The sequence below is a fragment of the Stenella coeruleoalba genome (assembly GCF_951394435.1).
Source record: "Stenella coeruleoalba genome assembly, chromosome: 13".
In the NCBI taxonomy this organism is placed as follows: Eukaryota; Metazoa; Chordata; class Mammalia; order Artiodactyla; family Delphinidae; genus Stenella; species Stenella coeruleoalba.
The window spans coordinates 25,443,229-25,515,317 of NC_137159.1; the positions used below are offsets into that span (position 1 = coordinate 25,443,229).

General features: G+C 40.0%; 1 protein-coding gene across 2 annotated transcripts; it reads right to left on the bottom strand.

Annotated features, from left to right (window-relative positions):
• Nucleotides 1-31,489: 31,489 nt before the first annotated feature.
• On the bottom strand, nt 31,490-47,152 carry POLE4 (DNA polymerase epsilon 4, accessory subunit). 2 transcript variants are annotated; one of them, XM_079941200.1, is made up of 4 exons: nt 46,879-47,152; nt 46,182-46,266; nt 45,467-45,508; nt 31,490-31,830 (listed from the first exon to the last, which is right to left on the bottom strand). In XM_079941200.1, exons 1-4 carry the CDS (start codon nt 47,086-47,088, stop codon nt 31,817-31,819), a joined length of 351 nt encoding a protein of 116 aa, XP_079797326.1. In that variant the 5' UTR covers nt 47,089-47,152; the 3' UTR covers nt 31,490-31,816. The 2 variants fall into 2 exon arrangements, with proteins under 2 accessions (XP_079797326.1, XP_079797327.1); XM_079941201.1 differs by lacking the exon at nt 45,467-45,508.
• Nucleotides 47,153-72,089: the final 24,937 nt, after the last annotated feature.

A 72,089-nucleotide genomic window follows, 5' to 3' on the forward strand; every position in this document is an offset into this window, starting at 1 on the left:
AATAAGGTGCCTCTTGGTGTGCTCCTGGATGGGGGCTGGTCACCAGAAAGACCAAGCCATGATTAGATGCTTGGAATTTTCAGACCCACCCCTCCATTTTCCAGAGAGGGGGAAGGGGCTGGAAATGGAATTAATAATTGATCATTCCTGTATGAGGAAGCCTCCAAAAAATCCCAATAGTATGGGGTTTGGAGAGCTTCCACATTGGTGAGCACATCCCCAGCTCCACAGGGACAAAACTCCTGTGCTAAGGATCTTCCCACACCTCACCCTATGTATCTCTTCATCTGGATGTCCATCTGTATCCTTTATCATACCCATTAATAAACTGGTAAACTTGTTTCCCTGGACTCTGTGAGCCACTCAAGCAAATTAATCGAATCTGACGAGGGGGTCATGGAAACCTCAGATTTATAGCTGATAGGTCAGAAGCACTGGTAACAACCTGGACTTATGATTGGAATGTGAAGTGGGATGGCATCATGTGGGACTGGGTCCTTAACCTGTGGGATCTGACACTATGTTCAGGTAGATGGTGTCAGAATGGAGTTAAGTTGTAGGACACCCAGCTGGTGTCACAGAGAATTGCTTGGTGGGGGAAAACCCCCACACATCTGGTGTCAGAAGTGTTGTGAGAGTGGTAAAAAGGAGGAAGGACTGAGGTTTTTCCTTAAACAGTGCCTCTCAAACTTTCCTGAGCAATGGAACCACTTGAGGATCTTATTAAACTGTACATTCTGATTCAGATCCTGGTGATATTGGTGCTGCTGCACCATACTTTGAGCAGCAAGATACCACAGTAGCAGTTTTCTTTCTTTTTGTTTCTTTGTTTTTATTTGTGTATAGTTGCTTTACAATGTTGTGTTAGCTTCTACTGCACAGCAAAATGAATCAGCCATATATATACATATATCCCCTCCCTTTTGGATTCCCCTCCCATTTAGGATACCACAGTGCATTAAGTAGAGTTCCCTGTTATACATTATGTTCCCATCAGTTGTCTATTTTATACATAGTATCAATAGTGTGTATGTGTCAATCTCAATCTCCCAATTCCTCCCACCCTCCCTTTTCCTCCTTGGTATCCATACATTTGTTCTCTACGTCGGTGTCTCTATTTCTGCTTTGCAAATAATATCATCTATACCATTTCTCTAGATTCCACATACATGCGTTAATATACGATAGTAGCAGTTTTCAAAGTGTGGCCAAAGGACCTCTGGGATCATTTCAGGGATCACTGAGGTCTTTGTTTTTCCAACTATATACCTGTGTTGAGAACAGATTTTCTCCATACACTCCAACTAAAGTAATTCATCACAACAGGTCTGAGCACCCAGCTGTCTTCTATTCAGCCAGACATTAAAGAGATTTGTGAAAATGTAAAACAGTGCCTCTCTCCTCAGTAATTTTTTTTTAAAAACTATATTTTTATAAAGAATTTTATTTATATTAATATATAATGTGTATTATTATTGTTATTTTGAAATGAATTAATGAATATTTTAAAGATCTCTCAGCTTTAATTTCTAACATGGTAAATATTAACAAATATAACATTCTTTGGGGTCCTCGATAACTTTTAAGAGTGTGAAAGACTCCTAAGACTAAAATGTTTGAGGACAGCTATACTAGAGAATATGCTCCAGGAGGAATAAAAAGGATCTAGAAAATGTGGACTCCAATACAAGAAAGATGAGAGTGAAGCCCATGGTGACAGCTATACTGATTTTCTCTTGTGCTATAACAAATTACCACAAACTTAGTGGCTTAAAACAACACAAGTTTATTACCTCACAGTTTATTTAGAAGTCCAGGGCTTCTAGACCACCCTTAGCAGGTCAAGTCCTCACACTTCACTCTCTGACCTCCCCTTCTGCCTCATCTTTCCTGCCACATCTCTCTAACCAACTTTCTGTCTCTCTCTTCTACTTTAAGGGCTCATGTGGCTACACTGGGCCCACAAGGCTGGTCTCTCTATTTTAAGGTCAGCTGATTAGTGACCTTAATAACATCTGCAAAGTTCCCCCCATAATAGTACCCTGACTGGTGTTTGCTCGAATAAACAGTGGATTGAAGTCTTGGGAAATGTCTTGAGAATGCTGCCTATCACAACAGGAAAGGGAAATTTCCAGATGACAGCAGGTAATGGTCTAGGCCCCAACAACACCAGATTGGTATAGGCAGACAGAGGAATATAAAAGAAAAGAAAAGAAACAGATATGTTAGAGGATATGAAAATTTTTATTGAAAGGCATAGTACAGAAATGTTAGAGTGTTTAGATAAACTTAGAAAGAAGCTCGTAGGAAGCTAGGCAAATAAAAAATCAATGTGCTTCTCACTACAGGACAAAATGAGGAATTTAAAAAGAAAGGAGGCCCAATCATCATGAACCTCTTAGCTTGCCAGTGGAACAATCTGCATAATCCTAATAATGTAAACACTGATTTAACAACAAGGAAAATATATAACTATGATGAGAGTGAAAGAAGGGGAAGAGGTGGTTAAGAAAACACTAACTGTTGGTTTAACAAATAAGAAAAATATACAACTATGATGGGAGTGAAAGATGTGGGTGGTTAAGGAAGTCAACTGATAAATTTTAAAATGGTAGTATTAGTCTATTGTTTAGAAATATGGGGAGGATTAGCTCAAGATGGGGGAGTAGAAGAATGTGAACTTACCCCTACTTATGTAAACATCAAAATCACAACCAACTGCTAAACAACCACTGGAAAAAAAAGCTGGATCCTACCAAAAATTATACCCTACATCCAAAGGCAAAGAAGTCACAGTGAGATGGTAGGAGGGCTCCAACTGAGATAAAATAAAATCCCATACCCACTGGGTGGGCAACCCACAAACTGGAAAACAATTATACCACAGAAGTTCTCCCAAAGTAGTGAAAGTCCTGAGCCCCACATCAGGCTTCCCAGCCTGGGGGTCTAGCAAAGGGAGGAGAAGCACCTTGAGAATCTGGCTTTGAAGGCCAGTGGTGTTTGACTGCAGGAATTCCACAGGGCTGGAGGAAGCAGATACTCCACTCTTGGAGGGCAAACACAAGCTTGCATGTGCACATGGACCCAGGGAAAAAAGCAGTGACCTCAAAAGAGACTGGGCCAGGCCTACCTGCTAGTATAGGAGAGTCTTCTGTAGAGGCAGGGGGCGTCTGTGGCTCATGGCAGGGACAAAGACATGGGCAGTGGCAGATCCGGGGGGTACTCATTGATGTGAACCCTCCCAGAGGCCACCATTAGCCCCACCCTACAGCTTGTAGACTCCAGTGCTGGGATGCCTCAGGCCAAGCAACAAACAGGGCAAGAACACAGACCCACCCATCAGGAGACAAGCTGCTGAAAGTCTTTTTGAGCACAGCCCTGCCCACCAGAGGGACAAGACCCAGCTCCATCCACCAGTAGGCAGGAACCAGCCTGTCCCATCAGGAAGCCTGCAGAAGCCTCTTAGACAGCCTCATCCACCAGAGGGAAGACAGCAAAAGCAAGAAGAACTACAATCCTGCAGCCTGTGGAACAGAAACCACAATCACAGAAAGTTAGACAAAATGAGAGGGCAGAGGAACATGTCCCAGATGAAGGAACAAGATAAAACCCCAGAAGAACAACTAAGTGAAGTGAAGATAGGCAACCTACCAGAAAAAGAATTCAGAATAATGATAGCGAAGATGATCCAAGATCTTGGAAAAAGAATGGAGGCAAGGATGAAGAAGTTGGAAGAAATGTTTAACAAAGACATAGAAGAAATAAGAACAAACAGAGATGAACAATACAATAACTGAAATGAAAACTACACTAGAAGGAATCAATAGCAGAATAAGTGAGGCAGAAGAACGGATATGTGAGCTGGTAGACAAAATGGTGAAAATCACTGTTGTGGAACAGAATAAAGAAAAAAGAATGAAAAGAAATGAAGACAGCCTAAGAGACTTCTGGGACAACATTAAATGCACCAACATTCGCATTATAGAGGTCCCAGAAGGAGAAGAGAGAGAGAAAAGACATGAGAAAATTTTGACAAGATAATAGCTGAAAAATTCCCTAACAAGGGAAAGGTAAAAATCACCCAAGTCCAGGAAGCAAAGAGAGTCCCAGGCAGGATAAACCCAAGGAGGAACACATCAAGACAAATATCAATCAAACTGACAAAAATTAAAGACAAAGAGAAAATATTAAAAGCAACAAGAAAAAAGTAACAAATAACATACAGGGGAACTCCCACAAGGTTATAAGCTGATTTCTCAGCAGAAACTCTGCACTCTGAAGGGAGTGGCATGATATAGTTAAAGTTATGAAAGGGAAAAACCTACAACCAAGAATACTCTACCAAGCAAGGCTCTCATTCAGATTTGAGAGAGAAATCAAAAGCTTTACACACAAGCAAAAGCTAAGAGAATTTAGCACCACCAGACCAGCTTTGCAACAAATGCTAAAGGAACTTCTCTAGGTGGAGAAGAAAAGGTTACAACTAGAAACAGGAAAATTACTAATGGAAAAGTTCACCAGTAAAGGCAAACATACAGTAAAAGTAGGAAATAATCTGCACACAAATATTATATCAAAACCAGTAATTGTGAGAAGAGAGCACAAATGCAGGATATTGGAAATGCATTGGAAATTAAAAGAGCAGCAACTTAAAACAATCTTGTTTATATATAGACTGCTATATCAAAACCTCATGGTAACCACAAACCAAAAACCTACAATAGATATACACACAAAAAAGGAAGACGAATCCAAGCACAGCACTAAAAATAGTTATCAATCAAAAGAGAAGAGAATAAAAGAGGAAGGGAAGAAAAAAGACCTACAAAAACAAACCCCAAAAAATTAACAAAATAGCAATATCGGTAATTACATTAAATATAAATGGATTAAATGCTCCAATCAAAACACAGACTGGCTGAATGGATATGAAAATAAGACCCATATATATGCTGTCTACAAGAGACCAACTTCAGATCTAGACACACATACAGACTGAAAGTGACAGGATGGGAAAAGGTATTCCATGCAAATGGAAATCAAAAGAAAGCTGGAGTAGCAATACTCACATTGCTGAGCAATACTCTCAGACAAAATAGACGTTAAAATAAAGCATGTTACAAGAGAGAAAGAAGGACACTACATAATGATCAAGAGATCAATCCAAGAAGAAGATAACAATCGTAAATATATATGCACACAACATAGGAACACCTCAATATATAAAGCAAATAATAACACCCATAAAGGAAGAAATTGAGAGTAACATAATAATAGCGGGGACTTTAACAACCACTTTTATCAATGGACAGATCAACCAGATGGAAAATCAACAAGGAAACACAGGCTTTAAATGACACATTAGGATAGAGGGACTTAATTGATATTTATAGAGCATTCTATCCCAAAGCAGCAGAATACACATTCTTCTCAAGTGCACATGGAAGATTCTCCAGGATTGATCACATGCTGGGCTACAAAGTGAGCCTCAGTAAATTTTAAAAAATTGAAATGATATCAAGCAACTTTTCCAACCACAACACTACAAGATTAGAAATCAACTACAAGGGCTTCCCTGGTGGCACAGTTGATAAGAATCTGCCTGCCAATGCAGGGAACACGGGTTCAAGCCCTGGTCTGGGAAGATCCCACATGCTGCGGAGCAACTAAGCCCATGTGCCACAGCTACTGAGCCTGTGCTCTAGAGCCTGCAAGCCACAACTACTGAGCCCACATGCCACAACTACTGAACCCCACATGCCTGGAGCCCATGCTCCACAACAAGAAGCCACCACAATGAGAAGCCCACGCACCACAACAAAGAGTAGCTCCCACTCACTGCAACTAGAGAAAGCCCGTGCAACAACGAAGACCCAAGGCAGCAATAAATAAATAAATAATAAAGATATTTTTAAAAAAGAAAGAAATCAACTACAAGAAAAAAATTGTAAAAAAAAAAAAACCCACAAACACATGGAGGCTAAACAATATGCTACTAAACAACCACTGGATCACTGAAGAAATCAAAGAGGAAATCAAAAAATACCTAGAGACAAATGAAAATGAAAGTACAATGATCCAAAACCTGTAGGACTCAGCAAAAGCAGTTCTAAGAGGGAAGTTTATAGCAATACAATCATACCTCAGGAAACAAGAAAAGTCACAAATAACCTAAACTTACACCTAAAGCAACTAGAGAAAGAAGAATAAACAAAACCCAGAGTTAGCAGAAGGAAAGAAATCATAAAGATCAGAGTAGAAATAAATGAAATAGAAATGAATAAAACAATAGAAAAGATCAATACAACTAAAGATGGTTATTTGAAAAGACAAATATTGACAAACCTTTAGCCAGACTCATCAAGAAAAGAAGGGAGAGGGCTCAAATCAGTAAAATTAGAAATGAAAAAGGAGAAAATACAACTGATACCAGAGAAATACAAAGGATCAGGAGAGACTACAACAAGCAACTCTATGGCTTTAAAATGGACAACCTGGAAGAAATGGACAAATTCTTAGAAAGGCAGAATCTCCCAAGACTGAACCAAGAAGAAATAGAAAATATGAACAGATGAATCACAAGTACTGAAATTGAAACTGTTATATAAAAACTCCCAACAAACTAAAGTCCAGGACCTGTTGGCTTCACAGGTGAATTCTATCAAACATTTAGAGAAGAGTTAACACCTATCCTTCTGAATCTATTCCAAAAATTTGCAAAGGGAGGAATACTTTCAAACACATTCTATGAGGGCACCATCACCCTGATACCAAAACCAGACAAAGATACCACAAAAAAAGAAAATTACAGGCCAATATCACTGATGAACATAGACGCAAAAATCCTCAAAAAAAAAAAAATACTAGCAATCCAAATCCAACAATACATTAAAAGGATCATACACCATGATTAAGTGGGATTTATCCCAGGGATGCAAGGATTTTTCAATATCCACAAATCAATCAGTGTGATACACCACATAACAAACAAGAATAAAAACCATATGATCATCTCAATAGATGCAGAAAAAGCTTTTGACAAAATTCAACACCTATTTATGATAAAAACTTTCCAGAACGTGGGAATAGAGGGAACCTACCTCAACATAATAAAGGTCTTAAATGACAAACCTCCAGCTAACAACATACTCAACAGTGAAAATCTGAAAGCATTTCTTCTAAGATAAGGAACAAGACAAAGATGTCCACTCTCATCACTGTTATTCAACATAGTTTTGAAAGTCCTAGCCACGGCAAACAGAGAAGGAAAAAATAAAAGGAATTCAAAATGGGAAAGAAGTAAAATTGTCACTGTTTGCAGATGACATGATATTATACATAGAAAATCCTAAAGGTGCCACCAGAAAACCACTAGAGCTCATTAATGAATATGGTAAAGTTGCAGGATACAAAATTTATACACAGAAATTTGTTGCATTTCTATACACTAACAACAAAAGATCAGAAAGAGATATTCAAGAAACAATCCCATTTACCATTGCATCAATATATAAATAAATGAAATATCTAAGAATAAACCTACCTAAGGAGACAAAAGACCTGTACTCCAAAAACTATAAGACACTGATGAAAGAAATCAAAGATGACACAAACAGGTGGAAAGATATACCATGATCTTGGATTAGAAGAATCAATATTGTCAAAATGACTATACTATCCAATGCAGTCTACAGATTCAATGCAATCACTATCAAATTACCAATGGCATTTTTTCACAAAACTAGAACAAATATATCTTAAACTTTATTGGAAACACAAAAGACCCTGAATAGCCAAAGCAATCTTGAGAAAGAAAAACAGCTGGAGGAATCAGGCTCCCAGATTTCAGACTATATTACAAAGCTACAGTCATCAAAATAGTACGGTACTGGCACAAAAACATAAATATAGATCAGTGAACAGTATAGAAAGCCCAGAGATAAACCCATGAACCTATGACCAATTAATCTACAACAAAGTAGGCAAGACTATACAATGGAGGAAAGACAGTCTCTTCAATAAATAGTGCTGGGAAAACTAGACAGATACATGTTAAAAAATGAAATTAGAACACTCTTCAACACCATACACAAAAATAAACTCAAAATGGATTAAAGACCTAAATGTAAGACATAGGCAGAACACAATTTGACATAAATCGCAGAAGTACCTTTTTTGATCCACCTCCTAGAGTAATGGAAATAAAAACAAAAATAAACAAATGGGACCTAATTAAACTCAAAAGCTTTTGCACAGCCAAGGAAACCATAAACAAAACCAAAAGACAACCCACAGAATGTGAGAAAATATTTGCAAACAATGTTACTAACAAGGGATTAGTCTCCAAAATTTACAAACAGCTCAGGTGGCTTAATATCAAAGAAACAAAAACCCAATCAAAAAATGGGCAGAAGAACTCAAGAGACATTTCTCCAAAGAAGACATACAGATGGCCAAGAGGCACATGAAAAGATGCTCAACATCACTAATCATTAGAGAAATGCAAATCAAAACTACAATGAGATATCACCTCTCACCAGTCAGAATGGCCTTCATCAAAAAATCTGCAAACAATAAATGCTGCAGGGGTGTGGAGAAAATAGAACCCTCCTACACTGTTCGTGGGAATGTAAATTGGTACCGCCACTATGGAGAACAGTGTGAGGATCCTTAAAAAACTAAAAGTAGAACTACCATACGACCCAGCAATCCCACTCTTGGGCATATATCTGGAGAGAAACATGGTTCAAAAGGATATATGCACCCCATTGTTCATTGCAGCACTGTTTACAACAGCCATGTTTACATGGAAGTAACGTAAATGTCCACTGACAGATGAATGGATAAAGAACATGTGGTACATATATACAAAGTGTCTATATTGTAAATATAAAAATAAACAATGAAATAATGCCATTTGTGGCAACATGGATGGACCTGGAGATTATCATACTAATTGAAGTAAGTCAGACAGAGAAATATCATATGATATCACTTGTTGCAAATTCTAATAAAAAATGATACAAATGAACTTATTTACAAAACAGAAAAAGACTCACAGACTTAGAGAACAAACTTATGGTTACCAGAAGGGAAGGGTGGAGGTGAGTGATAGATAGGGAGTTTCGGATTAACATGTACACACTGCTATATTTAACACAAAATGCCTTTCCCTGAAAAAAAAAGAAAAGAGAAGAAAAGAAATATGGAAGTAAATAGCAAAGAGAAAAACTAGAATAGCTGAACATGGTTGTCTCTGAGGATTATGACTGAGACAGGAGTGGGAAAGGTGTGGCTGATTCTCATTATAAGCCTATTAGTAATGTGCCAGGCATCCTCTCTGCTCTACATGCACACTGTCCCTCTCCCATCCGCTCATTACCCTTCTCTGTCCTACTCTGAGCCCCAGGAGGCTGACCTTGATGTTGATTTGTCCCTGGGTTCTGGTTGAATCAGCCATTGGGAGGCACTGCAGAAATAAAAGTGTGGAAGGAGGGAGGGATTTCCTGCATTGTGGTAACCTCCCTGAGCTGCGGGGTGTTTATGGGCAGGGCATTCATTTCTCATCCAAGCTCCAGCTCTCACCAGCTCTTGTGCAATGTCCCCTCCCCTTGCTCCTTCCGGACCAGGAATGGGAACAGCTTCTCAATGTCCCTTGCTGTGAATCTTAATCCCACCCACACCTCTGAAAATTGCCCCTTTACTAAAGTCTCTTGAACTTCTTGAGTGCCTTAGTTTTCTGCCAGGACCCTGACAGATATTGATACAAATACTATACTGTGTCACTTTTTAAAATTTTGTACATGCCCAATTTATATTCTAAAAAAAAAAGTAATGGCCCATTTTCTTTAAAAATGTCAAAATCATGAATAACAAAACCTAAAGACCTGATACAGATTAAAGAAGACCAAAAAAAAAAAAAAGACATGAAAATTAGATAAAAGGAATGACCCTGGATTGTATCTCAATAAGAAAAAAATTATGAAAATTCAATTATTGAGACAGACAATTGACAGAATTTGAATAAATCCATACATTACATTAGATTGTAACAAGGTTAGATTTCCTTGTTTTTATCACTGTCTCATGGTTAAGTAAGTGAATGCCCTTGTTCTTAGAAAAAAGTTACTGAAGTATTTAGGAGTTAAGGGGCATCACGTCTGCAATTTACTCTTAAATAGTTCAGAATAAAAATTATATAATAATAATATATATAATAAAGGGTGATAAATAGAGAAAATTAATCTAGGTGAAGGTGATACGGGAGTCTTTTCTATTAGTCTTGCACCTTAAGTTTGAAATTATTTCAAAATGTAAAGTTTAAAAAACATTATATGAGTTTTTGACAAAAGACTTAAGTAATTTGGTACTGGTGCATAATAGGTCAATGGAACAGAACAGAGAATCCATAAATACATATATCCCAGCATGTATGGAATTTAATACATTAAAAGGGTGGCGTTTTGGGAATCCCCTGGTGGTCCAGGGGTTAGGACTCAGAGCTTTCACTGCCGGGGCGTGGGTTTGATCCCTGATCAGGGAACTAAGATCCTGGAAGCTGCATGGCACAGCCAAAAAAAAAAGCAGGGGAGTAACATTTCATACATAAAATAGATAAACAACAAGGTCCTCCTGTATAGCACAGGGAACTATATTCAATATCCTGTAATAACCATAATGGAAAAGAATATGAAAAAGAATATATATATATACATGTATAAATCACTTTGCTGTACACAGAAACTAACACAATATTGTAAATCAACTATACCTCAATTTTTTTAAAAAGGGTGGCATTTCGAAACATCATGTGCTGAGGGTAGGGGTGGGGATGAATTTTTTAAATGGTATATGAATAACTAAATACCATCCAGAAAAGAAGTAGCATTGGCTCCCTATGTCGCTCTATAGGCCAAAATAAATTCCAGATGGATCAAAAGCTTAAGCATTAAAAGAAAACAAAAAAAATACTAGAAAAAGAAAAACCATGAGAGGAGGAGACTTAGGAGGGGCCACATCTATAGGAGTCAAAGTCTCCAGACAACTGTGCCTCCAGACCCTCTGCATCTGGCTGCCATCTCCTAACCAGCCTTGGCCAATCCTCTGACTGGACCTTTGTATAGAGAATTAATGGTGCAAAGACAGGAAGGGTGTGGGTGGTGGCAGCATGGCAACATTTGTTGGTCAGGGGTAGTGGTGGCAGCAGCAAGCAGCACTGACATAGGTTGAAGGAAGGGGGCAGCTGAGGAGTCCCTGCTCAGAGGACAGCAGAGGTGTCCTCACCAGACCTATCCTGTGGGGGAATCTAGCTGTGCTTCTGGTTGTCCAGCTTCCCGTTCTTCCCACCCACTTTCCAAGCCTGCTTCTTCAGGCTACTGCTGATCCTACGAGCTACTTGACATTAAATTCCTTTTCTGTTTAAAATCAACCATTGTTCGTTTTTCTTGCTTACCACTTAGAATGTTAACTATACATACACACACATGCATACTCACACACATTCATTTTTACAAAGATGGTATGCGTATGCATAGACAGATAGATAGGTACATAGATAGATCAGTCACATATATGCCACTATATGGCTTGTTTTTTCCCTTTTCTGCCTTAAAATTATACATGTATAGGGGGATAGCTTCAAGATGGCAGAGGAGTAAGACGTGGAGTTCACCCTCTTCCCCACAAATACATCAATAATACATCTACATGTGGAACAGCTCCTACAGAACACCTACTGAACGCTGGCAGAAGATCTCAGACTTCCCAAAAGGCAAGACACTTCCCCATGTACCTGGGTAGGGCAAAAGAAAAAACAGAGATAAGAGAATAGGGATGGGGCCTGCACCTCAGGGAGGGAGCTGTGAAGGAGGAAAAGTTTCCACACACAAGGAAGCCCCTTCAAAGGCAGAGATAGGGTGGTGGTGGTGGGGAAGCTTTGGAGCCACAGAGGAGAGTGCAGCAACAGGGGTGCAGAGGGCAAAGTGGAGAGATTCCCACACAGAGGATCAGTGGCACCCACCTCTCACCAGCCTGAGAGTCTTGTCTGCTCACCTGCCAGGATGTGTGGGGGATGGGAGTTGAGGCTCGAGCTTCAGAGGTCAGATCCCAGGGAGAGGACTGGGGTTGGCTGCATGAACACAGCCTGAAAGGGGGCTAGTGTGCCACAGCTAGCCAGGAGGGAGTCTGGGAAAATGTCTGGAACTGCCTAAGAGGCAAGAGACCATTGTTTCAGGGTGTGCAAGGACAGGGGACTCAGAGCACTGCCTAAACGAGCTAGAGAGATAGGCGTGAGCCGCAGCTATCAACAAGGACACGAGAGACAGGCATGAGGCGCTAAGGCAGCTGCTGCAGCCACCAAGAAGCCTGTGTGCAAGCACAGGTCACTATCCACACCTCTCCTCCCAGGAGCCTGTGCAGCCCGCCACTCCCAGGGTCCCGATATCCAGGGACAACGTCCCCAGAAGAACACACATCATGCCTCAGGCTGTTACAATGTCATGCTGGCCTCTGCTGCTGCAGGGTCACCCCGCATTCCATACCCCTCCCTCCCCGTGGCCTGAGTGAGCCAGAGCCCCCAATCAGCTGCTACTTTACCCCATCCTGTCTGGGTGGGGAACAGATGCCCTCAGGTGACCTACACGCAGAGGCGGGGCCAAATCCAAAGCTGAACCCCGGGAGCTGTGCGAACAAAGAAGAGAAAGGGAAATCTCTCCATGCAGCCTCAGAAGCAGCACATTAAATCTCCACAATCAAATTGATGTACCCTTCATCTGTGGAATACCTGAACAGACAACAGATCATCCCAAAATTGAGGCAGTTGACTTTGGGATCAACTGTAGACTTGGGGTTTTCTTTCTGCATCTAATTTGTTTCTGGTTTTATGTTTATCTCAGTTTAGTTTTTAGAGTTGATTATAACTGGTAGATTTGTTTATTGATTTCATTGCTCTCTTCCTTTTTGAAAAAAAATTTTTTTTTTCCTTTTTCTCCCTTTGTGGATGTGTATACATACGCTTCTTTCTGTGATTTTGTCTGCATAGCTTTGTTTTTACCATTTGTCCTACACTTCTGTCTGTCCTTTTTTTTTTTTTTAGTATAGTTTTTAGCACTTCTTATCATTGTTGGATTTGTTTTTTGGTTTCGTTGCTCTCTTCTTTCTTATTTTCTTTTATTTATTACTTTTTAGTTTTTGTTTCGTTTTTTTTTTAGTTTTTGTTATTTTAATAATTTATTTCTTATTTTAATAACTTTATCTTCTTTCTTTCTTTCTTTCTCCATTTCCTTCTGAGCCGTGTGGCTGACAGGGTATTCATGCTCCAGCCAGGTGTCAGGCCTGTGCCTCTGAGGTGAGAGACCTGAATTCAGGACATTGGTCCACCAGAGACATCCTAGCTCCACATAATATCAAATGACGAAAGCTCTCCCAGAGATCTCCATCTCAACACTAATACCCAGCTCCACTCAACAACCAACAAGCTACAGTGCTGGACACCCGATGCCAAAGAACTAGAAAGACAAGAAAACAACTCCACCCATTAGCAGACAGACTGCCTCAAATCATAATAAGGTCACAGACACACCAAAATCCACCACCAGACGTGCTCCTGCCCACAAGAAATACAAGATCAAACCTCATCCACCAGAACACAGGCACCAGTTCACTCCACCAGGAAGCCTACACAACCCACTGAACCAACCTTACCCACTGGGGGCAGGCACCAAAAACAACGAGAACTATGAACCTGCAGCCTGCGAAAAGGAGACCCCAAACACAGTAAGTTAAGCAAAATGAGAAGACAGAGAAACACACAGCAGATAAAGGAGCAAGGTAAAAACTCACCAGACCAAAAAAACAAAGAGGAAATAGGGAGTCTACCTGAAAAGGAATTCAGAGTAATGATAATAAAGATGTTCCAAAATCTTGGAAATAAAATGGAGAAAACATAAGAAACGTTTAACAAGGACCTAGAAGAACTAAAGAGCAAACAAACAATGATGAACATCACAATAAATGGAATTAAATACTCTCTAGAAGGAATCAATAGCAGAATAACTGAGGTAGAGGAAGGGATAAGTGACCGGGAAGATAAAATAGTGGAAAAAAACTATTGCAAAGAAGAATAAAGAAAAAAGAATGAAAAGAATTGAGGACAGTCTCAGAGACATCTGGGACAACAGGAAACGCACCAACATTCAAATTGTAGGGGTCCCAGAAGAAGAAGAGAAAAAGAAAGGCACTGAGAAAATATTAGAAGAGATTATAGTTGAAAACTTCCCTAATATGGGCAAGGAAAGAGTCAATCAAGTCCAGGAAGGGCAGAGAGTCCCATACAGGATAAATCCAAGGAGAAACACGCCAAGACACATATTAATCAAACTATGAAAAATTAAATACAAAGAAAAAATATTAAAAGCAACAAAGGAAAAACAACAAATAACATACAAGGGAATCACCATAAGATTAACAGCTAATCTTTCAGCAGAAACACTGCAAGCCAGAAGGGAGTGCAAGGACATATTTAAAGTGATGAAAGGGAAAAAGCTACAAACATGATTACTCTATCCAACAAGGATTTCATTCAGATTCAACAGAGAAATTAAAACCTTTACAGACAAGCAAAACAAAGAGAATTCAACATCACCAAACTAGCTTTACAACAAATCCTTAAGGAACGTCTCTAGGCAGGAAACACAGGGAAGTAAATGACCTAAATAACAAACCCAAAACAATTAAGAAAATGGTAATAGGAACATACACATCGATAACCTCCTTGAATGTAAATGGATAAAATGCTCCAACCAAAAGACATAGACTGGCTGAATGGGTACAAAAACAAGATCCATGTATATTGCTGTCTACAAGAGACCAACTTCAGACCTAGGGACACATACAGACTGAAAGTGAGGGAATGGAAAAAGATTTTCCATGGAAATGAAAAGAGACCTGGAGTAGCAATTCTCATATCAGACAAAATAGACTTTAAAATACAGACTATTTCAAGAGACAAAAAAGGACACTACATAATGATCAAGGGATCAATCCAAGAAGAAGATATAACAATTGTAAATATTTATGCATCCAACATAGGAGCACCTCAATAAAAAAGGCAAATGCTAACAGCCATAAAAGGGGAAACTGACAGGAACACAATCAGTGTAGGGGACTTTAACACAACACTTTCACCAATGGACAGATCATCCAAAATGAAAATAAATAAGGAAACTCAAGCTTTAAATGATACATTAAACAAGATGGACATAATTGATATTTATAGGACATTCCATCCAAAAACAACAGAATACACTTTCTTCTCAAGTGCTCATGGAACATTCTCCAGGATAGATCATATCTTGGGTCACAAATCAAGCCTTGGCAAATTTAAGAAATTTGAAATCTTATCAGGTATCTTTTCTGACCACAATGCTATGAGACTAGATATCAATTACAGGAAAAAATCTGTAAAAACCACAAATACATGGAGGCTAAACAATACACTACTAAATAACCAAGAGATCACTAAGAAATCAAAGAAGAAATCAAAGGATACCTAGAAACAAATGCTAATGAAAACTCGACAACACAAAACCTATGGGATGCAGCAAAAGCAGTTCTGAGAGAGAAGTTTATAGCAATACAATCCTACCTCAAGAAACAAGAAACTTCTCAAATAAACAATCTAACCGTACACCTCAAGCATTTAGAGAAAGAAGAACAAATAAAAACCCCAAAGTTAATAGAAGGAAAGAAATCATAGGGATCAGATCACAAAGGAATGAAAAGAAATGGAGGAAACAATAGCAAAGATCGATAAAACTAAAAGCTGGTTCTTTGAGAAGACAAACAAAGTTGATAAACCATTAGCCAGACTCATCAAGAAAAAAAGGGAGAAGACTCAAAGCAATAGAATTAGAAATGAAAAAGAAGAAGTAACAACTGACACTGCAGAAATACAAAGGATCATGAGAGATTACTACTAGCAACTATATGCCAACAAAATGGACAACCTGGAAGAAATGGACATATTCTTTGAAAAGCACAACCTCCCAAGACTGAACTAGGAAAAACTAGAAAATATAAACCAACCAATCACAAGCACTGAAATTGAAACTGTGATTAAAAATCTTCCAACAAACAAAAGCCCAGGACCAGATGGATTCACAGGCGAATTCTATCAAACATTTAGAGAAGAGCTAACACCTATCCTACTCAAACTCTTCCAAAATATAGCAGACGGAGGAACACTCCCAAACTCATTCTATGAGGCTACGATCACCCTGATACAAAAGCAGACAAAGATGTCACACAAAAGAAGAAAGCTACAAACCAATACCACTGATGAACATAGATGCAAAAATTCTCAACAAAATACTAGCAAACAGAATCCAACAGCACATTAAAAGGATCATACGCCATGATCAAGTCGGGTTAATCCCAGGAATGCAAGGATTCTTCAATATATGCAAATCAATCAATGTGATAAACCATATTAACAAATTGAAGTAGAAAAGCCATATGATCATCTTAATAGATGCAGAAATACATTTTGACAATATTCAACTCCCATTTATGATAAAAAGCCTCCAGAAAGTAGGCATAGAGGGAACTTACCTCAACATAATAAAGGCTACATATGACAAACCCGCAGCCAACATCATTCTCAATGGTGAAAAACTGAAAGTATTTCCACTAAGATCAGGAAGTGGACCAGGTTGCCCACTCTCACCACTCTTATTCAACATAGTTTTGGAGGTTTTAGCCACAGCAATCAGAGAAGAAAAGGAAATAAAAGGAATCCAAATAGGAAAAGAAGAAGTAAAGCTGTCACTGTTTGCAGATGACATGATACTATACATAGAGAATCCTAAAGATGCTACCAGAAAACTACTAGAGCTAATCAATGAATTTGGTAAAGTAGCAGGATACAAAATTAATGCAGAGAAATCTCTGGCATTCCTACACACTAATGATGAAAAATCTGAAAGTGAAATTAAGAAAACACTCCCATTTATCATTGCAACAAAAAGAATAAAATATCTAGGGATAAACCTACCTAAGGAGACAAAAGACCTGTATGCAGAAAATTATAAGACACTGATGAAAGAAATTAAAGATGATACAAATAGATGGAGAGATATACCATGTTCTTGGATTGGAAGAATCAACATTGTTAAAATGACTCTACTACCCAAAGCAGTCTACAGATTCAATGCAATCCCTATCAAACTACCAATGGCATTTTTCACAGAACTAGAACAAAAAATTTCACAATTTGTATGGAAACACAAAAGACCCCGAATAGCCAAAGCAATCTTGAGAACAAAAAACAGAGCTGGAGGAATCAGGCTCCCTGACTTCAGACTATACTACAAAGCTACAGTAATCAAGACAGTAAGGTACTGGCACAAAAACAGAAATATAGATCAATGGAACAGGATAGAAAGCCCAGAGATAAACCCACACACTTATGGTCACCTTATCTTTGATAAAGAAAGCAAGAATATACAATGGAGAAAAGACAGCCTCTTCAATAAGTTGTGCTGGGAAAACTGGACAGCTACATGTAAAAGAATGAAATTAGAACACTCCCTAACACCATACACAAAAATAAACTCAAAATGGATTAAACACCTAAATGTAAGTCCAGACACTATAAAACACTTAGAGGAAAACATAGGCAGATCACTCTATGACATAAATCACAGCAAGATTATTTTTGACCCAACACATAGAGAAATGGAAATAAAAACAAATAAATGGGACCTAATGAAACTTAAAAGTTTTTGCACAGCAAAGGAAACCATAAACAGGATGAAAAGACTACCCTCAGAATGGGAGAAAATATTTATAAACTGACAAAGGATTAATCTCCAAAATATACAGGCAGCTCACACAGCTCACTATCAAAAAACAAGCAATCCAATCAAAAAATGGGCCAAAGATCTAAATAGACATTTATCCAAAGAAGATATACAGATTGCTAACAAACACATGAAAGAATGCTCAACATCAGTAATCATTAGAGAAATGCAAATCAAAACTACAATGAGGTATCACCTCACACCAGTCCGAATGGCCATCATTTAAAAAGCTACAAACAATAAATGCTGGAGAGGTTGTGGAGAACAGGGAACCCTCTTGCACTGTTGGTGGGAATGTAAATTGATACAGCCACAATGGAGAACAGTATGGAGGTTGCTTTAAAACCTAAAAATACAACCCAGCAATCCCACTACTGGGCTGGGCACATACCCTGAGAAAACCATAATTTAAAAAGTCATGTACCACAATGTTCATTGCAGCACTATTTACAACAGCCAGAACATGGAAGCAACCTAAATGTCCATCGACAGATGAATGCATAAAGAAGATGTGGCACATATACACAATGTAATATTACTCAGCCATAAAAAGAAATGAAATTGAGCTATTTGTAGTGAGGTGGATCGACATAGAGACTGTCATACAGAGTGAAGTAAGACAGAAATAGAAAAAAAATACTGTTTGCTAACACATGTATATGGAATCTAAAAAAAAAAAGAAAAAGAAAAAATTGATTCTGAAGAACCTAGGGGCAGGAACAGGTATAAAGACATTGACGTAGAGAATGGACTTGAGGACATGGGGAGGGGGAAGGCTAAACTGGGGCGAAGTGAGAGAGTGGCATGGACATATATACACTACCAAATGTAAAATAGATAGGTAGCGGGAAGCAGCCACATAGCACAGGGAGATCAGCTCGGTGCTTTGTGTCCACCTAGAGGGGTGGGATAGGGAGGATGGGAGGAAGATGCAAGAGGGAGGAGATATAGGGATAAATGTTTATGTATAGCTGATTCACTTTGTTATACAGCAGCAACTAACACACCATTGTAAAGCAATTATACTCCAATAAAGATGTTAAAAAAAATTATACATGTATAAATCTGAAAAACACATACAAAATGTTGAAGGCTAATACAGCAAACTGCTAACAGTGGTTACTATGGGGACAGAGAGCTTAATGATGGACCTTGACTCTAAGGAACTTCCACATTTTAATCTATCTTCTGTGTTATTTAAATATTTTAAGTTATCATAGATTCATGGACTGCTTTTAAAAAATATAAATATTTTAACACAATTTTTTTCAAACAAGTCTTTTACTTGTTTTACACCAGAGCCCAATTGGGGGTACCATGAAGCAGGCGGACCCTGTCCCCAGCCTCATGAAGCTGGCAGTCTCCTGGGAAACAGGGACAGGGAAACAAGCACTGGTTCAAGAGTGTGGTGAGCCCTGTGATGAGGAGAGAAAGGGCATGTGGGAGCACAGAGCGAGGGCACCTACCCTCACCTAGCAGGTGGCCTGGAAATTTTCTCAAGCCTTAGACATAAAAAAGAGCAGAAGTCAGGAGGCAAATGGGGGAGAGGAGAATGAGCAGAAAAGTACAACAGGCAGAGGGAACAGCATCTGCAAAGCCAGAGACCATGGCTCCCTAAGGAAATCCAGAGTGGCTAGAGTTCAAGGAGAGGGGGGAGGAGAAACAAGCATAGAGAGGTAGGCAAGGTCCCATCAGAAACCTTGTAAAGAAAGACCTTGTAAGGTCTTATTAAGCAGGTTAGACTTTATCCTAGAAGCAAATAGGTATTCAGAGAGGGCCTGAAGCAGAAAGGCTGATGGACCCACCCTTTAGCATGATCAGTTAATCAGCATCTCCTCTTCCAGACTATATCAGCTGTGAAGCATGGCATTCATTCTTACCTTCATTGTCTTACAACTGCGAAGTTTTCTCATCTTTTAGAACACTGGGTAGTGTTTTCCTAGTGTCATCTGAAGGAAGACCATCCATCCATCTGTCCCCAGCTTATAACTCCTGGCTCTTATTGCCAACTTTAACAGACACTTTTCCCTAGGGCCAACTACACCACCATTCCTAAACTACTAGCTATATAATACGATGAGAATCAAACCCAGAAAGAAAAAAAAAAAAAGCCCTTTCTACAACTTTGGTGTGGAAGAATCTCCTGGTGAAATCCATGGACAGGTCTGTTTAGCCATTCTAGGCCCCATGGGGCCCAGGCTGCGTTCTCGAACATTGGCACGTACCACAATTAACACCTCAACTCGTCCTTGCCACAGACACTAATCTGCTGGCATCTGCTGGCACCATCACTCTCCCCTTCCTGCCTCCCACTGCCACCTTTGCTTAAGGTTTCCTCTTATCTTGTGCCCAAACATCTGCTTTAAGGCCACAGTCCATCTCTTAAGCTCTGAGCTTGAGTGTTTCCCATGACAATGAACTCTGTTGGGAATTTTCTCTCCGCTTCTGTAATGTCTGATATTTTTCTCTATTAGGACACATATTCTGACTTATAGACATTTTCACTTTTACAAACTGCTTTGTGAAATCACTGTGATTCATGTCACTCGTAATTAGGAATGAAAATTAGGAGAAAACCAATTTAGCTTCTTGCTTTTAGCATGACAAGAGAATAATCCAGAAATTATCCCTAAGATTTTTCATTCAGCATTCACCTGGTATTTTACTATCTCAAAGCACAAAAGGCAAATAAGAAATACTATCACCTATTGTTTTGAAATATAGTTTCACAGTTGTTTATTCAGAAATCACACATTTCTTTAAAACAAATTGAGGGTCTTTAGTAAATTCACTATCTTTGTGTAATTTTAGAAGCCAAACATTGACCTTTGCTTCATGACAATCTGATGTGACATTCCTGAGATAGGACAGATGACTTCTACAACTCTCACTGCCCTGCTGCTCCCTGGTCAGTCTCTATTTTTTTGAAGTATAGTCGATTTAAATATTATATTAGTTTCAGGTATACAGCATAGTGATTCAGTATTTTTACAGATTATATACTCCATTAAAAGTTATTACAAAAAAAAAGTTATTACAAAATAGTGGCTATGATTCCCTGTGCTATACAATATACCCTTGTTGTTTACCTATTTTATACACAGTGGTTTGTATATGTTAATCCCATACCCTAATTTGCCCCTCTCCCTTCCCTGTCCCCTCCTGTAACCACTAGTTTGTTTTCTATATCTGTGAGTCTGTTTCTGTTTTGCATATACATTAGTTTGTATTATTTTTTAGATTCCACATATAAGTGATATCATACAGTATTTGTCTTTGTCTGACTTATTTCAGTAAGCATAATATTCTATAAATGGCAGAATTTCATTCTTTTTCTATGGCTCAGTATACTGTTGGCAGGAATGTAAACTGGTGCAGCCCCTATAGAAAACGGTATGGAGGTTCCTCAGAAACCTAAAAATAGAACTACCATATGACACAGAAATTCCACTTCTGGGTATATATCCAGAAAAAAAACAAAAACAATAATTAGAAAAGATACATGTACCCCAACGTTCATAGCAGCACTATTTACAATTGCCAAGATATGGAAGCAACCCAAGTTGCTTCATTCAACAGGTGAATGGTCAGTCTCTATTTACCTTCTTCAGTAAGGTAGAGATGTGCTCATTGTCAGCTCATCAAGAAAACACTGTGAACTGACAGGCATAGACATCTTTTTAAAAGCATGTCTTTCTCTGTTCACTGTATTAGACTCTATTTGGCAGTGGGGAGCAAAAGGAACATGTTGTCTGTCTTGGGTAAAAGCTCTCCAGCATCCGCAAAGAGGTCCTTTACAGTGACATTAATAATCTCAGTATGTCTCAGACTAAGAAACCTGGGGCTGTCAGCACATCAAAACGAACCTTTTCTCAGAAGCAAACTCTCATTAACCAAGCCCAATGTCTGATGTGCAGACATGTCTCCATTTATGCTGTTTCCCTTATATATGTTTGGCAGAGCCCTCATTTCTTATTTAGAGCTTTTATTATCATAGACAAGCCACATTCAGAATAGAAAGGGTTTCAATGCTCAGTAAGTATTACTGAAGGCTGACACTGAAGTGGACAAAAGCTGTAGTAGCAGTACCCAGTGTTGATTCAACACTGTGTTCCCAGCATGGTACTGAGGGCTTTACTAGCATTATCTCATTGTGACCCTCACAATAACCTTATGGAGTAGTGATTGTTATTATCACCGAGGCTTAGAAATGTTAATATACCCACAATCCCACAGGTAAGAGTTACAAAAATGAGATGCTGTGGCTGAGACTTCTAGATGTCCACCAAAATCTGTCCATCACTTGACCATAACAATAGAGTTGTGGCTGGGCACATGGCCCCCTAGGCAGAAACTATTTCCTCACTGTCCTTGCAACTAGATGTTGCTACTTGACTAAGTATGGATAAATGAGATTTGAACTGAAGTAATGTATACGACTTCTTAGTCCTCTCCAACTTAAAAGATGAGTCCCTTGTCCTGCTAACACTCTCTTTCCTTTCCTGTGAACTGGAACTGGACTTGGAGATCACCCAGCTTTGATCTAGCGTTACTCTGTCAAATACAGTAACCACTAGACACCTGTGGCCATTTAAATTTAAATTAACTAAAATTAAGCAAAATTAAAAATTTAGCTCCTCAGCCACATTTCAACTGCTAGCCACATATGGCTGGTGACTATCATTGTACACCACAGATGTAGAACATTTCCATCATCACAGAAAGTTCTACTGGGCAGTACTATACAGTTGGTAACCACAAAGCAATGAGATGGAAGGATCCTGGATTCCAAATGACCCCATAGAACAGAGCTGCTCTGCTAGTCTACACCAGTTGAATTGTTAGATGGAGGTGAAATAAACTTCTACTTGATTTAAGCCAGTGTGTTTTGGGGGATATTTGTTACAGCAAATTTGTTTTTACCCTAATACAGAAAACTAGGGGTGTCACTGCCAGGTAATCCAGCACAACAGCCAGTGAGTGGTGGGTCTTTCTCACCTGCCCCATGGTTTCCACTGCCTAGAGACTGGACATTTGTGTTTTGATTATTTTAGATCTGGTCCGTGATGTCCCACAATTTTGACCTGTGCAGATCACCTTCTCCTCATTCTACAGCATATCCTCTCTCTTCCTCCACCTGTTGGATGTTGTTACCATCTGATACATTGAAATATTTATAGAACTCTATAAATATGGGCATAATGCAGCCTGCAGATTCTCCCAAATGTGACCAAAACACCTCAATTCTCTCCTGTATCATTTCCTATAGGAAGTTTACTTCTAATATGTGTGTATTCTGACTGTATGCAATTTTCCAATACGTCCCTTGCTTGGCAAGTCAGTAATCTACAATGCGGAAAAACTCTTACAAGGAGTGAAATATTCCCTATGCATAAGGCCGCCAATCCTCTTGTTTCCCTGTAATGATGCAACATGGACAGACAACTCATAGCTGGAAATGGCCCTATTCATTCATAAAGAGAAATCACTGTCACGGTGAATGGAAAGAGAACACATTCCCATGATCAGCGCCTTCTCTACCTGGGGCAGAGCTACCTGTGAAGGCAGGTCAGCACCAAATTGTTGCTTAGGGAATGTGGGTTCAGAACAAATGGAGCTCAATATACAATTCCACTGGTTGAAGGCACCTGAATAGGACAGGCTGTCATGCCTGGTCAATGGGACCACAATACTCAGAGGCACTGGCTCAAGCTACCCTACCTAGTGGAGGATGGGGCCCACCAACATATCTCTGGGACTCCTTCCTCACTTTCACGACTGAACAGTGCCCCCTACTGATTGACACATTCTTCTAGATATATTTGATCAGGCCTAGCTGAATCTGGGAGCAACTCAGCCTCTGAACTCAGCTTGACTTTGAGGTTCCGCTTTCCGAGGGCAATCTTCCTACCCCTTATTTCCAAATTCTTGGGAAAAACACACCATAGCTCATATACTAGAGCATATTATCATAAGCAAAGGGCTTTGATCATGGGATTCCGAGCAGAGCCTCACACTTGTTTCCTCTGGACTGTATGAAATCTTAACAGCAGGGATAATACATTTCTGAGGTTCAGATAGCCTACAGTGAAACGGAAGTAAAAACTCTGGATAGGGCTTCCCCGGTGGCGCAGTGGTTCAGAGTCTGCCTGCCAATGCGGGGGACACGGGTTTGTGCCCCGGTCTGGGAGGATCCCACATGCCGCGGACCGGCTGGGCCCGTGAGCCATGGCCGCTGAGCCTGCGCGTCCGGAGCCTGTGCTCCGCAACGGGAGAGGCCACAGCAGTGAGAGGCCCGCGTACCGCAGAAAAAAAAAAAAAAAAAACTCTGGATAGTGCACTCGATATACTGCTTGGAGAGAGTCTGGGAGGCTTCCGGGCCAGAATCCATAGAAAAAATATAATTGTCATTTCTCAGAAAACACAGAGGAAATTCCTAAAATTGTCACAGCCTTAACCTGATTTGGCAGAAGAAATCACGTCCACCAGGGGGTGGTCTAAGGGTGGCCACCTTCACCAAAGGCTTGGGGAGCCAGTCTCCCTCTGCTGGTTATGGCCCAGGAATGTGGGAGTCCCTAAATTCCTAAGCCACCTGCCAGCTTTATGCTAGCATTTCAGGACCACTTCTTACTATGAGAGTGACTGCTTTATTAATGATGAATCAGTTCAACAGACATGATGAAGGACCCATGCCCTGCCCTTCGGATTTACATTTTCCTGTAGACCAGAAGTCTGTGGATCAGTGCCAGGGAAAAAAATTACCTGGGGAATTTGTTTTTAATAAAGAGAGAGTGCAAGAGAGATTCTTGGAGCTCCAACCTTGAGGTTCTGATTCATTAGGTCTGGGGGGTGGTATGGTCCAGAAATTGGCATTTTTAACAAATGCTGCAGAAGAATCTGATCCATAGTCAAGTTTTGGAACTAGTCTTCAGAACAGTAATTTCCAAACTGAATTCCCATCAAGAGACACATAGCAGGGGCTGCTCACTCTTGTGACACTCTGAAGGATACAGCCTTAGTTATGTGCAAGTCTTACCATGCCAGCACTAACTGTACCCGTAAGCTCCCATTGAGAAATACACTACAGTGTACATGAGAATGGTTTTAACTAGGAAAGGCCTTAAATCAACTCTAATAAATTTATTTTAAAGTCAACTATTGTTAGTAACAAGTCACTTGTGAATATGTTGATAGCAACACATCTATATCATAGCTGTTCCACAGTGGGGTTTGAAGACACAGCATCAGTCACCTCTTCCGGAAGCAATGGAAGCAATGGGAGTTTTGGGGGTAGAAATCCTCAAGGTCTGGGAGATGACTGTCCTTGCCTTGGGTGGGGAGGTAGTTTATCTTAATTTCTTCTGGTTGGGATGTAACTTTCCTTTCTCACACTAATCACTTTTGAGTCTCTATTAATGCATCACTAAAATATTCATTTGGATTACAGAAATTTACTCCCGAGTGGTTCTCCTTCCACATTCCCATGTCCTGCAGGACCAGAATGGATCTATTCATCTCAGCACCTGTGCTGCACAAAAAAAATGTTTTGTGGACTGGACTTTTGGATGCCTCCTATCTCTTTCATTTTCACTTGGTCTCTCATGGGATTGCAATGGTCTTTATTTTCCCAACATTTTATTTTGAAAAATTTTAAAAGGAAAAGTTGACTCACCACCCAGATTATATAATTGTTATATATAATCTGTTTTATCACATATTTCTTCATCTATCAATCCATCTTATTTCTGATGCATTTCAAAGTAAGTTGTAGATACCATTGCATACTGCCTTTAAACACTTCAGTATGCACATCAACTAGAATACAAAATTTGTCTATGGGAATTTTTTAAGGTAAAATTTACATACGGTGAACTGCAATAATCTTAAATGTACCATTTGCTGAATGTTGACAAACACAAACCTCCATATGATCCACACACCTACAGAGACATAGAACATAGAAAATTCCCTCAAGCCTCTTCCCAGGCAATTCTCACCTCCATCCCTCAGAGACAACAATGCTCTTATTTTTTTCCACCATAGTTAATTTGACCTGTTCTAGAGCTTTATATAAATGGCATTATACAGTATTACTTTTTTGTGCAACACAGATAAGACAAAATGTAATCTGTCTTCCAGAAAATTGGGATATTTTATCACTCTTAGGAAACCATTAGGCAATACTGGGCCAAGCAATTTCAAGCCCAGCCCAGAGATTTTAGTGGTTAGTTCCAACCCAGTATCATAAAGCTCCTAGTTCTGGTCCCTCCTTACATCAATCTCCTCCTAGTTCTGGTCCCTCCTCACATCATAACAACTTGCATCACATAATATGCAATGCAGAAAAGAACAGAGATGAAAGCTTTAAAAAAAAATTTTCCACCACCAAGAAATAACCATTAACATTAGGTAGAAAATCACCCTAGGCATTTTTCCATGAGAGAAAAATGGGTAGGATGAGGGACACATCCGTGATACAATCAAATCCCACACCCACCAGGTGGGTGATCCACAAACTGGAAAATAATTATATCACAGTTTGTCCCATAGGAGTGAGAGTTCTGAGCCTCATGTCAGCCTTCCCAGTCTGGGGGTCTGGCACTGGGAGGAGGAGCCCCCAAAGCATTTGGCTTTGAGGGCCAGTGGGGCTTGATCACAGGAACTCCACTGGACTAGGGGAAACAGAAACGCCACTCTTTGAGGGCATACACAAGGTCTAGGGCCCACCAGGACCCAGGGGAAAAACAGTGACTTCATAGAAGCCTGGGCCAGACCAACTTGCTTATCTTGGAGGGTCACCTGGGGAGGTGGGGGGCAACTGTGGTTCACTGTGGGGACAAGAACACTGGTGGCAGAGGTACTGGGGAGTACTCACTGGCATGAGCTGTCCTGGAGGCTGCCATTTTGACAAGGTCAAATGCACAAACATTTGCATTATAGGGGTCCCAGAAGAAGAGGGAGAGAAAGGGCCTGAGAAAATATTTGAAGAGATAATAGCTGAAAACTTCCCTAATGTGGGAAAGGAAACAGTCACCAAAGTTCAGGAAGCACAGAGCCTCATACAGGGTAAACCCAAGGAGGAACACACCAAGATAAATATTAATCAAATTGACAAAAATTAAAGACAAAGAGAAAATATTAAAAGCAACTAGGGAAAAGCAACAAATGGCATACAAGGGAATTCCCAGAAGGTTATCAGCTGATTTTTCAGCAGAAACTCTGCAGGCCAGAAGGGAGTGACACGATAAATTCAAAGTGATGAAAGGGAAAAACCTACAACGAAGAATACTCTACCCAGCAGGGCTCTCATTCAGATTCGAAGGAGAAATCAAAAGCTTTAGAGACAAGCAAAAGCTAAGAGAATTTAGCACCACCAAACCAGCTTTACAACAAATGCTAAAGGAACTTCTCTAAGTAAAGGGGTTGGGGGGAGAGGACACAACTAGAAATAAGAAAATCACAAATGGGAAAGCCCACTGGTAAAGGCAAACATACAATAAAAGCAGGAAATTATCCACACACAAATATGATATCAAAACCAGCAACCATGATGAGAGGAGAGTACAAAGGTAGGAAATGGGAATTGCATTTGAAATTAAGAGACTAGCAACTTAAACAACTTTGTACACATATAGACTGCTTTATGAAAACTTCAAGGGAAATGCAAACCAAAAAACTACAATAGCTACATACACAAAAAAGAAAAAGCAGCCCAAACACAACACTAAAGATGGTCATCAAACCACAAGAGAACAAAAGAGGAAGGGAAGAAAAAACACCTAAAAAAACAAACCCAAAACAATTAATAAAATGGCAATAAGAATATACATATCAGTAATTACCTTAAATGTAAATGGATTAAATGCTCCAACCAAAAGACACAGACTGGCTGAATGGATACAAAAACAAGACCCGTATATATGCTATCTATCAGAGACCCACTTCAAATCTAGGCACACATATAGAATGAAAGTGATAGGATGGAAAAAGGTATTCCATGCAAATGGAAATCAAAAGAAAGCTAGAGTAGCAATACTTGTATCAGAAAAAATAGACTTTAAAATAAAGAGTGATACAAGAGACAAGGAAGGACACTACATAATGATCAAAGAATCAATCCAAGAAGAAGATACAACAATTATAAATATATATGCACCCAACATAGGAGCACCTCAGTACATAAGGCAAATGCTAACAGCTATAAAAGAGGAAATCGACAGTAACACAATAATAGTGGGGGACTCTAACAACCTACTTTTATCAATGGACAGATCACCCAGACAGAAAATCAATAAGGAAACAAAGGCCTTAAATGACACATTAGACCAGATGAATTTAATTGATATCTATAGAACATTCCATCCGAAAGCAGCAGAATACACTTTCTTTTCAAATGCACAGGGAACATTCTTCAGGATAGATCACAATTTGGGCCATAAGTCAAGCCTCAGTAAATTTAAGAAAATTGAAATCACGTCAAGCATCTTTTCTCACCACAACGTATGAGATTGAAATCAACTACAAGAAAAAAACTGCAAAAAATACAAACAAGGGAGGCTAAACAATATGCTATGAAACAACTAATGGATCACTGAAGAAATCAAAGAGGAAATCAAAAACATACCTAGAGACAAATGAAAATAAAAACACGACTATCCAAAACCTATGAGATGCAGCAAAAGCAGTTCTAAGAGGGAAGTTTATAGCAATATACTTGCTAGCAAGGATGCAGAACAACTGAAATTCTCAAACACTGCTGGTATAAATGCAAAATGGTACTGGTACTTTGGAAAACAGTTTGGCAGATTCTTTAAAAAGTAAACATATGTTTACAAGATCCAGCATTCCCACTCCTACGTATTTACCCAAGAGACATGAAAAGTTAATGTTCACACAAAAACCTACATGCAAATATTTACAGCACCTTTATTCATAATCACCAAAAACTGGCAAATATCCCTCAACTGGGGAATGGATAAACAAAATGTGGTACGTACATTCCATACAATGGAATACTACACAGAAATAAAAAGAAACAAACTACTGATACACGCAACATAAATGAATCTCAAATGCATTATTAAGGAAGCCAGGCTCAAAAGTCTACAAACTGTATGATTCCATTTATGAAGGCAAACTATGTGGACAATAAATAGATCAGTGGTTGCCAGGAGCTGGCACACTTGTTGGGTGGGAGAGGACTATAAAGAGGCAGCAACGAGGGAATTTTTGTGGTGGTGTAACTTTTCTAATCTTTGATTGAGATGGTCATTAAATGCATTTATCAAAACTCATAAAACTATACACTAAAAGGGGTGAATTTTGCTGAAAAAAAAAAGGGCAGTTCATAAAAGATAAACATGTCATATGGAAGAAACTTTAGAATAACCCACTCAACTGATAAGAGGGAAAACTCAGGAAGGGTGATTAACAGTTTTATCTAAGGTAGTAGGAGTAGTGAGATGAGAACCAAAGTCTCTTGACCCGTCCAGGATCCTTTCTACTACAGCAATATTTTCCAATGCTGTTTTACCTTGACCCCCAGTAAGAAATACACAACATTACCACAAAGTTGGCAGCTTAAACCAACACTCATTTATTATCTTACAGTTCTGCAAGTTAGAAGTCTGGCACAGTGTGACCAGATTATCTGCTCTGGGTCTCACCAGGCCAAAGTGAAGGTGTCAGCTGACCTGGGCTTTTTCTGGAGGCTCTAAGGGACAACCCATTTCCAAGACCAGGCAAGTTACCGGCAGAATTCAGTTCAATGCAGTTATGGGACTGAGGTCATTTCCTTGCTGGCTGTCAGCCAGCAGTTATCATCTTCTAAAGGCTGCCACATTCCTTGGCTCATGACCCTCTCCATCTTCAAAGCCAGCAACAATAGATCATGTCCTTTTCATGCTTTGAATCTTTCTGATGTCCTCTTCTGCCACATCTCTATAACTTCTTACCCTCAGCCAGGAGAAAGCTCTGCTTTTAAGAGTTCATGTGATTACTTTGGGGCTGGCCAGACAATCCAGGATCATCTATTTTAAAGTCTACTGATTAGTAACCTTAATTACATATGCAACATTCTCTCTTGCCATGTAATATATTCACAAGCATGACACCAGGGGCAAAGGTCACGGGGGCCAAAACTGTGCCCACCACATAGATTTTCCACAATGATGTAATATACACACATATAAATGAAACAAACTTACCTTTCACTCAGTTCAACACTTCACTGCTTTTATTATTTTAAAATGACAGTGGCAACATAGTACATTGATTTCATGTCCTATTAATGGGCTGCAACCTCTAAGTTTATCGTGAAAAAAGGCCTGCATTCCCTTTTAAATTCCAATCTGCAATAATACAAGGCCCATGGAAGGGCCTCAGGGGCCTGGGTAACCCCTGAAATTATATGCAAAGTTCTGGTACTAACTAATCCTAAGAAAAACAGACAAACCCATGTCGGGGACAGTCTGCCGGATACCTCCCCAGTGCTACTGAAGGCTATCATGGTCATGAAAAGAGAAAACAGACCAGAGGAGACTAGGAGACATGACAAGTAAATATAATGTACTGGATTGGATCTTAGAACAGAAAAAGGATATTAATGGGAAAATGAGAAATCCAAAAAGTCTGGAGTTTAGTTAATAGTGATATAAATGTCAGTTTCTTAGGTTTGACAAATGTACCTGGCAATGTAAGATGTTAACAATGGGGAACTAGGTGAGGAGTATACAAGAACTCTGTACTGTCTTTGCAGCTTTTCTGTAAATCAGTATTATTCTAAAAGAAAATTTACTTATAAAACATTACAAGATCGAGCATCTGCACATCCTTCTAGGGAGATTTATAGACTTTATACCTCCTATTCATGATCCAAAAATATTTAAGTCCCACTGTCCAAGGCTTCCTACTGCTTTCCTTAACCACTACTTTCTAAGTACTCTGCCTCCTTCCTCCTATGTCACCCACGCCTTCTCAAAAAACAAGATTTAACTAGAGCCTGGGGAAGGGAAGAATGCAGAATTATTTTCTAATGGGTTCAGTTTCAGTGTGGGAAGATGAAAAATATTCTGGAGATGGGTGATGGTGATAACAATGGGAATAAATGCCACAGAACTGTACACTTAAAAGTGGTTAAAATGATACATTTTATGTTATGTATATTTTACAATTTTAAAAATAAAGGAATGGGTACTGATACATGCTATAACATAGATAAACCTTACAAAACATTACCTTAAGTGAAAGAAGGCAGACACAAAATACCACCTATTATGTAATTCCCTTAACAATGCTCCAAAATTGACTATAGCAACAGTTTTACATATCTGTGAATATATTAAAAACTACTGAAATGTACACTTTAAATGGGTAAATTGTATGGTAGGTGAATTATATCTCAATAAAGCTACTGAAATATTTTAACTGGTTTTAAATCTAGGATCACATTTATTTGACCTCTGAAGACCTTAAGTGACATCCTATAAATTCTGGAGCCACACTCTGCTGATGTGCTAAAAAAATGAACAAATAAATGAAAGACTGGGGTTTACAATGGCTAGCAGGGAAGATCAGAAAAATCTGTGGCTAGGCATGGTGGCTCTCCAGTCATGACGCAAGAACAAAGACAAGATGATAAAACACACTAGGTTGAGGTTGATCAGAAACTTTTATTTGGTCCTTACCATTTATTAAGCAACCTACAAAATCATTTTTGATATCTCTACCACAAGCAGCAGCAGCTGCATCCAGGCCAGAAATGGAAGACACAAGTAGTGGAAGACCTTATAAAGAAAAGCTAACCGGTGAGATCTCTGCTTATCCAGGCTTAGGTGAAGGCAGAACAGGAAAAGTGTGTAAGTCCAGTATTTCAAAGACTCTTCTTCAAAGCTGAGACCTGCAGAGGGCCTAGCTGAAGGATGCAGGTACAGGCTCACAAAACTGCCCAGGCTCAGCAATCAATCCAAAGTACCTAAAAACACAAAGAGCAATGTTGAAAGCAAGGTGCCTCGAGAGCTGGATGAATGTAGCAAACTGGGCAAAGTTAAGTGGCAGCTGCTTTGGTACTGGCAGTTCTTCTAAGACCAAAATGCTCATTTTGAGGAATATCCATCCAAAAGATCCTTGGGGAAGAACATGTCATTACAGAGGCTGGGCAGTTGGGTCTGGAGAGTTCAATTTAGATGTGGGAAAAGGGCTAAGAAATTGTGTTGGTTAATGAGCATCTGTGGAGACTACAACAAGGGGTGAGTGATACAAAATAAATAAGTTTTCTAAGCAGAGTGTATAATCTTTGAAAAAGTTCCAGGTCAAGATGGGAAACTGGGGACTTCCCTGGTGGCACAGTGGTTAAGAATCCTCCTGCCATTGTAGAGGACATGGGTTCGATACCTGGTCTGGGAAGATCCCACATGCCATGGAGCAAATAAGCCCATGTGCCACAACTACTAAGCCTGCACTCTAGAACCTGAGAGCCACAACTACTGAGCCCATATGCTGCAACTACTGAAGCCCACATGCCAGATCCCACGCTCCGCAACAAGACAAGCCACCACCATGAGAAGCCTGCGCACCACAACAAAGAGTAGCCTCCACTCGCCGCAACTAGAGAAAGCCTACACGAAGCAATGAAGACCCAATGCAGCCAAAAATAAAATTTTTTTTAAACTTTAAAAAAAGATGGGAAACTGGACCCTCAAGTTTGTATGCCCTCCCATGCAAGATTCCACGTGAAAGGAAAAAAAATCTTTTAACAAGTATATAAATCTACAACAAAGAGATTTGGTTGAAACAAAAAATTGACTGACAGAAATCTGACTGAAGTGTGTTTATAAATAGGGCAGAGGAAAATGAGCCTACAATAAACAGAGGGGGGTGCAGCAGAGGTGGGAACCCATCTCACTAGAAAACTCATGGGGAGGATCTAGACTGACACCAAAAATGACAGAAAGAGATGCAAGGCTAACATGGGTAATGACTCGAGGGTCTATATGAGAAACAGTTGACCACATCTCCTCACAACCCTCCCAGTGAGCAGCACTACCAGAAAACAAGCATTTAAACTAAATCTAACTTGAAAAAAAATCAGCAGGCTCTCTTCTAAAGAACTAAATGAATTATCTGGAGAACAAGTGGCTTCTGAAAATTCCAGCTTCCCACCGTCAAGTTTTCTGGCCTTTGGAGGCCCCCAACATAACATCTGGTCCCACCCGCTACCCACACTAAAGTAAAACTGCAAGGCAATAACCACCCTCCATACACATACTTACACAGGTTCCAAAGAGCTTTCTTATTCCCTCATTCTAAAATAGAATAAAAATTACATGGCATTTGAAGAAAGCCTATCCAGTAAAAGGAAAGATTTGAAAGAATAATTCAGGGAAAAGAACACGTAAGAAAAGAACAAAACAAAGCAAAAAAACTTCAAAATTTTTTTAATAGCCTCTGCTTTTGATAATGTCAAATTTCTGCTGATACCAACTGATAGAACTGATTAATCTATTTTTAAAAAGAAAATCCTTCAGGCATTAAATAGGCCTCAAGAAAAGGCAAACCCAAAATCTAGAGAAGGCAAAAACACAAAGAAAACCCAGCCTCCAAAACTGCTTTTACCTCAGGGGAATCTGCCAATCCAAAAGAGAGCTGAAAAACATTTGCAATTTTGGCTAAGCAAATGAAGGGTCAAATCTGAGAATCTGCCCAAGTGGAAAGGTTTGATAATTTCCCCCTTTCTAAATGCTGGATTCCCAAAAGGCTACACCCTCAGAGTAAGGCTGAACTAGAATTAAATCAGTCCCCTCACAGACCTGCCATCACAGTTGATATCACCACAGTGATCAAGGAATCCTCAAGTCTTAGATTCAAAAAGGAGGTTCTGCACTGATACATGCCCCTAGGTGTCTTGCAGAAGCAAATGAAAATCTTTGAAGAAAGGTCTCATTATACTGGCCTCAAATAATTATCCAACAAATTATTTTTTCAAATATTAATACAATGACAAATATACCAAGATAGGGCTTCCCTGGTGGCGCAGTGGTTGAGAGTCTGCCTGCCAATGCAAGGGACACAGGTTCGTGCCCCAGTCCGGGAAGATCCCATATGCCGCGGAGCGGCTAGGCACGTGAGCCATGGCCGCTGAGCCTACGCGTCTAGAGCCTGTGCTCCACAACGGGAGAGGTCACAACAGTGAGAGGCCCGCATACTGCAACAATATATATATATACACTAAGATAACTAAGCAAATAGAAAAAGACCATGAGACAGTACCAACAAAAACAATAGACAGAAAAGTAAATAAATAAGCCAGGCTTAAAAGGCTTTGGATATTAAGATTGGACACAGACTATAAACAATTGTACATACTACATTTAGTGAAATAAAAGACAAGTTTCAAAACATCTGCAGCAAATACAAACTAACAAAATATATTTGAAAAATAACTAAATGGAATTCACAGAAAATGAAAAATACAAAAACAAGAACTGAAACTAATAAATCAACAGGAAAGTTTAAAGGAGACAAGACTACTGAACAGAGAATTAATAAAATGGAAGGTCAGAAAAATTACATATAATACATCATGGAGTGGCAAAATGATGGTTGACTTTTAGCATACATTTAATGTGAATCCCAGAGAGAAAGGAGAAAGAAAAACAGAAAGGAGAGACAAAGAGACTTCTCCAGGACAGATGAAAGACATCAATCCATAGATTTAAAAAGCCTAAGCACTTGCTGCCGCCACCAAGAAGCCTGTGTGTGAACACAGGTTATTATCCACAACCCCCTTCCGGGGAGCCTGTGCAGCCCGCCACTGCCAGGGTCCCGGGATGCAGGAACAACTCCCCCGGGAGAACGCATGGCGCACCTCAGGCTGGTGCAATGTCACGCCGGCCTCTGCCCCTGCAGGCTCGCCCCACATTCCATTCCCCTCCCTCCCCCCAGCCTGAGTGAGCCAGAGCCCCTGATTCAGCGACTCCTTTAACCCCGTCCTGTCTGAGCGAAGAACAGATGCCCTCCAGTGACCTACACGCAGAGGCGGGGCCAAATCCAAAGCTGAGCCCCTGGGAGCTGTGAGAACAAAGAAGAGAAAGGGAAATCTCTCCCAGCAGCCTCAGAAGCAGCGGATTAAAGCTCCACAATCAACTTGATGTACCCTGTATCTGTGGAATACATGAATAGACAACGAATCATAACCAAATAGAGGAGGTGGACTTTGAGAGCAAGATTTAAGATTTTTTCCCCTTTTCCTCTTTTTGTGAATGTGTATGTGTATGCTTCTGTGTGAGATATCGTCTGTATAGCTTTGCTTCCACCATTTGTCTTAGGGTTCTATCCGTCTGTTGTTTTTGTTTGTTTATTTTTAATTTTTTTTCCTTAATAATTATTTTTTTATTTTAATAACTTTATTATATTTTATCTTATTTTATTTTACTTTATGTTTCTTTCTTTTTTTCCTTCCTTCCCTCCTTCCTTCCTCCCTCCCTCCCTTCTTTCTTTCTCTCTTTCTTTCTCTTTCTTTCTTTCTCTCTCTCTCTCTCTCTCTCTCTCTCTCTCCCTCCCTCCCTCCCTCCCTCCCTCCCTCCCTCCCTCTCCCTCCCTCCCTCCCTCCCTCCCTCTCTCTCTCTCTCTTTCTTTCTTTCTTTCTTTCTTCTTCTCCCTTTTATTCTAAGTCATTTGGATGAAAGGTTCTTGGTGCTGCAGCCAGGAGTCAGTGCTGTGCCTCTGAGGTGGGAGAGCCACCCTCAGGACACTGGTCCACAACAGACCTCCCAGCTCCACATAATAACGAACGGCGAAAATCTCCCAGAGATCTCCATCTCAACACCAGCACCCAGCTTCACTCAACAACCAGCAAGCTACAATGCAGGACACCCTATGGCAAACAACTAGCAAGATAGGAACACAACCCCACCCATTAGCAGAGAGGCTGCCTAAAATCATAATAAGTCCACAGACACCCCAAAACACACCACCAGACGTGGACCTGCCCACCAGAAAGACAAGATCCAGCCTCATCACCAGAACACAGGCACTAGTCCCCTCCACCAGGAAGCCTTCACAACCCACTGAAACAAACTTAGCCACTGGGGACAGACACCAAACACAACGGGAACTACGAACCTGCAGCCTGCAAAAAGGAGACCCCAAACACAGTAAGATAAGCAAAATGAGAAGACAGAAAAACACACAGCAGATGAAGGAGCAAGATAAAAACCCACAAGGCCTAAAAAATGAAGAGGAAATAGGCAGTCTACCTGAAAAAGAATTCAGAATAATGATAGTAAAGATGATCCAAAATCTTGGAAACAGAATGGACAAAATGCAAGAAACATTTAACAAGGACCTAGAAGAACTAAAGATGAAACAAGCAATGATGAACAACACAATAAATGAAATTAAAAATACTCTAGAAGGGATCAATAGCAGAATAACTGACGCAGAAGAACGGATAAGTAACCTGGAAGATAAAATAGTGGAAATAACTACTGCAGAGCAGAATAAAGAAAAAAGAATGAAAAAAACTGAGGACAGACTCAGAGACCTCTGGGACAACATTAAACACACCAACATTCGAATTATAGGGGTTCCAGAATAAGAAGAGAAAAAGAAAAGGACTGAGAAAATATTTCAAGAGATTACTGTTGACAACTTCCCTAATATGGGAAAGGAAATAGTTAATCAAGTCCAGAAAGCACAGAGAGTCCCATATAGGATAAATTCAAAGAGAAATACACCAAGACACATATTAATCAAACTGTCAAAAATAAAATACAAAGAAAACAATTAAAAGCAGCAAGGGAAAAACAACAAATAACACACAAGGGAATCCCAATAAGGTTAACAGCTGATCTTTCAGCAGAAACTCTGCAAGCCAGAAGGGACTGGCAGGACATATTTAAAGTGATGATGGAGAAAAACCTGCAACCAAGATTACTCTACCCAGCAAAGATCTCATGCAGATTTGATGGAGAAATTAAAATCTTTACAGACAAGCAAAACCTGAGAGCATTCAGCACCACCAAACCAGCTTTAAAACAACTGCTAAAGGAACTTCTCTAGGCAAGAAACACAAGAGAAGGAAAAGACCTACAATGACGAACCCAAAACAATTAAGAAAATGGGAATAGGAACATACATATCGATAATTACCTTAAATGTAAATGGATTAAATGCTCCCACCAAAGACACAGATTGGCTGAATGGATACAAAAACAAGACCCATATATTTGCTGTCTACAAGAGACCCACTTCAGACCTAGAGATACATACAGACTGAAAGGGGATGGAAAAAGGTATTTCATGCTAATGAAAACCAAAAGAAAGCTGGAGTAGCAATTCTCATACCAGACAAAATAGACTTTAAAATAAAGACTATTAGAAGAGACAAAGAAGGACACTACATAACAATCAAGGAATCGATCCAAGAAGAAGATATAACAATTGTAAATATTTATGCCCCAACATAGGAGCACCTCAATACATAAGGCAAATACTAACAGCCATAAAAGGGGAAATCGACAGTAACACATTCATACTAGGGGACTTTAACACCTCACTTTCACCAACGGACAGATCATCCAAAATGAAAATAAATAAGGAAACACAAGCTTTAAATGATACATTAAACAAGATGAACTTAATTGATATTTATAGGACATTCCATCCAAAAACAACAGAATACACATTTTTTTCAAGTGCTCATGGAACATTCTCCAGGATAGATCATATCTTGGATCACAAGTCAAGCCTTGGTAAATTTAAGAAAACTGAAATTGTTTCAAGTATCTTTTCCGACCACAACGTTATGAGACTAGATATCAATTACAGGAAAAGATCTGTAAAAAATACAAACACATGGAGGCTAAACAATACACTACTTAATAATGAAGTGATCACTGAAGACATCGAATAGGAAATCAAAAAATACCCAGAAACAAATGACAATGGAGACATAACAACCCAAAATCTATGGGATGCAGCAAAAGCAGTTCTAAGAGAGAAGTTTATAGCAATACAATCCTAACTTAAGAAACAGGAAACATCTCGAATAAACAACATAACCTTGCACCTAAAGCAATTAGGGTAAAGAAGAACAAAAAAAACCCAAAGTTAGCAGAAGGAAAGAAATCATAAATGAGAGCAAATATCAATAAAATTAAAAGCTGGTTCTTTGAGAAGATAAACAAAATTGATAAACCATTAGTCAGACTCATCAAGAAAAAAAGGGAGAAGACTCAAATCAATAGAATTAGAAATGAAAAAGAAGTAACAACTGACACTGCAGAAATACAAAAGATCATGAGAGATTACTACAAGCAACTCTAGGCCAATAAAATGGACAATCTGGAAGAAATGGACAAATTCTTAGAAATGCACAACCTGCCAAGTCAGAATCAGGAAGAAATAGATAATATGAACAGACCAAACACAAGCACTGAAATTGAAACTGTGATTAAAAATCTTCCAACAAACAAAAGCCCAGGACCAAATGGCTTCACAGGCAAATTCTATGAAAAATTTAGAGAAGAGCTAACACCTATCCTTCTCAAATTCTTCCAAAATATAGCAGAGGGCACTCCCAAATTCCTTCTACGAGGCCACCATCACCCTGATACCAAAACCAGACAAGGATGTCACAAAGAAAGAAAACTACAGGCCAATATCACTGATGAACATAGATGCAAAAATCCTCAACAAAATACTAGCAAACAGAATCCAACAGCACATTAAAAGGATCATACACCATGATCAAGTGGGGTTTATTCCAGGAATGCAAGGATTCTTCAATATACGCAAATCAATCAACGTGATACACCATATTAACAAACTGAAGGAGAAACACCATATGATCATCTCAATAGATGCAGAGAAAGCTTTTGACAAAATTCAACACCCATTTATGATAAAAACCCTGCAGAAAGTACGCATAGAGGGAACTTTCCTCAACATAATAAAGGCCATATATGACAAACCCACAGCGAACACTGTTCTCAATGGTGAAAAACTGAAAGCATTTCCACTAAGCTCAGGAACAAGACAAGGTTGCCCACTCTCACCACTCTTATTCAACATAGTTTTGGAAGTTTTAGCCACAGCAATCAGAGAAGAAAAGGAAATAAAATGAATTCAAATCAGAAAAGAAGAAGTAAAGATGTCACTGTTTTCAGATGACATGATACTATACATGGAGAATCCTAAGATGCTACCAGAAAACTACTAGAGCTAATCAATTAATTTCGTAAAGTAGCAGAATACAAAATTAATGCACGAAATCTCTGGCATTCCTATACACTAAGGATGAATAATCTGAAAGTGAAATCAAGAAAACACTCCCATTTACCATTGCAACAAAAAATAAAATATCTAGGATAAACCTAGTTAAGGAGACAAAAGACCTGTATGCAGAAAATTATAAGACACTGATGAAAGAAATTAAAGATGATACAAATAGATGGAGAGATATACCATGTTCGTGGATTGGAAGAATCAACATTGTGAAAATGACTCTACTACCCAAAGCAATCTACAGATTCAATGCAATCCCTATCAAACTATCACTGGTATTTTTCACAGAACTAGAACAAAAAATTTCACAATTTGTATGGAAACACAAAAGACCCCGAATAGCCAAAGCAATCTTGAGAATGAAAAATGGAGCTGGAGGAAACAGGCTCCCTGACCTCAGACTATACTACAAAGCTACAGTAATCAAGATAGTATGGTACTGGCACAAAAACAGAAAGATAAATCAATGGAACAGGATAGAAAGCCCAGAGATAAACCCAAGCACATATGGTCACCTTATCCTTGATAAAGGAGTCAGGAATGTACAGTGGAGAAAGGACAGCCTCTTCAATAAGTTGTGCTGGGAAAACTGGACAGCTACATGTAAAAGTATGAGATTAGATCACTCCCTAACACCATATACAAAAATAAGCTCAAAATGGATTACAGACCTAAATGTAAGGCCAGAAACTATCAAACTCTTAGAGGAAAACATAGGCAGAATACTCTATGACATAAATCACAGCAAGATCCTTTTTGAGCCACCTCCTAGAGAAATGGAAATAAAAAAATAAAAATAAAAATAAACAAATGGGACCTAATGAAACTTCACAGCTTTTGCACAGCAAAGGAAACCGTAAACAAGACCAAAAGACAACCCTCAGAATGGGAGAAAATATTTGCAAATGAAGCAACTGACAATGGACTAATCTTCAAAATTTATAAGCAGCTCATGCAGCCCAATAACAAAAAAACAAACAACTCAATCCAAAAATGGGCAGAAGACCTAAACAGACATTTCTCCAAAGAAGATATACAGACTGCCAACAAACACATGAAAGAATGCTCAACTTCATTAATCATTAGAGAAATGCAAATCAAAACTACAATGAGATATCATCTCACACCTGTCAGAATGGCCATCATCAAAAAATCTACAAACAAAAAATGCTGGAGAGGGTGTGGAGAAAAAGGAACCCTCTTGCACTGTTGGTGGGAATGTAAATTGATACAGCCACTGTGGAGAACAGTATGGAGGTTCCTCAAAAAACTAAAAATAGAACTACCATATGACCCAGCAATCCCACTACTGGGCATATACCCTGAGAAAACCATAATTCAAAAAGAGTCACGTACCAAAATGTTCACTGCAGCTCTACTTACAATAGCCCGGAGATGGAAACAACCTAAGTGCCCATCATCGGATGAATGGATAAAGATGTGGCACATATATACAATGGAATATTACTCAGCCATGAAAAGAAACGAAATTGAGCTATTTGTAATGAGGTGGATAGACCTAGAGTCTGTCATACAGAGTGAAGTAAGTCAGAAAGAAAAAGACAAATACCGTATGCTAACACATATATATGGAATTTAAGAAAAAAAAAATGTCATGAAGAACCTAGCGGTAAGGAAGGAATAAAGACGCAGACCTCCTAGAGAACGGACTTGAGGTTATGGGGAGGGGGAAGGGTTAGCGGTGACAGGGCGAGAGAGAGTCATGGACATATACACACTAACAAACGTAGTAAGGTAGATAGCTAGTGGGAAGCAGCCGCATGGCACAGGGATATTGGCTCGGTGCTTTGTGACAGCCTGGAGGGGTGGGATAGGGAGAGTGGGACGGAGGGAGACGCAAGAGGGAAGACATATGGGAACATATGTTTATGTATGACTGATTCACTCTGTTATAAAGCAGAAACTAACACACCATTGTAAAGCAATTATACCCCAATAAAGATGTTAAAAAAAAAAAAATAATGACCTTAAATGTCAATGGACTAAATGCTCCAATCATAAGCATAGGGTGGCTGACTGGATGAAAAAACAATACCTATCTATTATGCTGCTTACAAGAGACCCACCTCAAAACTTCAGACATACACAGACTGAAAGTGTGGGGATGGAAAAAGATATTTCATGCAAACGGAAATAACAAGCAAGCTGGGGTAGCAATAGTCCTCTCAGACAAAATAGCCTTTAAAACAAAGTCTATAACAAAAGACAAAGAAGGGCATTATATAATGATAAAGGGATCAATACAAAGATAGGATGTAACATTCAATAACATATGCACCTAATATAGGAGTACCTAGTACATAAAGCAAACAGTAACAGACATAAAGGGAGAAATTGAGAGTAATACAATAGTAGTAGGGGACTTTGACACCCCACTTACATCAATGGACAGATCATCCAGATACAAAGTCAATAAGGAAACTGTGGTCATAAATGACATATTAGACCAGTTAACTTAAAAGATACCTACAGGATATTCCACCCAAAAACAACAGAATACACATTCTTTTCAAATGCACAAAGAATGTTCTCCAGGACAGATCACATGCCAGTTAACTAAACAAGTCTCAACAAATTTAAGAGGGTAGAAATTATATCAAGCATTTTTTCCCACCACAATGGTGGGAAACCAGAAATCAATCACAGGATGAAAAATGGGGAAAATACAAACATGCGGAGACTAAACATATGCTACTAAAAAACCAATGGGTCACTGAAGAAATCCAAGAGAAAATCAGAAACTACCTCAAGACAAATAAAAATGGAAACACAATTTTCCAAAATCTATGGGATGCAGCAAAAGCAGTTCTAAGAGAAAAGTTTGGAGCAACAGAGGCCTACCTTGAGAAATGAGAAAAATCTCAAACAACGTAACCTACCACCTAAAAGAATTAGAAGAAAAAGGACAAAGCCGAAAGTCAGCAGAACAAAGGTAACAATAAAGATCAGAGAGGAAAAAAATGAAACAGAGAAACATAAAACGACAGAAAGATCAATGAAACCAAGAGCTGGTTTTTTGAAAAGATAAACAAAATTGAAGTCTTCAGTCAACTCATCAAGAAAACATGAGGATCCAAATAAACAAAATAAGAGATACAAAAAAATCATAAGAGGCTACTACCAACAGTTATATGCCAACAAATTGGGCAATCCAGAAGAAAGGGATACATTTCTAGAAACAGACAACATTCCAAGACTGAATGAGAAAGAAATAGATAATCTGAACAGCTGGACCACCAGTAGTGAAACTGAACTATTAATCAAAAAACACCCAGCAAACAAAACTCCAGGACCAGATGGCTTCACAGAGAAGTTCTACCAAACATATAAAGAAGAGCTAGTACCTATCCTTCTCAAACTATTCCAAAAACCTGGAGGATGAAACACTCCCAAATTCATCCTACAGTAAGACCACCATTACCCTGATACCAAAACCAGACAAAGAAACTACAAACAAAAAAATTACAGGCCAATTATCACTGATGAATATAAATGCAAACACCCTCAACAAAATACTAGCAAACCAAATCCAATAATATATTTAAAAAGGATCATACAACATGATCAAGTAGAATTTATTCCAGGGATGCAAGGATAATTCAATATTCACAAATCAATCAATGTGATACACCACATTAACAAAAGGAAAGACAAAAACCACATGACCATCTTAATAGACGCAGAAAAAACATTTAACAAAATCCTACACCCTTTTATGATAAAAACACTCATCAATGTTGTTCCTACCAGACTGGCAAAAATCAAACCCTGATAATACCAAGTGTTGGTGAGAATGAGGAACAATGGGAACTGTCATACACTGCTGACAGAGATGTGAATCAGGTATACAAGATGTTTGGCAGTATCCAAAAAAGATATACATATTCTATGCCATACTCATTTCATAAGGAAAGGCTTAAAAAAGAATATATATATACACATACATATTTGCATTAAAATACCCAGAAGATTACACAAGAGACTAATAACTGCTACGTGAAGGGAGGGGACCTATATAAGGGATTAAAGGACAGAGAGGGTAGAGGAAGACTGTTCACAATACCGTTTTTCAACTTCTACACTCAACCTATATAGCATGGAAGATCTAATTATGATAAGGAGGTATGTTTTCAGCCTTGACACAAAGTGAGAGCTAGAAGTGAGCTAAAAATGGGAAAGGAAGGAATAAGAGAACTAACAGTCATACCTTACAAAGTGAGGAGCCAACAAAAAAAAAACATATTTTAGTATGTTATATAAATTGTAAAGGTAACAAAGGAACTAAAAATAATGATAAAACTACAAAAAATGAGAAAGGAGGGAAGGGACGGAGAGGGTAGTATAGGTTAGCCAAACCTTCGTTTATCATAGCAGGAAGTCAAAACATAAGATCTACAGTTGATAAATGAACAACAAAGCATATTATTCAGAAATATAAGAAACCATCTGAAAAGCTAAAAACAGAAATAATAAAAGGATGAGGGCCATTTCATTATAAGTCATTAGGTAACTATTTCACTTTTAAACAGGAATATATACTGACTCAATTAAAAAGAAAAAAAATTTCACTTAGAACATACACATCTAAGGACATAAGAACATTTATTTTACCAGGTACAAAATAATATAATACTGACTAAATCCAAGGGGGCTAAAATGACCAAAATTCAGATCTACTAATGTAGAATAGAGCAGAGGGATTCAACTACTCAGATTATTGAATCCAAAGATGAAAATGAACACATCCACCACTCATTAAATGGCCATTTATTAAAAATCCAAGCCAAGCACTATGCATGGTATAGGCTAAAGTGGAAAACTTTGTTAAGTTCTCTCCACTTCTATTCCTAGCACCCTCCAATTTATCATCCTGGCACCAGAAGTTGGCAGTTTTATGTCTTTAAACAGAAATTTGATCCCATTGCTCATCTCTTCGAAAAGATGGTAATTAAAAATAAACAGGTAGGAGTGCTCACTTCAGCAGTACACTTACTAAAATTGTAACGATACAGGGAAGGTTAGCATGGTCCCTGTGCAAGGATGACACACAAATTCATGAAGTATTCCATATTTAAAAATAAAAATAAACAGGTAGGGGCTTCCCTGGTGGCACAGTGATTGAGAGTCCGCCTGCCGATGCAGGGAACGCGGGTGCGTGCCCCAGTCCGGGAAGATCCCACATGCCGCGGAGCGGCTAGGCCCGTGAGCCATGGCCGCTGAGCCTGCGCGTCCGGAGCCTGTGCTCCGCAACAGGAGAGGCCACAACAGTGAGGGTCCCGCGTAACGCAAAAAAAAAAAAAAAAAAAAAAAACAGGTAGAGTTAGGCTCCAAACATTTTTGATTGAGGAACTGATAGGATGTCAGTCACAAGAAATTGTCTGCCTTAGGTAGGCAGCTAACAAGTTATTTTTAAGAGAAATGAGTAATCAGAAAAGAGACTTAAAAAAGATCTACAAATTAAGAGAATACTCAATATAGGCTCAAAGCTAGCCATGGGAATATATCTTAAAAGACATTTAAAAGAATATATCAACAGGGCCAGGGGCCTAGGTTGATTACAGATGCAGAACAAAGGAGTAAAAATAGTGAAATAAATAATTCAAGAAAAGATTTCTGAAAGTAATGAGGCTTCAGGGAGATAGTTGAGAACATCCTGGTGTGATAAAGGTGAGAATGAACTGAAGGTGCACGGCTTTCGCAAAGCTCTTCAATCAGAATATATGTAGGGAATAGTAAGCTGATCAGATTTAGGAATTAAGTAGGAGAGAGAGCTCTAAGAGAAGTTAGTTAAAATGAGGTATCTCAAATATTTTCTATTTCAATGACAAGATTTAGTTAGTATACAAGAATTAATCTAAAATTCCTAAGAACAAATAGATACAGGCCAGAATAGAATCTCACTGCGGCAAAATAATCACTTTACACAGACTGCTGAAGAAGAAAAAAGAACAAGAAGCAACCCTTTAAATGTTGGCAATCATTTCTGATCCCTAGCATTATGATGAGGGGTAAGATTTATATCTAAGAATGGAGATCAAAGTAAGAATCAAACTTCTGAATCCACCTAACTACACTGGGGTCTTTATAGTCCCTTCCATTTTTTTATGGTTAAGCAGTTTTCAGGAAGAAGTTCTAACTACCCAAGGGAATTTTTGTTTTTCCTATCTTAATAGGAAATGGGGAGAAAATTATTCCTACATGAAAAAGGAAGAACCAGGCCATCGGTTTTATAAGGTTTTGAAGTCAGATCGTTAGCATGGGAAAGACAGGTGGAAATGATTACCCCGTGATAGAGAACTCACCTTCCAGGAAAGCAAATTCATCCACAGCTTCTATTGCATTATCTGAAACACAAGGTAAAGGGACACCTGACTAACTCCGGTTATTTGGGCATCAACCTCTTACAAAAGCACAACCCACAGTGAAGGGCATGAGGCTTTATGCAAATTAGGGCATTTATAAAATTTGTCCCTTGCTATCTTGAGATCCATATCTACTCCACCACCAAATCTTACGTATCAGCTGTCTCTCTGAGAGTAAGAAAATAAGAAAAGCCTGGTTAAATACTGCTCACTGAGGGGAACATCTTTGCTCTGAAAGTCATCAAAGAAGTGTTGCCTATACAGAAGGGAAAGCGAGATTATGGTATATGAAAGCTTACAGATGTTCTAGGGTTACCAGCTAAAAAGTAGAGTCAGAAATCAAACCTCTACTTTCTAGGTGAATAAAAAAGTCAAGCCTGGTACAATATGGCAGAAGGTATAAAGGGGTCTAGTTAGCTTTGGCAACATCTAGACTCCTTCGGTTCTCTGTCCCAGCACCTCTCCAGCCACCCAAAGCAGATTTTCAAAAGGTAGGGTTTTCTGGCACTGTGGCAGCCCAAGAGAAAACATCGTAGGAAGAGACCTGTGGCACCGCTCATCTTACAGTGATGCCGTCTTAAACAGTGTAAGGGAAAACCTCAACCAGCCCTCTCTTGTCTGCCCCCAGATCCAAGATACCAAAGTGACACTCTACCCAAATCTCTCCTCTGAAGGGTTTTCCTCTTCCCCTGTTGAGCACAACAGTAGGCATCTTTTGCAATGGTTTCCACAAACAGTTCCTGTGAAGAAAAGCAGAAAAAAAATTTTAAAAACAATAAAAGTTATAATAAACCAAAATTGAAAAAACAAAACCACCAAGCAGAGTTGTATGGATGAATTCTAGTACAATTCTTGTGTGTGCTTCTGTTGGCGGTGGGGGAACGGACAGGGGTGAAAGAGAGGTTCTCAGGGAAGCTGAAGGTTCTCCTGGACTTCATAAAAGTCTAGTCCCCTTCTCCCTCCTGCAGTCGCCCATGACACATCCGTCCCTTCCTCACTTGTAGATCCACCACACTCATTTACTTGAGGTTCCTACAAGTTCAGTGTTAGACTGGAGATGCAAATTAAAGTCGTGTTCAGGCCCTCAAGAAGAGGTAGGTATGTTAGCAAACCAGTACAACTACTTTACGCGACGCTTTTCCCGTCCTCCCTTCCTATGCTCACACCTCAGAATCCGGCCCCAGAACCTCTCTCACCTCCCGGTGCTCAGCACACCCCGCCCCACATCCTCTTCTGGCTCCCCGCGTTCCCCAAACCTGGACCAAAGGCTCGCTAAGCCCCGCCCTTCGGAAAGGCCCCGAGCCCCGCCCCTCGCCAGGCACCCCCGCCACCCCATTGTGCCCCGGCCGCACCGCGGCTCGTGCCAGAATGAAGATGGCTTCCTGTCCTGCGAGCGTCACGTCGGGGTCCGCCTTCACCAAGGCCTTCACTCGCGCCAGAGGCAGCCTCGAGAGACGAGCCCCGGGCGCACTCGTCGGGGCATGGGGCTGCGGAGCCGCTGCGTCCCCACCGGTACCCTCCTCCTCCTGGAAAGCCCCGTTTCCAGTCGCCACAGCCGCCATCCACGCCCGAGCCTGCTGCGCGCGCAGCCGCCGACTGTGTGCACGCAAGCGGTGCCGGCCCCCTCCTCGCGCGCGCTGGAAGCCACGCCCCCTACGGGCGCGTGACTCCGCCCCTCACGCGGCGGGGCGCCAGACTTTTTGCCGCTCGCAGCGCCTCTGGGGGCCTGGTGGCCTGTCTTGCCGTCACAGATGACTCTGACGCGCCATCCTGCTTAGTTGAGCCCTCTTTTGAGAAATTTGATTGTAAAAGTAAACACAGCAGTAATAGAAATATATACAGGAGAAACTTGAACAAGTTTACGTGCTACTGGAAGAGACAGTAAAGTAGAGCAATAAAAACGTAGGAGGGGGCTTCCCTGGTGGCGCTAGTGGTTGAGAATCTGCCTGCCAATGCAGGGAATACGGGTTCGAGCCCGGGTCTGGGAAGATCCCACATGCTGCGGAGCAACTGGGCCCGTTGAGCCACAACTACTGAGCCTGCGCGTCTGGATCGTGTGCTCCGCCACAAAAGAGGCCGCGACAGTGAGAGGCCCGCGCACCGCGATGAAAAGTGGCCCCCACTCGCCGCAACTACAGAAAGCTCTTGCACAGTAAACGAAGACCCAACACAGCCAAAAATAAATTAATTAATTAACTTTTTTTAAATGTAGGAGGGAAAAGAAACAAGTTATGGAAATCATTTCAACAATTCTTCCCTCTTTCTCGTGACAAAACCTCATCTATATCAGTTAGGGTCCAATTAAGAGAAAGAAACCGCACAGGGTTTGAGCAGGGAAAGTAATTTGAACAAGAAAGTTTAATATAAAAGTTCCTACCTTTAATAGGGAATTGACTATTAAGGGGCAAAGAAAAGTCTAAAGAATAGAGGAATTGCATGTATGTTCCCGGGGCTGGGGTAGAAAACCCAAGGATGGAATGAACATGGGAGAGCACCCCCTCCCAGCAGAGCTGAGATCAAGATCTTGTTGCAGAGGGCCAGCCACGACTCACTGAAGTGTCCGCTGGCAAGACTCATGGGCAATTCACTTTCCTGGGGTGCTTTGGAAAGATGCCTAAGGAGAGGTGCTGCACACTGGTGGCCACTGTGCACTACAAAAACCTGCTCCCAAAGCACACTGGGACCAGGAAATGCCCCTTTTTGTCCTCTAGTGCTCTCTACTGATACAGCATAACATCCTAACATCATAATCATCGGGCTGAGGAGAAACGTTCTGACATCACCAGCAAGCAATGAAGATGGACCTGGAGCTAAGACACAATAGGCTGATAGCAGCACACCACACCCGGTTAAATCGAATCCTATGCCTATACTACAGTGACACCCATGCAGCTGTATGTGGATAGAGACAACAACAGAAAACGTCAACAACAAAAACCAAACCAACAACAAAAAAAACCAAGTCTTACCAGTCTTGTCCTCAGTCTCAAGTGAAAATGAAGGGAACCAACAACCCCACCACATTCTGCTCACTTGCCTACTCACCAGATGATTATTTGACACCTTATCCTCAATCCACTTGGCTCTCTCTGCTGATGATATCGGTTGCTATTTCACAGAGAAAATAAAAGCACTGAGAATGGAGCTTCCGCCGGCTCTCATCACTATGCCTATACACCTAACAGTACCTACACCCAGGTGCTCTGCCTTCCCACCTGCCACTGGACTGAAATGTCATTGCTCCTCTCCAAAGCCATCCCCTCCACGTTTGTCCATTAGATTCCTAACCCTTCTTACCTTCTCAAGGAAATCACTCTTTCTCTCCCTCTGCTGAACCATTCCTATCAGCATACATCTTTTTTTTTTTTTTTTTAGAACTTTGTATATACCCCTTTATTAGCTTCTGGAATGGATGTTGCTGGGGAGAACTGTTAGAGGAGCTTGATTTTTTTTTTTTGCCTTATAGAAGAAAAAATGTAGAAAGTACATTACATGTATTACATTACATGTAATGTTATGTAATATATATTTTACATACTATTGTACATATATGCATATACACATATACATTAACACGTGGGTTTTGATATGTATGCATCAATTTTTGTTTTACTATTGTGTGTTTTTTCAGTATACAGATTTACTTCATCATTTAAGGAATAATTTTTGTTTTTATGATAGGGTTTTTTGTGGGGTTTGGGGGGGGTTTTAAATTTTATTTATTTATTTATTTTATTTATTTGGTTGTGCCAGGTCTTAGTTGCAGCATGTGAACCCTTAGTTGCAACATGTATGCAGGATCTAGTTCCCCGAACAGGGATAGAACCCAGGCCCCCTGCATTGGGAGCGTGGAGTCCTAACCACTGCGCCACCAGGGAAGTCCCTATGGTGTTTTTAATGGTTGAATATCTTTTCAGGGATACTAGTTATCCCCAAGTTAGATCATCTTTGTCCTCCATGTTGATTGCCTTGTAATTGTTTTGATTTTGTTCTTTTTTCATTCATTGTGGTTACGTTAAGCCTTTGTTTCATGTCAGTAATTCATTTTATACCTGTGTTTATCTGCTTTCTTTTGTTTCTAATTTACTTATCAGTTTTATAATAATGGCATCTCGGCTCTTAATTTGCTTCCATAGCTATATAAACAGCAATTTAGTCTCATTCTGTTTTTTCATCATTTGCCATCTAGGTTCTTGTTTTAAGTCTTATTAAAATTTTAAATCACATGAAGCACTTGTGGGCAATTTTCCTATTTCACAGAGCATGTTTTCTTCCAGATGGGGTTCTTCAACTGTCTTTTGTACACCACCTTCCATTCTTTTAATATTTTACTTTAGCATATTTGTACATTAGCCATACTCTTTTGTTATTTTTAAAAATGTTGCCTGTACTTAATGGGAGAAGTTCTAGTTAGTCTTCTACTTGCTTGATATAACATAAATGAATTTTCCATGACTCCTTATAATCTACTTGTCCTTTTTGAGTAGTGGTGGGTCCAGTATTTTTTTTAATTTACATCTTTATTGGAGTATAATTGCTTTACATTGTTGTGTTAGTTGCTGCTGTATAACAAAGTGAATCAGCTGTACATATACATATATCCCCATATCCCCTCCCTCTTGCATCTCCCTCCAACCCTCCCTATCCCACCCCTCTAGGTGGTCACAAAGCACTGAGCTGATCTCCCTGTGCTATGCAGCTGCTTCCCCTAGCTATCTACCTTACGTTTGGTAGTGTATATGTGTCCATGCCACTCTCTCACTTCTTCCCAGCTTACCCTTCCCCCTCCCCATGTCTTCAAGTCCATTCTCTAGTAGGTCTGCGTCTTTATTCCTGTCCTGCCCCTAGGTTCTTCGGAACCATTTTTTTTTTTTAAGATTCCATATATATGTGTCAGCATACGGTATTTGTTTTTCACTTTCTGACTTACTTCACTCTGTATGACAGACTCTAGGTCCATCCACCTCACTACAAATAACTCAATTTCGTTCCATTTTATGGCTGAGTAATATTCCATTGTATATATGTGCCACACCTTCTTTATCCGTTCATCTGTCGATGGACACTTAGATTGCTTCCATTTCCTGGCTATTGTAAATAGAGCTGCAATGAACATTGTGGTACATGACTCTTTTCGAATTATGGTTTTCTCAGGGTATATGCCCAGAAGTGGGATTGCTGGGTCGTATGGTAGTTCTATTTATAGTTTTTTAAGGAACATCCAAACTGTTCTCCATAGTGGCTGTATCAGTTTACATTCCCACCAACAGTTCAAGAGTGTTCCCTTTTCTCCACACCCTCAACAACATTTATTGTTTGTAGATTTTTTGATGATGGCCATTCTGACTGGGGTGAGGTGCTACCTCGTTGTAGTTTTGATTTGCATTTCTCTAATGATTAGTGATGTTGAGCATCCTTTCATGTGTTTGTTGGCAGTCTGTATATCTTCTTTGGAGAAATGTCTATTTAGGTCTTCTGCTCATTTTTGGATTGGATTGTTTGTTTTTTTGATATTGAGTTGCATGAGCTGTTTGTATATTTTGGAGATTAATTCTTTGTCAGTTGCTTCATTTGCAAATATTTTCTCCCATTCTGAGGGTTGTCTTTTGGTCTTGTTTACGGTTTCCTTTGCTGTGCAAAAGCTTTGAAGTTTCATTAGGTCCCATTTGTTTACTTTTGTTTTTATTTCCATTTCTCTAGGAAGTGGGTCAGAAAGGGTCTTGCTGTGATTTATGTCATAGAGTGTTCTGCCTATGTTTTCCTCTAAGAGTTTTGTAGTGTCTGGCTTTACATTTAAGTCTTTAATCCATTTTGAGTTTATTTTTGTGTATGGTGTTAGGGCAGCATACATCTTCACAAAAAATTCGCTCTTGACTCTACACACTCCTGCACCTTCTGCTTCATTACTTTATTTTTATTTTGAAAACATTTTTAAAATTTTTATTTATTTATTTTTATTTTTGGCTGTGTTGGGTCTTCTTGCTGTGTGCAGGCTTTCTCTAATTGCAGCGAGTGGGAGTTACTCTTCATTGTGGTGTGCGGGCTTCTCATCGCGGTGGCTTATCTTGTTGCGGAGCATGGGCTCTAGGCATGTGGGCTTCAGTAGTTGTGGCACATGGGCTCAGTAGTTGTGGCACACAGGCTTAGTTGCTCCACGGCATGTGGGATCTTCCTGGACCAGGGCTTAAACCTGTGTCCGCTGCATTGGCAGGTGGATTCTTAACCACTGTGCCACCAGGGAAGTCCCTTCTGCCTCATTTCTTTGCTCTTAATTGCAACAAAAGTCTTTTGCAAACTTATCTATATTCATTGTCTCCAATTTTTCCCTTTTTGCTCCCTTTTGCACTTATTCCAGTGAGGTATTTATCACCACCAGTCCACTGAGGCTGCATTTTCAAGATCACCAATGACCGGGCCACCCCTGATGTGCAGGAACTCGGAAAGATATTTTTTAAGGGCTCTTGTCTATCTAAACAATTTGATTTTAAAATGTATTTCAAAATTTATGGGCCCATGTGAAGTGTTGATATTTAATCAATGAAGATTTAGAATCATCAATAGAGGTATTTACATATTTGTTCATTGTATTAAGACTGCACATGAAGACTCTTTATAGAGTCCAGGCACCAATTATTCCTGTTCAGGTGCAGGAAACATCTTTTTATGCTCTTTTGGCTTATGTTACATCTCTCACAGTGAGAAAAAGGCAGCAACACAATAGCGATAGTAATTGCTCACAATGCCAGAGCTCTTTGAAACCTGTTTGTATTGAAACAGTATGGTTTTGGGTTTGGGTTTTTTGTTTGTTTTTTGTGCCTCTTCAGTCCTCTAATCCCATGTATTTAATTCTGGTTGTATCATTACTCATGACACTGCAACATGGATCATGGCATCTGTGCATACTCTCTCAAAGGGTGTCTCTGTGCTTCATTGATCATGACCAAAAAATGCAAGCCTTACCAAGCCTTGTATGCATGAAAGTATGAATGATAATCAATTTTCTGATTATGTTAAATTTTCTGCTTGAAATTTTATAATGTTAGCATAGAACAACACATCTTCAAACCACATATTCTCTTGAATTCTTTAGGCTGTAATCACTGCATTTTTAAAATGTAATCATTTTTAGTGTTGCCTGCAGTTCTGCTTCCAAACACTACCATCAACAGGGAGGAGAGGTAAGGAGACATGAATAGAGCAAGAAAAACAGTCCTGGTAAAACAAGAAATGTTTATTCCTTGTTGGGCATAGCTTAAGACTGACCTGGGAAAGCACACTATCACCATACCATTTGGAGGCAAGAGAGGACATTGGTTGGAAGAGCCTGTTGGCATTGCAACGCAATAGTCTTAAAAGCCTTCAGAGGAGGTATGCACATCCACCCCAGGAGGACTTTCTGATGTATGGTACAAAGCTTGAGGAGGGCAGGGGATGACAACCCACAGTGGCAAAGGGGTATACAGGGTAAAGAATGCCTGCCACCGTCCCACACCTTTGAGTGCTCTAAATCAGAGATGACACTATGGTTGGAACACAGATGGGTGACAGCTGAGGTATGGGCCCACACATGCAGCTCAAGTCTGAGTAGTGGCAGTGGATCATTAGTAGCCCAGTGCCCTGTGTCTGATGTGAGAGTCACCCTAAATCAGTGTGTCAGTTCCATTCTGGTGACTCAATCTCACACAATTCCATATCAGCCAGTAGGAGCAATTTAGTTGCCAGGCTGCCCTCCCAGACCAGGGCCCAGCCAAGAGTCCTCAGAGGACCCTATTGGCACAAATCTTGGGGTTTCTCAAGACAACAGGTCAACCCTACAAGTGGAGTAGAGGTTGAGAGAGTGCCCCCACAGTGAAAGAAACCAAGGATTGGGGTCCACACATGTTCCTGTCTAAAGACAGGGGCTGTCATTTGTCCCCAACCCCTGGGGTCTACCATGACTAAGTGAGCCCTACTAGAAGAGGAGATCAGATAACCCCATTTATATTTTTCCACTTGCATTGTTGCCCAAGCTTTCTCTCCAGGGATCCTCATTTTTGTTCAAGACTTGACCTTACCCTTGATCACTTTAAGGCCCAGATATAAAATTCCTCATTGTGGGGTTTCCCTGGTGGCGCAGTGGTTGAGAGTCCACCTGCCGATGCAGGGGACATGGGTTCGTGCCCCAGTCCAGGAAGATCCACATGCCGCGGAGCGGCTGGGCCCATGAGCCATGGCCGCTGAGCCTGCACGTCCGAGCCTGTGCTCCGCAATGGGAGAGGCCACAACAGTGAGAGGCCCGTGTACCGCAAAAAAGAATAAAAATTAAAAAAAATTCCTCATTGTGAAGAATTAATTTTTATAGTCTTTGGAGATACCCAATGATTCATTAGGAAGTTTGTTTTTTCCAAATATGCTATAGAGTCACAGAATTTCCAAGCTTGAAGGGATTTGAGACATTCATAAAATCATAGACAGTCAGATCTGGAGGAGCTTTAGGGTCATTCAGATCAATTCTTTGTTTCTGAATTCCCTCTTTCTAAGACTCCTTTCTTGGTTTCCATAGCATCCAATACCCTAGTTTCCCTCCTATCTTTCTAGTCACTCTTTCTCAGTCTCCTTTGCAGGCTACTTTTTCCAGAGGTAAACCTTCATACTCTTCTGCTCACTCTAGATCCCTAGGTGAGCTCATCCAGGCCCATGGCTTTAAATACCATCTATATGCTAATGATTCCCAAATTTATATTTCCAGCCCCACTCTCTCCAAGAAGTTTCAAGCTCATATATCCAACTGTCTATTCCTTGCCACTAGTATATCTCTCAAACGTCTCAAACTTGAAATGCTTAAAAATGGACTCTAGAGTTTACCTTTCACACATATCAATGAGTTCCTCCCTTAGTATTCCAATCAAAGGAAATGACTCCACAGTCCATGTAGATACCAAAGCCTGAAACCCCAGAATCCTTATTCTTACTTACTTTCTTTTCCCTCAGTCTCACATCCAGTCTGTTAATAAATTCTTTCCATTCTTCCCACCTTCTTTCAAGTACATCTATTTCGCTTAATCTCCAATAACATTCTTATCCAAGCCATCATCATCTATACCTCCTCTGGACCACTCCAGTAGTGTTCTAACTGTTTTTCCCTGTTCCAATATCACCTCAATCCATGCTCTGTATAGCAACTGGAGGATTCTTTCAAGGTGTGAATTTAAATCTTAAATCATCCAATGATTCCCACTTACCCACAATAAATTCCAAACTCATTACTGCTTCAGATGGCTCTGTCACCTCTAACCTCATCTCATACAGCCCCTCTTGCTCACTGTGCTCCAGTATTGCTGGCCTATCATTGCCTTGAACACACCAAGCTTTTTCTACCCGCAGGGACTTCACATACTAAGACCTCTTCCTGGAATATTCTTCTACTAATTTCTTCTTTAGGTCATAGCTTGTCATGGTTTTAAACACATCTACAAATTCTTGGGCTTTAACCTATCAAAAGGTCGAATCTGATTTTCCCTCCCCTTGCTTCCAATGAATAAAATGCTGCAGAAGTGACCCTGTTTAAAGTGACTCTTGACTTCTAAAACTAGGTCAAAAAAGGTGATACAGCTTCCAACTTGGTTCTCTCTCGGGAGACTCACCCTTGGAACCCAGCCACCATGAAAGGAGCCACATGGAGAGGCCACATGCATGTGTCTTAGCTGACCGCCCAGTTCAGGTCCCTAGCAACAGCCAGCATCAACTACTAGACATGTAAATGAGGAAGATTTCAGATGAGTCCAGTCCCCATCCTCCACGCTGCCCCAGTTGATGCTAGGTAGAACAGAGACATGCTCTACCAAGCCCCACCTAAATAACAGATTTGTGAGCAAAATAACAGCTACCATTGTTTTAAGCTGCTAAGTTTTGGGGTCGTTTGTTGCATAGCAATAGATGTCTGGAATACGGCCGATATGTCCCCTTCTCAGAACTGCCCTCCCTGACCATCCTATCTAAGTGTCTGCTGATTCCATCCACCACTAATAAATGATTAATCATTATTATTAACTTCAATGCCCAGCCTAGTGCCTGGCACATAGGAGGTGCTCAGTGAATATTTGTGGAATGATCGATTAAGTGAGTGGATACTCTTGTCACATTTGAAGCTATCAGTCATTAATAAGATGGAAGTTTGTTTAATCATTTGCAGGGTGGTAACATCAAACATCAACTCAGATAGAGGGAAGGGGAGTTACAGAGCATGCTCTCCTGGTGCTGCTGCATGGGCAGGGTGGGCAGACTTGATGGCCACCACTCAGGGGCCTAGATAACTAGAAGTCACTAGGGCCTGGGAAGTAGAGAGGGAGCCCCAAAGACACTAGTCCTGGTGTCGATGTAGCAGACAGTCTGCCTTATCTGCTATTGAGGAAACAAGTGACTCTCCTTGTTATTTGTTATGCCTGCCAGCACATGTCTTTCTCAGAGGTGGCATATTCCCAATTTGGAAAACAGAAGACAGGTGGACTGAGGCAGAAGAATTTCAGAGAATCATTCTTGCAAGAGATGCTTCACTTTGGCAGAGTTGATAATGACAAACCTCAGATGATTGAGTTTCAGGCTGGTTCCTGGGGGCCCTGTTCATTGCTTTCCACTCCAACTTGTGGTTTCCTTGGTGACAGGACAGCTACTGGGCAGATGGTGGCTTTGGGACCACCTGACTAGCTTTGAAGCTAACTGACTCTGACAGCTTTGATTGGAATGAAAAGATTTAGGGTTCCTACCGGCTTTCTTAAATTAAACCCTCCCTCCTGGAATGAGTTTGTTTATAGATGTTGCATTAGATTAGGGGATTTTCCTGTGACAAGAGAGTTCCTTTACCATAGATGTTGACTAGTTGGGGTTGCTGGCAGGTTTTCTGAGGTTGGGTTCCTCAAAGCAGCCCAGCCAGGCAAGGCTACACCCTCATCTGTTCCCCCAAGCAATGCCTCTCAATGGTGTGTACCAATCAGGTCTCAATAGGAAAACAGAAACCACACCAGTTATTTTGACAGAAAGAATTTAACCTAGGCAATAGGTGATACAAGTACTGGAGGCTGAAAAGGTAAAAAACGAATTTCAAGATAAACACAGAGGCAGTAGCTTCATCAGGCAGCTCCATCTCTGGGACTGCAGAGCAAGGGGAAGAGATTGGGGTCCTAATCCTTTAGGAGTTTGGCAGATGGGCCCTGCAGAGCTGGACCTCCAAGGAGGGGCAACTGCCTAGCATCTGTGAGGCTGGTGCTGGGAGTGTAGAAAAAATTGGAAACTGGAACACATTGCTATTAGAAAGAACAGTCATTGCTAGAGTTATGCTCATGGGAGCAAGAAGCAGTGAGGAAGGAGCGATTCCCTGCTCCCTCCTCCAGCCTTGTAACCCACCTTGTTGACAGAGCCTAACCTGGAGCTAGCTGGCCACAGAGAATTGTGGTTTTTAAAGTCACAGCCCCAGTGTCACAGAGTAGAGTGTAAAAGGGTGGGTCTGAGCTGAGAGACATTAGCTTCATAACCAGCACAGGATTCTGAACAAAAGGATCACAGTAGATGACAAGATAGAACACCCAGGCCACGAATACCCACACCTTCTCTTTCACTGGTGGAAATCACCCATGTTTACTTAGTTCTTTGCACATTACGGAGAACTTCTTACATTGTCTTATGTAAGACCTCCAGGATCCCAGCATGACATGTGAAGGAGGTGGGCTCTCCACAGATGGACACTGGGCCACACCCTGGCTGATGGTGGGGGCAGGGGGAAGGTGAAGTGGTAGCTGCTTACAAACTAACTCTAGAAAAGCAGAAATATGATGTTTCTTCACTTTGTTGTGCTTGTCAGTTTTAAGTCTTTTCCCAGTTCTGCCCACCACCACCATACTCTCTTAAGGTTCAGAGTTCTTGCATTTACAACCCTTCATTTTAGTGCCTAATATATCTTTTTTAAACTTTTCATATGGAGAAATTCAGTGAAAGGTAAAAGTAGATAGAAGAGTACAATGAACCCATATGTACCCATCACCCCAAACTTGTTCTATCCAAAATCCCATCTATTTCTCCCCTCCTGTGTTATTTTGAGGCAATCTCAAGTATCATTTGGTTTCATCATTTAATATTTCAGTGTATATCTCTTTAAATTGATTCTTTTAAAAAATTACCTCAATGCCTCTATTAAGGAAGATAAAAATTCTTTAATATCATCAAATATCCATTCAGTGTTCTCATTTCCTTGTCTCCTAAATATCGCTTGTGGTGCTTTGGGAGGGACCCTGGCAGGAGCACAATGTGAGACAGGACAACAGTGGACCTGGCTGTGGCCCAGACCAGGTGAGTGCTAAAGGTTCAAATGGGGGAAAAAATGGTAGGAGATGCCCAGGGAGCATGGGACCATGAACCAACACTGAGCAGAGGGGACAGAATCCTCTCCTGTTCCTTCCCAACCAGAGGGAAAGGGGAGGTTTGAATAAGAAAGCACTGTCAGAGAACAGCCAAGTTCATTTTCCTCCCTTCTCTCCTGGGAACCTTCCTGGCATACTCACTCCCAACACTTTTGTCTCCCTTCACAGCCTGGAGGCTCCTGAAAGGGAGACAGTTTCTCCTTCACCTGCTCATCTGCAATGCAAACAAGGTACTTGGTAAATAGTAGGTGCTTGAGAAATGGTTTGCTGGGCACTACCTGGCCATTGTTGGAATACAGGGCAGGCTACTGCAAAATGTGCCTCAATGTCCTATTGGTTATTTTGAATTAAAGTTACTTAAGAAATGCCCAGTGTAAGAGGGACACTCTGTCCCTCCCTTCTGTCTCCCTGAGGGCAGGAAATAAAGGTGCACTCCTGCCTCTGAAGGTAAAGTTCCTTATCTCCAGAGACAGGGAATTTAGGCCCAGAAGCCTATATAAACAAACCTTGTATGAGTGAAAAAGTGTTGCCTGCCATATCAGTAGACAAATGATATTGCAGCCATCAAGCCGTGACCTTACAGTCACCCTGATGGTGAACCCTGAGGGAACTCAGAATAGAAACAGGATGCCCGCCATCAAGCCATCAGCCACTGCAGCCACCCCACAAGTGTGCATCCTGAGGAGACGCAGGATGAGACACACAGGATACTGGCCCCAGATAGCTGAGGTCCATATCAAAGGAATGATTTCAGTGAGCCCAGATTCTTGCATCTTCCCATACATAGAAAATTGCTGAATTCCTTAACTTGAGATGTCTGATTTTCTTTAATTAACAGTAATCTTTTGATGTCCCGACTACCTGGTCTTTGTTGCAGATCTCCTGTGTATCCTGGCTCCTCCCTCACCTCTTCAGGGCAGTCCCTCAGAGACATCTGAGAGGCTGAGACCCAGGCTGAAGTCCTCAGTTTTGCCTGCCAAATAAAACATATTTCGTAACTTTTAGGTTGTGCACTTTTTCAGTTGACACTTATTACTTCTTTAATTTACTACCCCAAGCCCAAACTCTGTATAGAGATTTTTCACTAATTGGGCACCCAAAACCTAACTTTTTTTGTCTTGTCAATTCCTCACAAATGTATTCTTTCTTTGTCTAAAAGTATTAAAGCTGCCTGCTTTGGCCACTTCTTAGGTCCCATTTCAGTGAGACCTCCATGAACATTAATTAAACTTTATTTATTTTTCTCCTGTTAATCTGTCTTGTGTCAGTGTTATTATTGGCCAGCCACAAGGACTCAGGAGGGGCGGAGGGAGAAATTTCCCCCTCCCCCACACTGCTCAGCTCAACAGAGGGAAACAGGGTCGCCAAGTTGGGAGCCTGCAGATGCTGGCGCCAGACTGCCTGGGTTCTAGCCCTACCTCTGCTACTTTCTAAATGAGCAATCTTAGACCTCTGTACCTGGGTTTCTTCACTATAAAACAGAAATTTATATTTTAAAAATTATTTTATTATGTACCTTTGAGGTAATGTGGATAAAGTACTTAGAACAATTCTTGACACCTAGTAAGTGTGCTGGAAAAGCCACGCACTTGCTGGTATCGTTATTATGATAGATGTCAACTGAAAAAAAAAATGCACAACCTAAAAGTTGAGAGCTGTGTTTCATCTGGCCGACTTTCTGAGGACTCAAGCCCAGGAAGCAGCCTTTCAGCTCTGAAGGACTGCTGCAAAGAGGTAAGGGAGGAGCCAGGTTATCTAAGGCTTTTTGAAACAAAGACCAGGGAGTCAGAACATCAAAAGATTACTGTTAATTAAAGAAAATCAGACATCTCAAGTTAAGAAATTTAGTGCTTTCTATGTATGGGAAAATACTAGAGTCTGGGCTCATGGAAATCATTCCTTTGAATGATAGCTAAGGCCCCACCTTAGCTATCTGGGGCCAGCACCCTGTGCTTTCCCAATCTGAGTCCCCTCGGTGTGCACCACTGGGGGTGGCTGCAGTGTGTGACCACTGGGCAGCCTGTTTGTTTCCATCCTGAGTTCCCTCAGGGCTCACCTTCAGGGGTGGCTACAGTGGCTGATGGCTTGATGGCTGCAACATCCTTTATTTACTGATATGTAGGTGGCATTCTTAGTCCACACAGATAAATAACATTTTGTGTGTGGGCGTGTTGCAACTGTCAGCCATCAGCAGAGGTGTGACTCCTTCACCTGTTGGCATGAGAGGCTTAGATATCACCCAAGAGGCACCGCAAGGCAGCAGTCCCCTTCTCCCTCCCCAACTAACATTCCAGAGCTATCTGCAAGGAGGCCCAAGAGCTCGGGGAGGCGAAGTCCCCCTGCCACAGCTATGTTTTGTCCCAGAGATGGCAGTGCGTCCACTGGGGCCCAGGCTGCTCTCTTGCCAGGAACCTGCCTGACGCCGGCTGTGCGCCCCGCCGGCGCAACGGGGACTACTGCCCAGGACCACCTGTGAGCACCGGGCGCCATCTGGAGGCCACCTCAGAATCTGCGGGGATGCCACGTGCACTTCGGGTGGTGGCAAGGTCCTTTCATTCTATTTCATCCTCTAAATCATTTATTAAGCCACTGCTGTGTGTTAAGCTCTGGCAATGTAGGCAGAAGTAAAGATAACGTCTCTTCTCCCATGGCATTCATGGCATGATGGAGAAGACAAACCCTCAACAAATGTGCAATACCAAGGGCTGGAAAAGAGACAGATATAAAGGAAGGAATAGCTAACACGGTCATTCCCCGAGAAGTTTATTGGTGCCAGAGACAGTCCAAGGCAATAAAAATAAAGAAAGGAATGAAACAGTGCCGCTGCTCCCAGGGAGCTCATTGTGTGGAGGACAGACAAGCAAATTTAGAGGTAAGGTGTAATAGGAAACAGCAAATCTGACTCCATATTAGATCTTTTTTTTTTTTACTTTAATCTTTGTTTTCTGATGGTTTTGCTACAAGTTAATCAGTAAAGGGATGTTGTCTATACCTTAAAGTATACATATGGCCCATCTCTGGAATCCTGCCCCCATGCCTGAATGTTAAACTAAAATATCTTTGTTCAGCTCACAGAAAACTTCCTGACCCTTCCCACCTGTGAATGGCTGCAGGGAAGAAGAAATTAATACATCCCCTCCTGGAGTCTGGCCAAAACCAGGAAATAGTTGCAACAATTTATGGCCTTTTCACTGTACCTCCTCATCTCCCCACTTTGTTCTATAAAAGAAACTAGAATCGAGACCCTGGCAAGATGATTCTTCAGTAATGTCACAGTCCACCGTCTTTTTGGACTCCTGGCTTTCCGAATAAAGTCATGATTCCTTGCCCCAACACCTTGTCTCTCAATTTATTGGCCTGTTGTGTAGTGAGCAGTAGGAGCTTGGACTTGGTTGCAAGGGACAGAGCTAAGAAGGAATTAGAGGTGTCCAGAGGGAGGTCAGGGAAATTTTCCAATTTTCCAGTCTTAAAGAATGGGCAGGATTTTGCCAGGTTGGGAGGTGGGGGAGGAGTATCTTCTGTAAAATTGTGGAAGCAAAAAGATAGGATATGGGTTGGAGAGAGGCAAGTTTCTGTGTCTGAAGAAAAGAAACACAGAAGAGAAGTAGTGCTGGACCTGGGACTGGAAAAGGAGGTGTGGTCAGGTCCTGAAGGGCTTGGTTTGACAAGTGAAAATGTTCAAACCTGATCCAAAGGGCAGCAGGGAGGTTCTAAAGCAGAGCTCTGTGCAATAGAAAGCTCACTCCGAAATGCAGAAGTGAAGATGGGAGAGAAAGCTAACAGCTCAAACCTATATGTGCCAGGGACATGCAGAGAGAGCGCTTGATATCCAGTTTTATTTTTAATCCTCTAAATTGGTCTATTGGTTAAGAACTATCATTATTCCAATTTACCAATGGATAAAACAGGCAGCCATCAAATGCCCACTAGATTCAAGCTAAGTTCAAAGTCAGCCAGCTGTGGAGCCTGAGCTCTTCAGCGGATGAGCAAAGCCAGGGGTGCTGGTGAAAGGGGCAGCATTGCAGTGGGTAAGAGTAGAGTCAAGGCCTGCTTGGTAGGTGGAACCAACAGTATTTAATGATTGTCAGATCTGCAAGATGAAGACTAGGAAAGAGCTGACAATGAGACTCTAATAAAAAGTTTGTTTTTGAGATAATTTTTAGACCTGAAAAAACTAATTGGTCATCCAGAACAACCCCCTGTTCTACCCATGCTCCCGGCACTGCATCAACCCCCATGCATCTGTACCTATATTTCTGCCTCCCCCCACCCTGCCCAGGAAGGATGAGGCTGCAGTTCCCAAATGCAGGCCTCCATTGGATCCCAACCTTGTGCCTACTCACGGCCACCACTTCATCCATTGGCTCATCTCAGACCACCTGAATAATTTTTTATTTTTCTACTGAATCATATCCCAAAACATACGCCCACTATAATTTCCCCCATCCTAAAACAAACAAACTTCCTGACCCCAAAATCTCACCCCACCATCACCACTCTATTTTACTCAGACTCCACTTTCTCTCCTCTTATTTTTTCTTGAATCCATTTCATCAATTTCATTCCCACAACTCCACCAAAATTGCTTTTCTTGTGATCAATAATCACTCCCCATTGAGAGTTTTCATCTTAGGTGACCTGTCAGCAGCATTCAACACACTTGAGTCAGTTCACTCTCCAAAATGAGCTCAAACTGGGCTGTCACAGAACCTCACAAAGGCACACTCTGCTGATCCATGAGTCCTAACACCAAATGCGTCGTAATTAACCTGATCATGAACCTGTTTTGGGCTCACATGGAAGATCCAAGACCCCCAGCTAGCAATTTCCCTTCCCTCCTCCATCATTATTTATTCACTCTCTGTCTCTACTGGGTCATTCTCATCATATTAAAAACATGCTACAACTCTATTTACAATAGACAGGACATGGAAGCAACCTAAGTGTCCATCAACAGATGAATGGATAAAGAAGATGTGGCACATATATACAATGGAATGTTACTCAGCCATAAAAAGAAAGGAAATTGAGTTATGTGTAGTGAGGTGGATGGACCTAGAGTCTGTCATACAGAGTGAAGTAAGTCAGAAAGAGAAAAACAAATACCATATGCTAACACATATATATGGAATCTAAAAAAACAAAAAAATGTTCTGAAGAACTAGAGGCAGGACAGGAATAAAGACACAGATGTAGAGAATGGACTTGAGGACACAGGGAGGGAGATACGTAAGCTGGGATGAAGTGAGAGAGTGGCATGAACATATATACTCTACCAAGTGTAAAATAGATAACTAGTGGGAAACAGCTGCATAGCACAGGGAGATCAGCTCGGTGCTTTGCGACCACCTAGAGGGGTGGGATAGGAGGGGTGGGATAGGGAGGGTGGGAGGGAGACGCAAGAGGCAGGAGATATGAGGATATATGTATATGTATATCTGATTCACTTTTTTATAAAGCAGAAACTGACACACCATTGTCAAGCAATTATACTCCAATAAAGATGTTAAAAATAAATAAATAAATAAAAAATTAAAACATGCTGCAATTCTTCCCATCTTGAAAAATAACCTGTCAGTCCTATATCCCACTCACTTCTCTGTCTCATTTCCCTGCTGCTGTCTTACAGAACTCTTCTAAAGACTCAACTATGCTCACTGCCTCTAGTCTCCTTCTCTGCCTTCTGGAAAACACCTCACCCTCCCTCAAACTGCTGCGGACCATCCAGATCAGCAATGACCTCCCTCTGCAAAATGCAATGGTCAGCAGTGCAGCTCCTTTCCTACCTCATCTTCCAGGCCTCTCAACTTTGGAAATTCTTAAAATTTAGTCTGTAACGTCTTTTTTCTCTCACGTTTTATTCATTTTTAAGGTGATCTCATCAAGTCCCATGATTTTCATATATTTATTAATTTAGGACTTCTTAACTGTTGTCCCTCACCTTAACTGTCTCCAGAACTTCAGTCCCACATACTCAACTACTGACTCAACATCTCTGTCTGGATAGCAAATTAGCAGCTCAAACTCCACATGCCCAAAACAAAACTTATCTCTTTTCTTCCCTTTCTTCCTTACCTCTTCCCTTCTTCTCTACCTTCTTCTCTTTCTTTCTTATCTTTTCTTTCTTTACTTATAATAATAGGGAATTTCAATCATCCACAAAAGTAGATAGACAGACTGGTATAACAAATCCCCATGCACCCATCACAGAGGTTCAACCATTACTAACTTGTGGCCAATCTTGTTTATCTTCCCTCCAGCCCTGTATTATTTTGAAGCCAGTCCCAGACATAGATACTGCATCATTTCAACTGTGCTTCTTTCAGTGTTTATCTCTAAAAGATAAGGCCTCATTTTTAAACACAATCATCTTACCAATAGGCAGTCATAGAAAATAACAATTTCTTAATGTCATAGCCAGTCAGTATTCGCATTTCCAATAGACTAATAATTTTTTGGTAAGTTTGTTTGAATCAGGATCCAAATAAGACCTACACAGTGTGATTTTTTTAAACATCCTTATTGGAGTATAATTGCTTTACAATGGTGTGAGAGTTTCTGCTTTATAACAAAGTGAATCAGCTATGCATAAACATATATCCCCACATGTCCTCCCTCTCGCATCTCCCTCCCTCCCACCCTCCCTATCCCACCCCTCTAGGTGGTCACGAAGCACCGAGCTGATCTCCCTGTGCTATGCAGCTGCTTCCTACTAGCTATTTTACATTTAGTAGTACAAATAAATCTATGCCACTCTCTCACTTTGTCTCAGCATACACTTCCCCCTCCCCGTGTCCTCAAGTCCATTCTCTACATCTGCGTCTTTATTCCTGTCCTGCCCCTGGGTTCTTCAGAACCAATTTTTTTGATTCTATATATATGTGTTATAATATGGTATTTGTTTTTCTCTTTCTGACTTACTTCACTCTGTATGACAGTCTCTAGGTCCATCCACCTCACTACAAATAACTCAATTTCATTTCTTTTTATGGCTGAGCAAAATTCTATTGTATATATGTGCCACATCTTCTTTATCCATTCATCTGTCCATGGACACTTAGATTGCTTCCATGTCCTGGCTATTGTAAATAGAGCTGCAATGAACATTGTGGTACGTGACTCTTTTTGAATTATGGTTTTCTCAGGGTATATGCCCAGTAGTGGGATTGCTGGGTCATATGGTAGTTCTATTTTTAGTTTTTTAAGGAACCTTCATACTGTTCTCCAGAGTGGCTGTATCAAATTACATTCCCATCAACAGTGCAAGAGGGTTCCCTTTACTCCACATCCTCAACAGCATTTATTGTTTGTAGATTTTTTGATGATGGCCATTCTGACTGGGGTGAGGTGCTCCCTCATTGTAGTTTTGATTTGCATTTCTCTAATGATTAGTAATGTTGAGCATTCTTTCATGTCTTTGCTTGCTATCTGAATATATTCTTTGGAGAAATGTCTATTAGGGCATCTGCCCATATTTCGATTGGGTTGTTTGTTTTTTTGATATTGAGCTGCATGAACAACTTGGAAATTTTGAAGATTAATCGTTTGTCAGTTGCTTCATTTGCAAATATTTTCTCCCATTCTGAGGGTTGTCTTTTCATCTTGTTTATGGTTTCCTTTGCTGTGCAAAAGCTTTTAAGTATCGTTAGGTCCCATTTGTTTATTTTTGGTTTTATTTCCATTTCTCTAGGAGGTGGGTCAAAAAGTATCTTGCTGTGATTTATGTCACAGAGTGTTTTGCCTATGTTTTCCTCTAAGAGTTTTATACTGTCTTGTCTTACATTTAGGCCTTTAATCCATTTTGAGTTGGTTTTTGTGTACGGTGTTAGGGAGTATTCTAATTTCATTCTTTTACGTGTAACTGTCCAGTTTTCCCAACATCACTTTTTGAAGAGACTGTCTTTTCTCCATTGTATATTCTTGCCTCCTTTATCAAAAATAAGGTGAACATAGGTGCATGGGTTTACCTCTGGGTTTCTATCCTGTTCCATAGATGTGTATTTCTGTTTTTGTGCCAGTACCATACTGTCTTGATTACTGTAGCTTTGTAGTATATTCTGAAGTCAGGAACCCTACTTCCTCCATCTCCGTGTTTCTTTCTCAAGATTGCTTTGGCTATTTGGGGTCTTTAGTGTTTCCATACAAATTGTGAAATTTTTTGTTCTAGTTCTGTGAAAAATGCCATTGGTAGTTTGATACGGATTGCATTGAATCTGTAGACTGCTTTGGGTAGTAGAGTCATTTTCACAATGTTGATTCTTCCAATCCAAAAACATGGTATATCTTTCCATCTGTTTGTATCATCTTTAATATCTTTCATCAGTGTCTTATAGTTTTCTGCATACAGGTTTTTTGTCTCCTTAGGTAGGTTTATTCCTAGGTATTTTATTCTTTTTGGCACAATGGTAAAGGAGAGTGTTTCCTAATTTCTCTTTCAGATTTTTCATCATTAGTGTATAGGAATGCAAGAGATTTCTGTGCATTAATTTTGTATCCTGCTATTTTACCAAATTCATTGATTAGCTCTAGTAGTTTTCTGGTAGCATCTTTAGGATTCTCTATGTATAGTATCATGTCATCTGCAAACACTGACAGTTTTACTTCTTCTTTTCCGATTTGGATTCCTTTTATTTCTTTTTCTTCTCTGATTGCTGTGACTAAAACTTCCAAAACTATGGCGAATAATAGTGGTGAGAGTGGGCAACCTTGTCTTGTTCCTGATCTTAGTGGAAATGGTTTCATTTATTCACCATTGAGAACGATGTCGGCTGTGGGTTTGTCATATATGGCTTTTATTATGTTGAGGAAAGTTCCCTCTATGCCTACTTTCTGTAGGGTTTTTATCAAAAATGAGTGTTGATTTTTTTTTAATTTTTGAATTTTATTTTATTTATTATTTTATTCAGCAGGTTCTTATTAGTTACCCATTATATACATATCAGTGTATATATGTCAATCCCAATCTTGCAATTCATCACACCACCAGCCCCCTCCCACCTCTTTCCTCCCTTGGTGTCCATACGTATATTCTCTACATCTGTTTCTCAATTTCTGCCCTGCAAACCAGTTCATCTGTACCATTTTTCTATGTACAACATACATGCATTAATATACAATAATGTTTTTCTCTTTCTGACTTACTTCACTCTGTAGGACAGTCTCGAGATTCATTCACATCTCTACAAATTACCCAATTGCATTCCTTTTTATGGCTGAGTAATATTCCATTGTATATATGTACCAGATCTTCTTTATGCATTACTCTGTCAATGGGCATTTGGTTGCTTCCATGACCTGGCTATTGTTAATAGTGCTGCAATGAACATTGGGGTGCATGTGTATTTTTTAATTATGGTTTTCTCTGGGTATATGCCCAGTAGTGGGATTGCTGAGTCATATGGTAATTCTATTTTTAGGTTTTTAAGGAACCTCCATACTGTTCTCCAAAGTGGCTGTATCATTTTACATTCCCATCAACAGTTGAAGAGGGTTCCCATTTCTCCACACCCTCTCCAGCATTTGTTGTTTGTAGATTTTCTGATGTTGCCCATTCTAACTGGTGTGAGGTGGTACCTCACTGTAGCTTTGATTTGCATTTCTCTAATAATTAGTGATGTTGAGCACCTTTTTGTGTGCTTCTTGGACATTTGTATGTCTTCTTTGGAGAAATGTCTATTTTGGTCTTCTGCCTATTTTTGGATTAGGTTGTTTGTTTTTTAGATATTGAGGTGCAAGAGCTGTTTATATATTTTGGAGATTAATCCTGTGTCCATTGATTCATTAGTAAATATTTTCTCCCTTTCTGAGGGTTGTCCTTTCATCCTGTTTATGATTTCCTTTGCTGTGCAAAAGCTTTTAAATTTCATTAGGACACATGTGTTTATTTTTTTTTAATTTCCATTTCTCTAGGAGGTGGGTCAAAAAGGATCTTGCTGTGATTTATGTAAAAGAACATTCTGCCTATGTTTTCCTCTAAGAGTTTTATAATGTCCAGTCTTACATTTATGTCTCTAATGCATTTTGAGTTTATTTTTGTGTGTAGTGTTAGGGAGTGTTCTAATTTCATTCTTTTACATGTAGTTGTCCAGTTTTCCCAGCACCACCTATTGAAGAGGCTGTCTTTTCTCCATCATAGATTAGTTGACCATAGGTGTGTGGGTTTATCTCTGGGCTTTCTATCCTGTTCCATTGATCTATATTCCTGTTTTTGTGTCAGTACCATACTATTTTGGTGACTGTAGCTTTGTAGTATAGTCTGATGTCTGGGAGCCCGATTCCCCCAGCTCTGTTTTTCTTTCTCAAGATTGCTTTGGCTATTCAGGGTCATTTGTGTTTCCAATAAATTTTAAAATTTTTAGTTGTACTTCTGTAAAAATTGCCATTGGTAGTTTGATAGGGATTGCATTGAATCTGTAGACTGCTTTGAATAGTATAGTTATTTTCACAATATTGATTCTTCCAATCCAATAACATGGTATATCTCTCCATCTGTTTGTAACATCTTTAATTTCTTTCATCAGTGTCTTATAGATTTCTCAATGAAGGTCTTTCATCTCCCTAGGTAGGTTTATTCCTAGGCATTTAATTTTTTTGTTGTAGCTGCAATGGTAAATGGGAGTGTTTCCTTAATTTCTCTTTCTGATTTTTCATCATTAGTGTATAGGAATGCAAGAGATTTCTGTGCATTAAATTTGTATCCTGCAACTTTACCAAATTTATTGATCAGCTCTAGTAATTTTCTGGTGGCATCTTTACGACTCTCTATGTATACTATCATGTCATATACAAACAGTGACAGTATTACTCCTTCTCCTCCAATTTGTACTCCTTTTATTTCTTTTTCTTCTCTGATTGCTGTGGCTAGACTTCCAAAACTATTTTGAATAATAGTGGCAAGAGTGACATCCTTGTCTTTTCTTGATCTTAGAGGAAATGTTTTCAGCTTTCAACCATTGAGAATGATGTTTGCTGTGGTATGTCATATATGGCCTTTATTATGTTGAGGTAGGTTCCCTCTATGCCCACTTTCTGGAGAGTATTTATCATAAATGGGTGTTGAATTTTGTCAAAAGCTTTTTCTGCATCTACTGAGTTGATCATATGGTTTTTATTCTTCAATTTGTTAATATGGTGAATCACATTGATTGATTTGCGTAGATTGAAGAATCCTTGCATCCCTGGGTTAAATCCCACTTGATCACTGTGTATGATCTTTTTAATGTGTTGTTGGGTTCTGTGTGCTAGTATTTTGTTGAGGATTTTTGCATCTATGTTCATCAGTGTTATTGGTCTGTAGTTTTCTTTCTTTGTGACATCTTTGTCTGGTTTTGGTATTAGGGTGATGGTAGCCTCGTAGAATGAGTTTGGGAGTGTTCCTCCATCTGCTATATTTTGGAAGAGTTTGAGAAGGATAGGTGTTAGCTCTTCTCTAAATGTTTCATAGAATTTGCCTGTGAATCCGTCTGGTTCTGGACTTTTGTTTGTTGGAAGATTTTTAATCACAGTCTCAATTTCAGCGCTTGTGATTGATCTGTTTATATTTTCTATTTCTTCCTGGTTCAGTCTTGGGAGGTTTTGCTTTTCTATTTTCTATTTTCAAATTTAGCAATTTGTCCATTTCTTCCAGGTTGTCCATTTTATTGGCATAGTGTTACTTGTAGTAATTGCTCATGATCCTTTGTATTTCTGCAGTGTCAGTTGTTACTTCTCCATTTTGATTTCTAATTCTATGGATTTCAGTCTTCTCCCTTTTTTTCTTTATGATTCTGGCTAATGCTTTATCAATTTTGTTTATCTTCTCAAAGAACCAGCTTTTAGTTTTGTTGATCTTTGCTATTATTTCCTTCATTACTTTTTCATTTATTTTTGATCTGATCTTTATGATTTCTTTCCTTCTGCTAACTTTGGGGGATTTTTGTTCTTCTTTATCTAATTGCTTTAGGTGTAAGGTTAGGTTTTTTATTTGAGGTGTTTCTTGTTTCTTGAGGTAGGATTGTATTGCTATAAACTTCCCTCTTAGAGCTGCTTTTGCTGCATCCCATAGATTTTGGGTCATCATGTTTTCATTGTCATTTGTCTCTAGGTATTTTTTGATTTCCCTTTTGATTTCTTCAGTGATCTCTTGGTTATTATGTAGTGTATTGTTTAGCCTCCATGTGTTTGTATCTTTTACAGATTTTTTCCTGTAATTGATGTCTAGTATCATAGCGTTGTGGTCAGAAAAGATACTTGATATGATTTCAATTTTCTTAAATTTACCAAGACTTGATTTGTGACTCAAGGTATGATCTATCCAGGAGAATGTTCCATGAGCACTTGAGAAGAAAGTATATTCTGTTGTTTTTGGATGGAGTGTCCTATAAATACCAATTAAGTCCATCTTGTTTAATGTATCATTTAAAGCTTGAGTTTCCTTATTTATTTTCATTTTGGATGATCTGTCCACTGGTGAAAGTGGGGTGTTAAAGTCCCCTACTATGATTGTGTTACTGTCGATTTCCCCTTTTATGGCTGTTAGCATTTGCCTTATTTATTGCTCCTATGCTGGGTGCATAAGTATTTACCATTGTTATATCTTCTTCTTGGATTGATGCCTTGATCATTATGTAGTGTCCTTCTTTGTCTCCTGTAATAGTCGTTGTTTTAAAATCTGTTTTGTCTTATATGAGAATTGCTACTCCAGGTTTCTTTTGATTTCCATTTGCATGGAATATCTTTTTCCATTCCCTCACTTTCCGTCTGTATGTGTCCCTAGGTCTGAAGTGGGTCTCTTGTACACAGCATACATACGGGTCATGCTTTTTTATCCATTCAGCCAGTCTATGTCTTTTGGTTGGAGCATTTAATCCATTTACATTTTAGGTAATTATCGATATGTATGTTCCTATTACCATTTTCTTAATTGTTTTGGTTTTGTTATTGTAGGTCTTTTCTTTCTCTTGTGTTTCCTTCCTAGAGAATTTCCTTTAGCACTTGTTGTAAAGCTGGTTTGGTGGTGCTGAATTCTCTTAGCTTTTGCTTGTCTGTAAAGGTTTTAATTTCTCTGTCGAATTTGAGTGAGCTCTTTGCTGGGTAGAGTAATCTTGATTGTAGGTTTTTCTCTTTCATCACTTTAAATATGACCTGCCACTCCCTTCTGGCATGCAGCTGTTAACCTTATGTGGATTCCCTTGTATGTTATTTGTTGTTTTTCCCTTGCTGCTTTTAATATTTTTTCCTCATATTTAATTTTTGTTAGATTGATTAATATTGTCTTGTCATGTTTCTCCTTGTATGAATCCTGTATGGGACTCTCTGCGCTTCCTGGACTTGATTGACTCTTTCCTTTCCCATATTAGGGAAGTTTTCAACTATAATCTCTTCAAATATTTTCTCTGTCCCTTTCTTTTTCTCTTCTTCTTCTGGGACCCCTATCATTCGAATGTTGGTGCATTTAATGTTGTCCCAGAGGTCTCTGAGACTGTCCTCAATTCTTTTCATTCTTTATTCTTTATTCTGCTCTGCAGTAGTTATTTCCACTATTTTATCTTCCAGGTCACTTATCCGTTCTTCTGCCTCAGTTATTCTGCTATTGATTCCTTCTAGAGAATATATAATTTCATCTATTGTGTTGTTCATCATTGGTTGTTTGCTCTTTAGTTCCTCTAGTCCTTGTTAAATGTTTCTTGTATTTTCTCCATTCTAATTCCAAGATTTTGGATCATCTTTACTATCATTACTCTGAATTCTTTTTTAGGTAGCCTGCCTATTTCCTCTTCATTTGTTTGGTCTGGTGAGTTTTTACCTTGCTCCTTTATTTGCTGTGTGTTTCTCATTTTGCTTAACTTACTGTGTTTGGGGTCTGCTTCTCACAGGCTGCAGGTTTGTAGTTCCTGTTTTTTTTGGTGTCTGCCCCCAGTGGCTAATGTTGGTTTAGTGGGTTGTGTAGGCTTCCAGGTGGAGTGGGCTGGTGCCTGTGTTCTGGTGGATGAGGGTGGGTCTTGTGTTTCTGGTAGGCAGGACAGCCTCTGGTGGTGTGTTTTGGGGTTTCTGTGACCTTATTATGATTTTAGCAGCCTCTCTGCTAATGCATGGAGCTGTGTTCCTGTCTTTCTAGTTGTTTGGCATAGGGTGTCCAGCACTGTAGCTTGCTGGTCGTTGAGTGGAGCTGGGTCTTAGTGTTGAGATGGAGATCT

What these genes read in the sequence shown, in the direction of transcription:
- POLE4 (XM_079941200.1), bottom strand. Translation starts at nt 47,088, where the DNA reads ATGGCGGCTGTGGCGACTGGAAACGGGGCTTTCCAGGAGGAGGAGGGT. An exon ending in TCATTCTGGCACGAGCCGCG is followed by an intron (nt 46,267 to 46,878) that starts GTGCGGCCGGGG and finishes TTTTCTTCACAG; the next exon opens with GAACTGTTTGTGGAAACCAT. An exon ending in CCTTCAGAGGAGAGATTTGG is followed by an intron (nt 45,509 to 46,181) that starts GTAGAGTGTCAC and finishes CTTGTGTTTCAG; the next exon opens with ATAATGCAATAGAAGCTGTG.